Below are 72089 nucleotides of genomic sequence, written 5' to 3'. Positions count from 1 at the left end.
CTGTCGGCTGCACGGGTTAGTACTGAGGCCAGGCCAGGAACTTCGGGAACGGCGCTGCCTAAACCATCGGCACCGCATAAGAGAGCTCACTCTGAGCCAACACAGGTTTTGGCAGCACCGACTGGTTCAGCACCGGAGACACCCTCGGTGCCAACCACACCAACAGGCGGCCACAATGATCGGCCAAAGCACCATGCGAGGCTGGCACCGGCCCCGGCGCCGAAGAAGCTCCACACTGACATGCCACCACCCGGTACTTTGGCCCTCGGCACCGTCATCTCCACCATTATCGGGCCCGACCCTGGCACCGCCTACGCCACACCACACGGCACCGACCGGGAGGCGCGAACAGAACTGATCTCTGACCGGAAGCCACACGTCCTCGGCACCGCCTTCTCCGGGATCTTCCATTCATTCAGGGAGGTCTCGTCGCTCTTCAGTCATCTCAGCTATGCTAGCAGACTCTGAACTACTCGAAATTACAGGATCTGCTCCAACACCTACCAGAGCACAAGAGGCCAACCTTGCTTAACATCATGCAAGAGGGTCACAACATTGGTCATACAGCCCTACAGTCCTCCATGGACAAAGCGGACATTGCAGCTCGCATGACGGCCTCCGTGGTGGTCCTCCGCAGAGCATCCTGGCTACAGGCATCTGGCGTACCCAAGGATCTGCAGCAAAAGGTTGAGGATCTACCTTTCGATCGAGCCAACCTTTTTGTGGCAAAGATGGATTAAGTGCTCCATTCAATGAAGGACTCTCGTACGACTCTCAGGACACTGAGAATGTACACTCCCCCATTCAAGAGAACTAGATATCAGCCATACCAACGCCAGAGAGACACCTTCAGGCAGCAATCCAGAACCGACTTCTGCCCGAGACAAAGACCGCAGAGGTGTAGACCCCAACAGCAACACCAACACCTCACAACCCACCTGCCAGCAACCAAATAGCAGGTTTGAAGGTCAGGTCGAGAGCCGCATAGCCAATCCTCCATTATCGCCAACTGACACCGCTCAGTTCCACCAATCCCTCCGGGCCTTTTTCTACCAATGGTCTCTCATCACTTCAGACAAGTGGGTTTTGGAACTGATCCAGTATGGTTATTCTATCCCATTTACCTCCATCCCTCCTACCCATCCTCCTACCCTCTCCCTTTTCAGGAACCCATCTCACAAGGCAGTTCTCCAATAGGAGGTTGCACGTCTTCTTCAACTCGGCGCAGTAGAACAAGTACCTCCTCAATTCCACGGCCAGGGCTTTTATTCAACCTATTTCTTAACCCAGAAGAAGACGGGAGGATGGCGACCCATCTTAGACCTCAGGCACCTCAACAAGCACGTGGCGTACCACCGCTTCAAGATGGTTACTCTAGCAACAATCATCCCCGCTCTCAATCAAGGAGATTGGCTATTGGCTCTTGACCTCCAGGATGCCTACTTCACATTATGGTTCATCCTGCTCACAGACCTTTCTTACAGTTTACGGTGGGCAACCAACACTACCAATACCGGGTACTCCCGTTCGGCCTATCAACTGCCCCCAGAGTGTTTTCCAAGACCTTAGCAGTCATAATGGCATCACTGCGCCGACAAGAGACCATAATATTCCCGTACCTGGATGACTGCCTTATAAAAGGCGCATCTTTCCACGAAACCAAAACCATGATGGACAATACAGTAGCCCTTCTATTCAGCCTCGGTTTTCACATAAACTATGCAAAATCCACCTTACTCCCAGCTCAGAGGCTAGAATTTATAGGCGCTCTCATCGACACAACTATGGTGAGAGCTATGCTTCCCGACCACAGGTTTGCCACCATTCGCGACTTGATCTCATCGGTGCAATCAATGCCGACCGTGATGGTCAGACATTGTCTCAAGATCCTTGGGCATATGGCCTCCACGACCTACGTCGTCATCTTGACCAGGCTCCACATGAGAGCTCTTCAGTTGTGGCTCACAACGGTTTACAAACCCTCCAGAGACCAACTTTCCAAGCTCATTGCTATCCCACCATGCATCCTCAGCTCCTTGCTTTGGTGGACAATTCCACACAACATGCTGCAGGGCATTCCCTTTCAGTGTCCTCCTCCCGTACTCACAGTTGTAACAGATACCTTGTTTATGGGTTGGGGAGCCCATTTAGGAAACATCACAGGCCAAGGGAAATGGTCTTTCACGGAGCAAACCTTCCATATCAAACTCCTTGAATTACAAGCGGTCAGATATGCGTGCCAACACTTCAAACAGTACATAATGCACAAGTCCATTACCATCATGACAGACAACACTACGTGCATGTACTACATAAACCGACAAGGGGGGGCTTGATCCCCTTCCCTCTGTTCGGAAGCTGTCAAGTTTTGGAATTGGTGTCACACATACCAAGTCACTCCATTGGCCGTTTACCTCCCAGGCATCCTCAACGTCACAGCGGATGCCCTAAGCTGAACATTCCGAGATCAGCACGAGTGGGAGCTCGACAGACATGCCCTAACCCTACTATTCTTTCGGTGGGGCCAGCCAGACATAGACCTTTTCGCCACGAGGAACAACAGGAAATGTCATCAGTATTGCTCCAGAGGAGCCCTGGGAAGACATTCCCTCGGAGACACGTTTTCCATCACATGGAACGCCCCTCTCCTCTATGCGTTTCCTCCCTTCCCGCTCCTGCACAGAGTCCTCAACAAAATAAGGACATACCAAGTGGGTCATACTAGTGGCTCCCGCATAGCCCAGACAGACATGGTACCCCTACCTTATCAAGATGATGCTGACGGACCCGTATCCCTTCCCTCTCCATCACGATCTCCTGTCCCAGAATCACAGCAGAACTCTCCACTCGGACCTTCGCAAGCTTCACCTTCACGCCTGGCTCCTTCATGGCTCCAGGATGCCGAGATTACCTGCTCAAAACAGGTGAAGGATATACTGATTAACAGTGGAAGGCATTCTACCAAAAGAGCTTACTTATACAAGTGGAAGTGATTTTCCCACTGGTATAGTCGGCTACATGCAACTCCTCCACAGTCGGCCTCTGTACCTACCTTGCTGGACTATCTGTTATCCCTCAAGCAGTCAGGCCTCGCACTCAGCAGTGTCAAGGTCCACGCTGCTGCTATAGTGGCTTTTCATCATCCTATGGATGGCGCATCTTTCCCTGCTAATCCATTCACCAAACACATCTTTAAAGGCTTACAAAACACATTCCCGCCGGTCTGTCCACCGGTCCCTGTCTGGGATTTGAATCACGTTCTAAAAAGTTTGACAAAGCCACCATTCGAGCCGATGGCTACCTGTTCTTGTTCTCTCTTATCCATGAAGGTATCCTTCCTTGCAATTACCTCCAGAAGGAGGGTGAGTGAACTGGCAGCCTTGATGGCTGATCCACCATATACTGTATTTACAAAGGACAGGCTAATACTCTGACCCCAACCGAAATTTCTCCCCAAAGTACCTTCATCCTTCCATGTGAATGAACCCATACACTTACCCGCCTTCTTTCCGAAGCCTCATGCTGACCCAATCCAGGCAGCATGGCACACTTTAGATGTCTGATGTGCTCTGGCATTTTATGTTGACCACACAAAGCCGTGGCGAGCCTCACCTAGGCTTTTCATCTCCTATGCCAAAAGATCTAGGGGACAAGTGATCTCGTCTCAGAGAATCTCGAATTGATTTACTTCTTGCATTCGAACTTGTTATACCTTATACGATAAACACTTACCTGACAACATCACTGCTCACTCCACCAGAACCGTGGCTTCCACAACCGCCTTCCTTCAGAATGTTCCACTCCAAGATATTTGTAACGCCGCCACTTGGTCATCTGACCACACTTTTGCACGGCATTATGCACTCTCTTCTTCTATAGCATCATCCATGGCGGTGGGACACACAGTATTGTCCACAGTGACTACTACATGGCTCCAAACCCACCTCCGTGAGCCAACAACTGCTCTGTAGTGACCCAGAGTGGAGCACCCACGGGGGCCACTCGAAGGAGAAGAAAGAGTTACTCACCTTGGTGCAGTAATGGTGCTTCTTCGAGATGGGTCCCCGTGGGTGCTCCACTACCCTCCCTCCTTCCCCTGCTTTGGAGCCTTGTACTCTAGCGGGTAGAGAAGGAACGGAGGAGCCGCGCCGCGCAGGTGCCCAACAATTCCAACGGCACTAGAGGGCGCTATGGTGCCTGTGCGGTGCAGCAGCAACTGCTGGAAAAAGTCTCCGGTCACTGGCGCGAGGACACACCAGCACCCAGAGTGAAGCACCCATGGAGACCCATCTCGAAGAAGCACTGTTACTGCACCAAGGTGAGTAACTCTTCCCCATTGCCAGAGGAGCCCTATGCTGGTCCCAGGACTAGAGCAGCCTCAGCCCGGTCAGAAGAGAGCCTTCCCTGGCCTAATACACCCACTGCCCATTCTGATGTCTTGCAAAAAATCAGCATAATCAGCGAATGGTCATTAATTTTCACTCAACTATAGTTACACAAATACAGATATACAGTGACACAATAAGAACCTTGCTAATGTGGAAGTAAAGTATTGAATATATAGAGGAATCAGGCAGACCTGCTGACAGAGGAGGGAAGAGGGAGCAGTTGCCCATGGCCCAGCGATTCAGAGGGGCCCGGGGCTCTTTTCTGAGTACCTCTAGCTTTCAGCCTGTTTTCCACAGTGAATACATAGTTTTACAATAGGAATTAAAACAATGTTATCCCTTTAAGTCTTCTTATATGTCGGACTTTCATCTTCCTCACAAATGAGTTACACTTTACTGTTGTCTTTTTGCTGTTTTTCTAGTATTCTCTCTTATAATGTTGGATGAAATCTTCATATTTCATAACCTTCTTATGTAAAACAGTTGCACACCTCCACTGAATTTAGTTAGAATTCTCTACTAGATTTATGCTAATATGCTGGCAATGAAGATGGATTTTTTTTTGTTTTCCCAGGTGTATGCTCATTTAGTAATTTTCAAATCTGTTAGAGAGGTTGAAGGAATCAAGAAATGAACAATCAAAAGAAGTGTCCTTCTTTCATATAAAAAAATGAACGAATCATAAATTACAAGCTGATATCACTGAACTAATGATCCAGTGTTCATAAAGGAATATCTTCTTTTTAGTAAACAAAATGTTAATATATGATTAAAATGGTTGCTATCTACATGGGGCCTATAGAACTTAAGGTCATATCTACACCAGAAACTTCTGCCAGTATAAAAATTTTGGCTAGTGGTGTGATTTTTAACATTGGCAAAAGCCCGAGTGTTGATGCAGTTATACTGGCAAAAAAAAATGTTTTCATCAGTGTAGTTTATTTAACTGAGATAACTGGTATAAACCATAGGGTATGTCTAGACTGCATCCCTCTGTCAGCAGAGGGATGCAGATTAGGCAGGTCGACAGAGAGATGCAGTCTAGACATACCCATACTGACAACTATCACATTTTTTCCCCTGTAGAAGGTGCATCTATACTGGGAGGGTTTGCCAGTACACGTATAGCCACACTAGCAAACCATTTTTAATTATTAATCTTAGGTGAAGATATTAAAAATAAAAGCATCAGACAGGATTTTTGTCATAATAGCTATAATTATGTTGTTGGTGTTATAGATAATTTAGTTGGTAGTGGTCCAGTTCTTTTCCTTTGCTAATCATTTGTGTATAGAAATACCATTGTAAAACATTCACTTGTTCTAATACAGTAGTAATTCTGGCACAGCATTGCACTGATCATTTTATTTCTTTTTTAATAATAGATTAAGTGGTAACTGCATCCATGTGATGTATTGTTACCTCTCAATGTTGTGAATCATATATACACTAGGTTCAACTTACTAATATTACCTGTCCCCCCTCCCCCCACACCCTAAAGTATTTAAAAGAAAATGGTGTTCCGTTCATTCAGCCTGCCATGCCGTGGGGGAAAAATGGAAATAAAGGACCAGCTTCTCAACCCTGGAGAAACCCTTCCCTCATCCCTGTGGTGCAAATAAGAATAACACAGTTTCAAAAAGGCAGCAGAGGAGTCTCCAGGTGCAGAGTAATCCTTGGCTAGCATTAGCCACTAAGGCTACGTGAGCCTCTTTCAAAAAAGCCTCTTTCGAAAAAGAGCATTTAGACTACAACCAGTACTTTCGAAAAAGCAAGCCGCTTTTTCAAAAGAGAGCACCCAGGCAGTCTGGACGCTCTCTTTCAAAAAAGCACAGTTTGCATTACATAGAGCCTTTTTTCGAAAGAGCACTTTTGAATGAGTACTCGAAAACGATGTTTTCTGTGTTCAAAAAAACTGTGGCGTTCTTTCGATTTACTTTCGAAAGAACGCGGCAGCAGTCTAGACGCAGGGGAAGTTTTTTCAAAAAAAGGCCACTTTGTTTTTGAAAAAGCCCTGTAGTCTAGATACACACCAATCAGCCAGAGAAGCTATGTCAAGGGCAGGGAAAGAATGCACAATATTCCAGCCAATCCTTGGTTAGTAGAGTGACCCCTATGTGACTATGCCAGACAGTGTAACAAGATAACCTTTAAGCTGTTATAAATTGGTCCTCAGCAGACTCAGGATCAGGGGAATTGTAAGGTAGTTGGAGCCAGCTGCTCCCCCTCCACCGACACCAAGCATTACTCCAACAGATCTGATTCTCCACTGTTTGCACTGAGTGCAATCATACACCTATGCAAAGTGGGCGCAAAAGAATGTAAAATGCTAAGAATAACACACCCACATTCCACTTGTTTTCCGTAGAGCTAGGTAGTACTGAGTCAGGCCCAAAATGTTTTCATATTATGGTTAGCAGTGTCATAGGAAATACTCTTGTTGAAACATGACATCATGATAGTGTGGGGATCCAATATTAAAGGGCCAAATGCTATCCTCGATTGGGTAGTGATGTCATTGGGCACTGATATATTTTTCTATTTGGTTGATACAGTATATCTTGCAATCATCAGAAGCTCAGAAATCATTTCCCCTCCTTTGACAGATAAAACTGTTTCTATCAATAGTCCTAACAGAAAGAACCCTTGGAGAAATTGCTGATACTGCAGCAGAGGAAGATGAACCAAAATGGTTGATTTCAGGGATGCCCCCACCAGTATAGAAGGAAGACCCTGCTATCCCACATTTCCACCAATATTTGTTGATGACTGTTCCATACAAATTGGAAAGAGTCTGATAGCACTGAGTACTGTAAAGTTATCCAATGACTGAACATGTTTAAGGTTTCAGACTAAGTTCTCAAACTAAGGTTTCTAAAGCCACCTTTGGTATCTAAATATAACAGACCTGCTTTTCAGAGATACTGAGTATCTATCTCTGCTCCCACCTAAGACAACAGCAGCTGGAACTATTGAAAGATAGACAGCTACATGGAATGAACTAAGTCTGGATTCAGGAAACTTAAATGTAAATACCTTGATTGGAAAATATTGACCTTCTCTACTAACCACTCTTCTTCTTTTTTAGCATATGAACCTTACACTAAATCATAGGGCTAAAACTTGGTATCCTCGTTCACTCAAAACCTCCTTTCCCCTGTGGTCCACAGAATTGAATTAAAGTACTCATCACTATTGTTTACACAATAACAGAGTGCTAGTATAAATATGATCATAATGTGAATTTATAGTAGTATAATACTACTACTACTAACACCTTGCACTTTTACAATGCCTTAATTGTGTTAAACTATGATGAACTGACATCTCTTCAGTATCTGAAGTTTCATCAGAAAAGAATTAGCCTCCAAACAAGATTTCATTCAGAGCTGATAGACTCAATACATATGTTGCAAGCCTCCCTTAAATATTTTAAAGTGGTATATTGCAAATATTTGGTAACCAATGACTGTTTCAAATCAGCACTGCTAAGTATCAACTATTTTTAAAATTATGTACAGTACCTTAAAATAAATTAGTTGGTGTAACTTGCAAAAGAAATAACCCTTTATTTTATTTCAGTGTATTCTGCTATATATTTGAGAGAGATTGTATGTTTGTGTATGTGTGTCTGTCCACTCAAGAACTCCTCTTAATGGTAAGAGCGAGGACCACTAAATTTTGTATGTGGCTTCTTCTTATCATAACTTTAAGGAAGGTAAGGGTTTGCTTGTGCCAGGAAAATGGGATGTGCCTGGAATGGGATTGCTTCCCATAAAATCATACAGAAGAGAGAAAGAATCACCAAGCAGGTGAAAGGGGCTGGCTGGGGGCACATCCCCCTTCCTCTGGGACTGCCCTAGTCCCAAGCCTCCTATTTCCCCAGGCACCGTTAGGGAATATTGCTGGCTGTTCCCCTTCATCAGGGAGTTACGGAAAGTTCACAATTTGCTGCATTCCTCATTCTGACTATGGAGCACAGAGGGCAGATGAACCTGGACCTGCCCCATCTGGGAGACATGCACCCCACCCTCAGTTGTGCTCACTGGAGCAGAATGAAGTAAAACATGTATATTTTAATTTTATTTAAAAAAAAAACAAAATTAAATGAGTAAGAACCTGGCCCATCCCAGAGTCTTCCATCACTCCAGGCACCCTTTAGGGAAGGCAAATAGGGGCTGATGCTCTCCCCCACCCTGTTTCATACAGGGACATTACTGGCTTTTCTCTTTTGTCAGGGAGTGAGGGGAGATTGAACAGTTTGCTGCATTTCTCACTCTGGCTGAGGTGCACAGGAAGCAGATGAACTTGGACCTTCCCCAGCTGGGGGACATGCATCCTCCCCCGATTGTGCCCACTGCAGCTACCGCAGCCAAGAAGAGGTTCTTTCTCACCTGGCTCCAAGCTGCTGCAGTGAGTGAGGCTGGGGTAGACCTTTCTCCCTGGAGAAGGCTGCATACTGATCCCCTCATCCCCAGACCAATGATTTAAATTAAGCATGTAGATTTTAATTTTGTTTTCCAAAAAAGAAAAATTAATTGAGTTAAGGACCAAAGCAATGCTGGATAAATCTTCTGGTGTTTTATAATGTAATTTTCACCAAGCAAAATTGTGCAAATATATTTGGCATGGTTGAAAAGCAACTGAAAGCAGGGATATTTCCTGATAAAGCTTTTAATTTTTTTATTTCGTGTACGTATGCTGTAGGTTTTTAGTTGAGAAATAACTGCAAAGACACCTTGAAATGTTCTCTTTTACTGCATTATATATTTCAACAAAAAAGCATTGTTGATCATCTGTAACATAAAAATGTCTCCAAGAAAGAAGTTTCTTTCATAAATGCTCACCATTGTCTTTTATTTGTATTATTAGATAGACATTATTTGCAGGCTGTGAGTGATTTCAGTTTTGTTGGGTATTTTAAGAAGTTATAACTAGTTTTCTTTGCCAAAGGAAAAACAGTCCTTCCCTTTTGCTGGGGAGCCATATGTAATCTAGTCAACACATACAACATGATATATACTTTATTTGGTAATTTTGCATAAATAGTTTATAAAGTGTTAATAAATTATTAATAGCTGTTTTAATCATTTACAAATGCAAATATATTATGGATTATTTGTAACACTCAAGTACCCCTCATGACTAAAGGTCACTCTATGGCACTGTAAGTGGTCTCACTCAATCCTGGTCCCCTGACTGGTGCTTTGGCCTATACTTATTAGTCTGACAGCCCCTTTATGACAGTGGGGCCTGCAGATGGGACAGGGCGCAATGCCCTCACCAGCCTAAATGTCAACACAGCCCTGCCCCTGGCTCAACCAGTTTCCACAGTCAGTTTTAGCCCAGCCCAGGTTCAGGGCAGGGCAGGCAAGCAAACAGTTATTTGTCTCAAATGGAGAGGGTAAGATTGCCACCCAGTTCGTGGGCTGGCAGAGGGGACATGAGCCCTCCCTACTCCACCACATCCTGGTCCAGGGCTGTAGCAGTGACAACCTTGGCGGCCACTGGGGTCAGCAGGAAATCTGCTCCAAAACACTCTGCCACACATCAAAGGACGAACAGGTTCACCTGAAACAAAATACAGGACTATGTAGCACTTTAAAGCCTAACAAGATGGTTTATTAGGTGATGAGCTCATCGCCTAATAAACCATCTTGTTAGTCTTTAAAGTGCTACATAGTCCTGTATTTTGTTTCAGCTACACCAGACTAACACGGCTACATTTCTATCATTACTCCAGGTTCACCTGGCCATTCTTCACTTCCCCTGGGCTACTTTTGGACTCCCCCTCAGTCTGTACCTGGCTCCCAAGCAGCAGTGGGTTCACAGGGTCTGCATAGTCCATGTTTGGGGATAGGGAAAAAAAGATCTCCTCTTCAATGCCTAGGCCTGTTGGCCCAGGCCAGTCGTCGGCCTCAGCCAGAACTTCAGGGACCTTCCAGCGTGAGAGTTCAGGATAGGCCTCTGCACCCTCTGGCAGCTGATTCCTTACTGAGCTTCTGAGCTCAGCTTTTATACTTCCTACCCCACCCATAGGCCTCTGTGGACTTAAAGGGGTATGCTCCATCTCTGCCCATCTGGGCTTAGACAGGGGTTCCTCCTTAGGGTCAGTGCGCGGTCACCCTTCAGGCACCCTGATTCTGTATCCCTCCTCTTTCCCCCTTTTGGCTCTTTAAGAACTCACAACCCAGCCTTTAAGAATTCACAACCCACAAGTAATTCAAGCAATCTCCACAGTGGGTGGCATTTCCATAGTCTTTTCGAAACACACTGACCCATCAGGCCCTATCACTACTTCAGTAAACCAGTATAAGAATGGTTGTATATTTACAGTTATATAAAATTATAGTTATGGAAGTAAATTTCCCCATGTAAATTATCCCTTAGACTGTACACTCAGAGGAGTAAAAACCCTCATCCACTCGTCTATGCCCTATTTCAGGCCTGGGAAAAATACCCTTCACAGGCTGGATTCAGCCGCCAACCTTCAGATCGAGTCTGCGGACTCCCTGCATACCCCCTGCACGCTGCTGAGAAATACGGCTGTTGCGGGGCTGCTTGAACAGTTGTGAGCCCAGGGGAGGGAGGAAAAGGTGTGTGCACTGCTTGTGCCCCCAACACAATGCCATTAGTCGGTTTCTGGTCAATGGTAGCTACCTGTTGTCAACAGGCAACTTGGGAAGCATCCTCTCCTCCTCCCCTCTGGCTTATAGCTATTCAAAAACCACATGCCCCCTGCAGCCAGTGTTGGAGCAGGGCAGCAAGGAGTCTGCTTGAGAGGGCTGATGGCTGGGAGTTCAAGCAGGTAAGTCTCCCAGACAGAGTCTGCCACTGGCACCCCAACACTTTGCTGCCTACGCCACATAACCCAAACTCTTGGTTCATTTTCTCATTCTTACCATATAAGTATAAAATAAATCAACTGGAATGTAAATATTATACTTACAATATAGTATATAGAGCTGTATATACAAGTCTGTCATTGTTCGTATGAAATGCTAGTTTGTGCTGACTTTGTTAGTAGTTTTTATGTAGCCTATTGTAAATCTAGGTGAGTTGATGTACAATCTGAAGACCTCTGTCTACCCATAGGGTCTGCATATTCCTGATTGAGAACCATTGTCCTACCACACTAGCCCAGTGAGGAAGCTGCACACATATCCTGAAGTGTGATGCAACCTGTACAACAGCCCCTACTTTCTCACATACGAGTGAGCTTAAAGAGATTATGCCTCCTTAAGGCACAATCTCTCCCTGAATTCCCTAACATAAGGTTTCTTTTTATAGGTACAAGTGCACCCCTTAAATTTTAAAAAGTTATATGTAAAATGTAGTGTTTTAAACAATGTCATAAATAAAATGACAGAACTATTGAATTTTTATCATCCTATAAAAAAAGACATGATGTAATATAACATTAAGAATCTAAGCCTTGTTTTTCTAAAGAACACTGTTTTCTTCTCAGTGCTGTAGCAGTAAGAAATGTTATATTTATGTTGCTTTTTTAGGGGTCCTGATGGATGAGGTCACCTATGCCATCTGAAGTGCTCCTGAATACTTGCCTTTAAAGGCAGTGGGAGAACTCTTCAAATTGCTTCTTTGCCACTGACCCCTTAGCCAAAAAAAGTTTCACAACATGATTATAGCAGATGTTATTTGCTTCTTAAGTCCAATGGAATTTTACATACAGGATGTTTAAGAGCAAAATGGTAGAATGGATGAGATCACAGGAAAAAAATTAGTTTAACTTCAGGATCAACATGTAGGTAGCCTAACAGAAGCCTGTTATTGTCCTAATTATCACCCACAATCCTAGATTTTCCCATGAGGGAAAATGTCTAGTCCCCTACTCCAGTGCAAGGGACTGAACTAAATAATCTATCTAAGTCCCTTCCAGTCCTATATTTTTTATTTCTGTTATTACTACTATGAGATTGGGAAGAAATTTTCATTTATTATAGTAGTTTATTTTGCAGAGGCCTGTATTCGATGTTTCCCAAGTCTATCTAAGCTCATTATACTAAATTTTATAGGAGGATAAGAAAGAATTGGAGTTAGAAAGACTGGTACAAACTAAGCTTTTGGGGATAGCCGAGTTAGTCTGTTACAGAAAAAAAACAACAAATGGTCTGGTAGCACTTTATAGACTAACAAAACATGTAAATGGTATCATGAGCTTTAGTGGGCACAGCCCACTTCTTCAGATGACCGGAGTTATGAGTTTAGGATATGTACATCCAAAATAAATAGGAGAGGGGAAGGAGAAGGAAAAGGGGGAAAAAGGGAGAGGAGTGGGAAACAGAGAGCAGAGGGACTCAGTAAACATCTGAAATAGTAATAGAAATGTAGCCATGTTAGTCTGGTGTAGCTGAAGCAAAATGCAGGACTATGTAGCACTTTAAAGACTAACAAGATGGTTTATTAGATGATGAGCTTTCATGGGCCAGACCCACTTCCTCAGATCAAATAGTGGAAGAAAATAGTCACAACCATATACCAAAGGATACAATTAAAAAAAATGAACACATATGAAAAGGACAAATCACATTTCAGAACAGAAGGGGGATGCAGGGAGGGAGGAAGGTAAGTGTCTGTGAGTTAATGATATTAGAGGTGGGGAAAGGTAGATGTCTGTGAGCTAATGGTATTAGAAGTGATAATTGGGGAAGCTATCTTTGTAATGGGTAAGGTAAAGACCTCAACTACCTTACCCATTACAAAGATAGCTTCCCCAATTATCACTTCTAATACCATTAGCTCACAGACATCTACCTTTCCCCACCTCTAATATCATTAACTCACAGACACTTACCTTCCTCCCCCTCCTGCATCCCCCTTCTGTTCTGAAATGTGATTTGTCCTTTTCATATGTGTTCATTTTTTTAAATTGTATCCTTTGGTATATATGGTTGTGAGTATTTTCTTCCACTATTTGATCTGAGGAAGTGGGTCTGGCCCACGAAAGCTCATCATCTAATAAACCAGGCATGTCCAAAGTCCGGCCCGCGGGCCAAATGCGGCCCGCGGTCGGATTTAATACGGCTCCCCGCTTCTCCCGGCTCCCCGGTGCTTTTTTAACTGGCGCGCTCAGCGCGCCGCTTCGGGCCGCCGCCGCGGTCCCAAACCCTGCCCCTGCACTCCGCTTTGGGGCTGAGAGTGCAGGGACAGCCCCCGCTTCCTCCCCCTCTCCTGGCTCCCCGGAGCTCCTCTGACTGGCGCCGCTTCCGGCCGCGCCGCTGCCGTCCATGGCAGCCGCTGCGGTCCTAAAGCCCTCCATGTAGGGCACTTCCGCAGCCCCTCTCCCCCGCTTGGCTACGGGTTCGCCCTGCCCCCGGGCCGCCGTGAGGCCAGCGTGCCCTGCGCTCTCCGCCCGCCTCTGACCCTGCAAGCCCTCTACCTTGGGGCTGAGAGTGCAGGGACGGACTCCGCAGCTGCTGAGATCAGGGACGGACTCCGCAGCTGCTCAAGCTCAGTATCTGTGATTGGCCCTGCGCACTGTCAGCTTCCTGGCAGGCTCAGGCACATGGAGCTGCGAACATTAGAGACTTCGCCACAAACGGGCTCAGGCACGTGGAGCTCATCATTAGAGACTTCGCCACAAACAGCCACAAAGGCAAGAGAATTCTTGTTGGGCAGCGTATTAGTGCAGTGTATTACTTGGGCAGTGTATTAAACCTCTGGCACTGCGCTCACATGATCCCTTCCCCTTCTGGTCAATTTAAAAAAATGGCGACTGTAAATAAGAGAAGGAAAGTTGACAGTGAGGGGCCGCTGCTTCCAGGACAGGTGGAAAGTGGAATATTTCTTCACTGAAATAGAGAATCACTGTGTTTGTCTGATATGCCAAGAGACTGTGGCTGTTTATAAGGAATTTAATGTCAAGAGACACTACCAGTCGAAACATAGCACATACGACAAGCTTACAGGGCACGACCGCAGTGAAAAGTTGAAGCAACTTGAAGCTGTTTTAATGTCACAACAGAAATTTTTCATAAGAGCCCGTGAGTCAAATGAAAATGCCACAAGGGTGAGCTATGAGGTGGCAACGTTAATTGCTAAAAATTGCAAATCTTTTGCTGAGGGTGACTTTATCAAAGAATGTGTTATGAAAATGGTTGAGAATATCTGTCCCGAGAAGAAGCAAGAGTTTTCCAACATTTGCCTGGCTCGTAACACTGTAGCACGGAGAATTGAAGAGATTTCATCAGATATTAAGAGACAGTTGACATCCAAAGGAGTGGATTTTGACTTCTTTTCAATAGCCTGTGATGAAAGCACGGACCTATCTGACACAGCTCAGTTGCTGATTTTTATGAGAGGGGTGGACGATGAAATGAATGTGACTGAAGAGCTACTTGACCTCCAGAGCCTTTCAGACCAAACAAGAGGAAAAGATTTATTTGTTTCTGTTAGTTCCGCCATAGATGACATGAAACTGCCTTGGAACAAAGTTACTGGGATTATTACTGATGGGGCACCTGCCATGGTTGGTGAACGAAGTGGATTATCAACCCTAATCTGTAACAAGGTGATCGAAGAAGGAGGCAAAGCTATTAAACTCCATTGTATCATTCATCAACAAGTTCTCTGTGCTAAACATCTCAAATATGATCATGTTATGAAACCGGTGCTAAAGACTATTAATTTTATTCGCTCTAAAGCCCTGTGCCACCGCCAGTTTAAACAGTTTCTACTGGACATCCAGGCTGAATACGAAGATGTTTTATATCACAACGATGTAAGATGGCTCAGTCGGGGGTCTGCACTGCAGCGTTTCTACTCTCTCAGAAAGGAAATTGGAGAATTCTTGGAAACAAAGGGACAACCAATGCGAGAACTATCTGATCCTATTTGGCTGGCTGATTTGGGGTTTCTAGTTGACATAACAAAGCATCTGAATGTACTGAACACGAGTCTTCAGGGGAAAGATGCAGCGGTGAACCAGCTTTATTCACACCTCAAAGCCTTTGGGACAAAGCTGCAACTTTTCATAAGGCAGTTGTCACAAACACAGCCCAATACCATACATTTTTCAGCGTTGCAGGAAATAATGAACAGTTTTCCACAGGACAATATCAGTGCACAAACGAGCAGGTATGCAGCAGACATTGCATCTCTGGCTGGGGAGTTTAAACGGCGCTTTCAGGACTTTGCAGCTATTGAAAAGGAGATCAGCCTTTTCTCCTCTCCATTCTCTGTTGACCCCGAGGATGCTCCAGATCAGCTGCAGCTCGAGCTCATAGAGCTGCATTGTGACAGCGAGTTACGCAGTCGTCACCAACAGCTCTCTCTTGTGAACTTTTACCGCCAACTGGATAAGAGCCGGTTTCAAGAGATTCGAACATTGGCTAAGAAAATGCTGAGCTTGTTTGGCTCAACATATATGTGTGAGAAGACATTCTCTGCTATGAACTTTAACAAGAACCGCGTGAGGACAAGACTAAGTGACTCTCACCTGCGTGACATTTTGCGCATCAAAACCACTGCCTTTGAACCAGACCTAGCCTATGTACTGCAGTCCCGATCTCAGTTTCACCCTTCACATTAGTGTAGGCAAGTTTTTTTTTCAATTGAGATGAATACATTGTAAAATCTCAGTTAATGTCAGTTGGTCTAAATCAGTTATAAATATATTTGGACACAACATGTATAGTTGGTGTTATGTCGTTTGCCGTTTGCAATAAACTTTGCATAAAATAGTTAATTTGCATTTAATTTTAATGGTTCAAAGAATGTCAGGCAAAATGGTCGGCCCTCACGCATGTTCACTTCATCAAATCTGGCCCTCTTTGAAAAAAGTTTGGACACCCCTGTAATAAACCATCTTGTTAGTCTTTAAAGTGCTACATAGTCCTGCATTTTGCTTAAATATCTGAAGATTGGGTAGTTAGACCAAAGCAGATAAGAATCAAAGCCAATATATAGACTCCCATGTCAGGAAGGATACTACACAAAGAGCTGTTTGCACCTTTAATGGCTGTTAAATTGGTAGTGTCCCAACCAACTTTCATCACAATAGAGTCCATTAGCATGTGAATTGAATTTGAGGATGAACTCTAATTCCAATGCTTCCCTGTGGATCTGGCTTGTTGAACTGGTTTGTAACAAGACAGCTACTTGGAGACTTTTTGAAGTGTGATGTGGAAGATTGAAGTGCTCCCCAATAGGTTTCTGTATGTTTCCTTTACGTATATCTGATTTGTGTCCATTGATTCTTTCCCACAGAAACTGTTCAGTTTGTCCAATATATATAGCAGTGGGGCATTGCTGGCATTTGATGGCATAGATCAAATTACTGGATGTGCAGTCAAATGACCTTTTGATTTGGTGGCTTATGTTGTTGGCTCCAGTGATGAATTTGCCAGTATAGATATATGGGCAGAGTTGGCATCATTTTTGGTTGCAGGGCTGGGTTCCTGGAGGCTTATGATGTGGTTGTGTAGAATGGTTACCAGAAAGAATTCATTTCAGGTTAGGGGATTGTCTTTAAGCGAGAATAGGCTTTTCTCCAAAGGCCTCTGAGAGTGAGGGATCATTTTCCAAGATGGGTTGCAGATTGTGTATAATGCGTTAGAGGGGTCTGAGTTGTAGACTATAGGTAATAACAAGAGAAGTTCTGTTATTTTTTCTTTTGGGTCTGTCTAGAAGTAGTTCATGTCTGGGTACTTTTTTGGCTCTGTCAATTTTTTTTTCACTTCTCCGGGTGGGTATTTCAGTTTTAGGAATGCTCTGTAAAACTCCTGTAGGTGATTGTCTCTGTCTGTGGGTCGGACCAAATCCGGTTGTATCTTAGGGCTTGGCTGTATACAATAGACTGGGAAATGTGTCTGGGATGGAAGCTGGAGGCATGAAAGTAAGTGTAGCGGTCGGTGGGTTTCCAATATAGGGTGGTGGAAATTTGTCCATTATTTAACTGTACTGTAGTGTCCAGGAAGTGGATTTCTCATGTGGACTGGTCTAGGCTGAGGTTGATGGTGGGGTGGAAGTTGTTGAAATCAATGTGATGTAGTGCCGATATGTTGCTGATTGCTATCCTTGAGCTGTAGGCTGTGGGTGACCCATACTGACCTGTGTCTGTAAGCACTTCCCGGAGGGGGGTCGCCTGAGGAACCTCAGGTCATGTAGACAGTGACCCAACCAGTTTTTACTTGTTGAGGGAAGGGGCTGAACAAAGGAAGGGAGTGGTTTTGGAGAAGAGTCAGTTTGGCTAGGGCAAACATGGAGAAAAGAGACTAAGCGGAGTGCTGGGAGTCCAGGGGCCTAGGCACCCCTACCCCAAGGGGTCTGAGGCTGCCTGGCCCTGACTCCTGTGACCACATCACGTCTATGCTGCACTGTATCCTAGAGGAGCAATAAACCCTCTCTATTCTCCTGGCTGGTGGAGTCTCATCTTGTAGCAGTGGTGATAAGTGGTCTTTAAAGCTTCTGACAGACTCATGACAGGTTGAAATAGTCTAAAAAGTGATGAAATGTTTGTAGCTGAAACCACCAAAATGTGGTCAATTTTAATCAAATGAAGTTGCCATCCCTTCTTAGATATTGCTTATCTGCGAGTCCCCGAAAAGGAACAGTGAGGGAAGAGGGGTGGACTGGAAGGAAGGAAAGAGATTTGTCATAATGGCTGCAATTCCCCCTCACCTTCTCCCAGAAATCTCTTGGCTATAATACAACTGGGCTTTTTTTGTCCTGATTCAGTCACAGGTCCTGAGAGAAAAACGGATGATGTCACCACCTCTGCTGGCTTCAGCTAAATACTATAAAGTGCCTAGGATGTGAGTCTTTGCTTCTGACTGTCATCACCTTCCTACTTTGACATTTTCCTTCCTCTGCCCTAATTGACTTCTTTCTTATGCTTCTCATTTTGCCTTTTATCTAATAAGAATCTGGATTAGTCAGCCAAAACAACTTCATCTTTTGCAACATTGAAGACAGCCTGTACTGAAAATGTCAAGGTCAAAGCAATGCCTTAAACAGCCAAATGCTGGTAAAAAGTATGCCAGGTCTCTCTGTGGTATATATAACCCTGTGCTTTACTTTCCCAGCAGCTAGTATGCAAGTAAAAGAAAGGACCCAAGACAGAAGCTGTGTTTTCTGTATTTGTTATTCTTTTTTGTCCTATTTGGCATATGTTTTTCTTAAAGGAAACAAGATTGAATTTCAAAAATAATAATAGCTCAAGATCATCTAAGTGAATGTTGTCTCTCTTCTTCCAAAAAGAACTTTTTATACAACCCATAAAGCCATCTAAAAAGTCTGTCAAACAGAAGGTTTTTTTATGGAGAATTTGCACATCTAAAGGGAAAAAGAAAATTGTTAAAATGAAAATTTCCTTAATCCTTAGTCTTCGAATGCATCAACAATTTTGTTTATTTTTCTGTAAGTTTAATAACAGGTTAAAATACTTTAACTGTTACAACGGACATAAATCAGCAATAACATGGCATGAAACTCTGAACCATACTTAACTATTCAATGTTGCAACAGTATTTTTTAAACATCTTATTCATTGCTGGACCTGAGTCATAGGCTATTAAATAAAAAGGCTATTGATAATAATTTGCTAATTTTTTAAGAAGTTAAAGATAAAAAAGGTTAATTAAGGTTAACAATTATAGTGGTTGCAATTACTATTTTATTTTTCACCTATGACAAAAGTTTTGTCCTGCTAGAGGACGCTTGCACAATTATGGGTTTTAGTGATTTAATTTTAAGTTATGATAAAGTATGGGGTATCAGAAGTTGAGATTCAAAAAGTTAAAACTTTATAAAGATTATTAACACCAAATTATCAACATCTAATGTCAAAATATACTAAGTACGTATCTTTAAATTAAACTCGAATACATTTTCAAACATGTCTCTGACTTTGCCTATCTGTAAATGTTGATTATTGCAGATGAAAATATTTTGAACTATAGTAGTTTGAGTGTGTATAGTCAAAATGATTTTATTAACATTTAGTGATAAAAATCTAATCTTTCCAAGTCAATTTATATCAGAGGGACAGATGTAGTCCATAAAATGTATCTGCAAAAACAATGAGGAATCCTGTGGCACCTTAAAACTAAGGCTATGTCTACAAAGCAGTGTTATTTTGGAATAACCGATGTTACTCCAAAATAACATAGTGAACATCTACACTACAAGCCTTTATTTTGAAATAATGGCGTGTTGTAGGACTTCTTACTCCAACTCCTGTAACCCTCATTTTACAAGGAGCAAGGAAAGTCAAATGAAGAGTGTTCTTTCTGTTGTGTAGCCAGCATCAGAAGCCAAATTAAGCTATTTTGACATAAGCTATGAAATTGATGTAGCTGAAGTTGTGTAGCTTAATCTGAGTTTTGCCCTGTTGTGTAGACATATAACATATTTATTTGGCATAAGCTTTCATGGGCAAAATTCCAGTTCATCAGATGCATAGATCTGGAGGGTGCGTTTTGGCCTACAAAAGCTTACGCACAAATAAATCTGTTAGGGTATGTCTACACAGTGTGGCTATTTCGGGATACCAGAGGTATCCCAAAATAGCTACCCTGCATCTTAAACAAGCTGCCTGTTATTTGGAAATATTTTTTGAAATAATGGGCACGCTATTTTGGCATCCCTGTAACCCTCGTTCCACGAGGATTAAGGGATGTCTTAAAATAGTGCATTATTTCAAAATTTGGCACTGTGTAGATGTGCCAAATTTCAAAATAGAATCAAAATAAGATTCAAAATAGAATTGAAATAAGATAGGATGCCTCATTGTTTAAACCAATTTATAGTAGCTATTATCAATGTAGATCAGTTGTGAACCTAGAATTTTATTTCCAGGAAGACTTCACTGATGATGGGAGTAACTGGTGATTTGCCTTAATAGTTAGATTACAGTTTCACCTTTTCAGAGGTGTGAAAATGATTTGATAAGTTAGATTTTTATATATTGTTGTTAAATACACTCACTATGAAAGAAGTATATTTTTAATATTTTTTCTTGAGTTAACATTTGAGGCATAATTGGTTGTGTCTTGGTGGGATTTCTCCAGACACAATCTTCCTACATTATAAAGCTAATGCATTCTAGGAAATAAGTCATGCTGCTATTGTGACCAAATGTCCCAATATTATCAAGACCATCCTGATATTAAGAGCTTTGTCTTATATGGACAACTATTCTTTCCCTCCCCGCAAACAAGTCCTGGTTTTTAACATTTCCTATTGGGTTCCTGATCATCACCACTAAATCAATTTTTAGACCATGTGGTAGCAGGATAAAAAAGAAAACACTGGAACTGAGTGCATCCCTTAGGGCAGGGGTGGGCAATAACACAGCGGTGGTTTGCCAGGGTTAGCTTCTGGTGGGCTGCCACTGTTATATTTACCTGAACAGAAGCAGGTACCAGCGATTGCAGCTCCCATTGGCTGCGGATCACTGTTCCTGGGCAATGAAAGTGGCAGAGAGTGGCATGGACCCAGACAGCGCTTACCGCAGCTCCCATTGCCCACCCCATCTTAGAGGCTTAGCTTCCCCTTCACACCAGAAAAGCCTAGTTTATAGAATGCACTTTATAATCTGAAGGGCAGAGGAATAATTTTGGTATTTTCATATAATTAGTTTTTTAAAGAAGATGAAAAACCCAATGGTTTCTAAACTTCAGAAGTCCATAGACAAACTGAAAAAAGAACATCAGTATTGTTTAAAGAAACAGAATTATGCAATTTTGATACTGGCAAAGAGTGTGCTATGCATCTCTGAACAAACAGAAAGGGAAGAGGTGAAATCCTTACTCTACCGAAGGCAATATAAATCCATTAACTTCAGGGAAGCCAGGGTTTCACTCAAGGTCCTTTGAAGAATTTGCAGTCTAAGTCTCCAATGGGAAAAACATACACATGTGATTAATTTTAGTAATATAACTAGTCCAGTGGGTCTGCTCATGAGGGCAAAGTTAAGCACATGCATATGTATTTTCAGGGTTGGGATCTAATCTGAGACATGATGTTTCAAGTATGGTTAGAAACAACTGGGAAACAAAGCAGTATAAAAAGACCATAGAGTTAAAACTGTAGGATCACGTATTCAACATTTTTTATTTATATAGCAACCAACACAATCAAATGAAAACTAAATTAAATAACGTTAAGAATAATTATCCTCTATTTTAATATGAGAAAATATATTTCAGTGTAAATTAGAAATGTTAGAAATTGTCTCTTGCATTTGATTATCCTTTTAGTTTTAGATATAAATGAATAGTAAAAGGCTAAACCAAACTTGCTCTTTAAAGGAAATTTTCATGCTAAATTTGATCTGTCTTTAATAATTGAAAATGTGCTTTGTCTTTCAGCTTCTCATGTTTCAGTTAATATTAATGGAGGATGTGGAAAGGAATTTTACCATACACTGTTAATAGATTTTAGTTCTGTGGGAGATGGGATAAAAATAATAAAGTAGACTTTGATGGAAAACCTATTATAACATGTAGGGTCTCACTTCCACAAACACTTAATGCACATTCCATTTAACACGTATGAACTCATTAGAACTCCGCATGTGCATTTTCCAGATTGGGACCTAAAACAGTATAGTTGCAGACTCCATGGCTACGTCTACACTGGCATGATTTTCCGAAAATGCTTTTAAAGGAAAACTTTTCCGTTAAAAGCATTTTTGGAAAAGCGCGTCTAGATTGGCAGGATGCTTTTCCGCAAAAGCACTTTTTGCGGAAAAGCGTCCATGGCCAATCTAGACGCGCTTTTCCGCAAAAAAGCCCCGATCGCCATTTTCGCAATCGGGGCTTTTTTTACGGAAAATAGTACTATGCTGTCTACACTGGCCCTTTTGCGCAAAAGTCTTTTGGAAAAAGACTTTTGCCTGAACAGGAACAGTATAGTTTTTCCGGAAAAGCACTGACGATCTTACATGAGATCGTCAGTGCTTTTGCAGAAATTCAAGCGGCCAGTGTAGACAGCTGGCAAGTTTTTCCGCAAAAGCAGATGATTTTGCAGAAAAACTTGCCAGTCTAGACACAGCCTATGACTGCAGGTTCAGGGTGAAGGGGAGAGAGAGAGAAAGAGACAGTGCATGAATGTGTGAATGATTAAATTATACATTACAGTTAACTAAAAAAAATGCTACCTTCAATCAGAACAGACCAGTACTATGGTTAGAACGATGATACATCTACTCTTTAAGGGTCAATTCATGTTTTTCAGACATTGTTTTATGACACAAAATGTGACATTGCTGTACTGAAACTGCAGTGTTTGACTCAATGTGGGATCAGATTCAATTGGTACTGAGGTAAACGAACTTCCCTTTTGTGTTGAAAAGTTTCAGGGGGTAGCCGAGTTAGTCTGTACAGGATACACTTAAAAAACAACAAATAGTCTGATAGCACTTTAAAGACTAACAAAACATGTAGATGGTATCATGAACTTTCGTGGGCACAGCCCATTTCTTCAGATGACCTTTTGTGTGTACATCATGTTGTGTAATAGGCCTTGATGACAGTACATTCCACCTTAAACATGCCCACTTTTCCTGATAGGCAGGTTGGAGTGCATTGCAGCCCCAAGGGCCCTAAGCAAAGCACTGCTATATGCCCTTATAACTGGTTCAGAAGAGCAGAGCAAGTAGGCTACAGGTAATTCATCTAGGCCTTGGTGCTGCACAAAGTCTAGGCCTTAGTCCACAATAGGGAGTGCAGCACTGTCACTTTCCATTGTAAGTGTGGTGAATATGTGTGATTGCAAATAAGGATAAGCAATTCAGTCTCAGATGGTATGTCTGGCTTCCAAGAGCACTGTGACAGATATCTGGACATTTATCCTTAATTGACAATTCCTGACAATGGCAAATGAATGCCTGTGTGAGAATTTCTATTGAAGAAAATACTAGTGTGTCCATTTGAAAAAGACAATACAGAAACTGGCTGGGACAGACATGCAAACTAGTCTGTGGGTGTTGGTATCTAAGCTTGATTGTTCATTCAACCCTTGAAAGGTGAATATTAATATTAATTTACATGAAGGGACTTTGTATCCATAGAGATCATCTCTAGGAGAAAACAGCGGGTCCAAATCTTATTTCATGCAGATGTCACTGGAGAAAAGAGAACCGGGGACTTTCAAGAAGAGGTACTGGAGTATAAAGATATTCTAGAACCTATACCAGTCTCTCAGCCTTGGTGTACAGGCACAGAGGTATTCTCTCCTAGAGACAAGTGCTGCAAAAGGTTAGGAAGTAGTACTCAGAAAAGATTAAGGGGGAGATGATAATTGGGATTGGTGTTGGACAAAACTTAACATTTGTTGTAAGCAGGTAGACAGATTTGCAGGGTATAAAATAAGAATGTTAAAAGAATAGCACAATTTTTTTAAGCAAAGCCAGGGGGATTCTCTGTGATTATACCTTTAAAACTTAAAAAACCGTATTAACTAGTTTCAGATTTGACAGAGGTATAGAAACAATCAGAATAAAAATAAAGAGGCTTTGTAATGTAGTAGTTAGCACAAAAAATTGGGAATCACAATTTTAGCATACCACATTCCCAGCTCTGATCCTGACTTAAAAATGTGTGAATGGAGGCTAAGTTTACACTTAGACTTTTTTGTGTAAGAACTTTTTTGCGCAAGAGATGTGCTTGCGCAGGCTTTTGCGCAAGAGATGTGCTTTTGCACAAAAGAGTGTCCACACTGCCATGGACGCTGTTGCGCAAGAAAGCCCTGATAGCCATTCTGTGAATGGCCATCAGAGCACCTGTCCTTTTTCCGATAGGGGTTTCTTGCATAAGAAACCCCTGCTGTCCGTATACACATGCCTTTTTGTGCAAGAGCTCTTGAGTAAAAAGGCTTATTCTTCATAGAAAGAGGAATAACTCCTGCTCAAAAAGCCCTGTCTTCTGACAATCTACTGTACTTTTTCTTGCACAAAAATGCACTTGCAGTGTGGATGCTCCATAAGTTTTTGCGCAAAAACTCTGCAGGGTGGACGTAGCCTTAGTGTATCAGCTTCCCTGAGTGTAAAATGGGTATTGGAATAAGTAATAGTAATACCTAGAATTCAGGAAAGACTGATGAGTGACCTAGATTCTCCTATGTATGTACCCAAAGGTTTAATTAACATTTGTAAAATGTATAATTACTCTGAGATCTATACATTTAATTTTTATTTAAAATGGTAAGTAGATATTTTGGGTGAAATCTGAATAAGCACATAAAGAAAAACTTTTATCTAATGTTAAATATTATTACTGTTGAAGGAAATAATTTCTCTTTTGCTCAATGGCAAACTCTTGTTTCTGTCACTAACCAGCAATGATAAATAGATACCACTTCATTACAGTCCATTTCACTGTATGCTCTTAAACTTTAGCTCATGCTATTCAGAAAAAAGATATTTACCTGCTTATTTTTTTATCTTTAAAACATTAAATATATTAAATCTGGTATTTCCTGGATGAACAGAGAAATACCATTGAGTTGAGTGTAAGATGTCATTGTGCTCAGCTAATTAGAAACTGGAGTCTTTCCTATCTTGGAAATCTTTATGGATGGTTGAAGAACTAGGGGAATGAATGAGAGGTAACTGTGTGTATGGGGTATCGGGTGCACTTGTGCATAAGTGAGGAGGCTATTTTGTATGGACTAGAGGGTGATGTTTTTGTGGAGAGCAGTGACTGGCTGCTGATTGTGGTGGAGACTTGCACAGTTAGGAATACTGTGTGTGTGCAATGAGTGAGAGGTGATTTGTGAGAACTGGTTCTCTATGTAGGGGGGTATTGTGTATGAGTGGTAATAAGTGGGAAGTAACTGTACCGGTAATGTGACAGAGAGGGAAGTGGGAGTAGTGTGGGACTAGTGACTGTGGGGTGCTGTGCATATGTATGGAATGCTGCGGGGGATACTATATGTGAGATACTGTTTATGCATTTGTGTGTAGTAGCATACTAATATTATAATAACATGATAATACTAATCCTTCATATAGTACTTTTCATCAATAGATTTCAAAGCACTTTACAAAAGAGGCAAGGGGCACTGAGTATGTGGCATGCTATGTGTGAAGAATTGTGTGTAAGTGCTGCCTCTGTGAGTGAGGTTCTCTAAATGGGTGCCATCCTTGTGTTTGGGGGTGAGAGGTGGGGTGCTGTGTGTGAAGAGGCTATTGTGAAATATTCTGAGTGTGGAGTGCTGTGAAGTTGGGGTGTTCTATATTTGTTGTGGGACGCAATGTGAGGGCAGTGAGGGGTGCTTTCTGAGTGTGAGGGCTTTGGGTATGGTTGTCCGAAGACTGATGAGTGGAGTGCTATGAAAGGGTGAGGTGTGGGGGGGGAGTCCAGAGGTCTTGTCTGTGTGGCAAGTGATGTGTAGTTGCACTTTGTATGGGGTGCTCTCTGTGTAGGTGTGAGGGGTGCTGTGCAGCCTGCTCATTATGTTGAGTGATGTGTGTGAAGGTGCTACAAAGGGGTGGCATGCTACCTGTGGGGGTGCAGTCTGTGTGCGACATAGTGTTTGAGATGATGTGAAGAGATATGGTGCTCTCTATGCAGCTGTAAAGGGGTGAGATGCTGTCTGTACTTTCTATGTGGAGGGTGATATGAGGGTGCTGTGAAGGGGTGCCGTCTTCTCTGCAAGGGGGCTGTGTGCGTGGTCTGAGGATGCTGCACAAGGAGGTCGGTGTGGGTGCTGTGAGGGGATGGAGTGCTCTCTGTGTGGGTGCTCTGATGAGGACATGCACTCAGTGTGGGATGCTGTGAGGAGGAGGGCCGCTTTCCATGTGGGTGGTGATCTGAGGGTGTTTGCAGGAGTAAGGTGCTGTCGGGGGTGATCTGAGAGTGCTGTCTGTTTGGGGGTGCGGGCAAGGCGGGGATGCCCTGTGCGGCGCTCTCTACACCGCGCAGCGCGAAGGGTGGGCGGGGCGCTGTCGGTGTGGCTGCTGTGGGGAGGCGGACGGGCGGGCACGTAGAGGGCCGCCCCCCAGCGTAGGCCCGGTCGGAGGCCGGACGGAGCCGCGCTGGTTGCCGTGGTGACTGGAAAGCCCGTTCTCCCCCCGCCCTCTCCCGGCAGCCAGTCACAAACATGGCAGCGGCCGCTCGGCGGCTCCGGGCCGCGGCTCCGGCGGGGGAAGGTCACAGGTGAGGAGGGGACAGAGGCGGCGGTGGCCCTTCCCTCGCCGGCCCTGCTACCGCCTCCCGGGCCCGTCCGCTATCGCCCCGGCAGGGGAGCGCTTCCCAGCCGAGCTCCTCGCGGCCGCCCCGGGGGGACAGAGCGGCCGGCGGGAGGGGCCCGAGGAGACGCAGCCCCCCCTCTCCCCCCGGTGCGGAGCTGGGCACTGGTCGCGCTGGAGGGGCTGCCTGGCCTGGGGGGGGGGGGGGGGAAGCGGGAGGTGGGAGCCGAGGCTGGTTTAGGGCCGGAGGGGGAAGTTTTCTGTCACCCCCCCAGCTCCCCGCAGTGAGTGTCCCATGTCCCCGGGCGCTCGGCCGCCGAGTCACTCCCTTCCCCCGTCCCAGGGCTGAGTGAGGCGGGACCCCCGCGCCCCATCATGTGGAAACTCAGCAAGAGCAGCAAAGTTCTCCTGGATGATTCCCCCGAGGAGGAAGAGACCCGGCTCCGCGACCCGCCGCCCCCGCCAGCAGGCAGCTCCGCCGCCGCCGCGCAGGTAACCAGAGCGGGGACTGGGTTAATAATAAGGGTGTCCAGCATCTCGGCATCCTCGAGCGCTCTGTGACTTCCTCTTCCTCCAAAAAAGGTTGTGGTTTCCATCTGGGTCACTTATCTGTTCCCCTGAGGTGGTGAGGTTTGGGGTGACGACTGGATATTTATAAAAACAAGGACTCCAGTGGCATCTTAAAGACTAACCATTTTATTCTGGCATAAGCTTTCCTGAGCTGCAATTCATTTAATCGGATACATTTGCAGAATGGATATGAGTTTGCTGGGATTTTGCCTTCCCGAGCTTCTTAAAACCGTTCTCTAGAAGTGCCGGACCTGTCGCCCTTCATTCCCATGACTTTATACTACAGGATAATTTCCTTGTATTACCCCCAGCACAGGCACTGCAACTGGACTATTAAATACAATAAACAAATGATCCCGAAGGCATAATCCTCATTAAACATAGGTTATAGCTGGAGTGTTTTTATACTTAGAGGCATCTGTTACTATTATTATAGTAGACACAATGTTGTATCAAGATTTTCACTTTTAGTTTTCTCTCAGAACACAAAAGATTGCATAAATACTACCAAGGTCCATTTACAGGCTGGAGTAAAGGCTCTGCTTGGCTAAGGAGAACGTATCAGTCAACTGATAAACACAACATCTCAAAAACATTCACTGATTGCATTAGTGAGTTTAATGACTTATCACTATCAGTTTTGATACTTTTTTTTGCGAGGGCCTTTCATTTATGACATCTGATTGAAGTTTAATTTTTCTGGGTGCGATGTGCCAGCACGGAAGTATTCGGTGATGTAACTTTTGATGGCTTAGCATTGGTGTGTAGTTAGAAATGTTTTACTGAGTCTATGTTATAGATTTGTGCAGTAATTATAGAGAAGTCTGTAAATCAGAACAAGCTGTAATAGCCTGTTTGTTGAAATAAAAATGGCTTTGATAATTGTAGTAAAATGTTAAATGTAGTATAAAACATTTGTTTAGTTTATTTAAACCATTTATTATGAGAGAGAGAGAGAGAAACTGAAATGTCAGTGTATATATTAATATTTAAAAATATGGCTAAGATTATGAATGAATCTGTTTTAATTCTAATGAATTATCTGAATAGAATATCATTCAAAACAAAAATGCTGTAGTTTTACAGCTAATCCTTAAGAAGGATGCATGACATAAAATAAGGTAGTACAACCAATATTGATCAGGCCCTAAACCTATCATCTCCATGCATCATTGAGGTAAATGCGTTTTGCAACTGACTTCTCTAGGAACAGGATCAAGTATCTAATATACAGCTATATAGTTGGTTCTGCTTTTGCTATGAATTCTGCTTGGAATTCAGACCTCCTCAACCCCTGATAGTGTGTGCCTCTTCATTGCACAGCTTGGCTAATTGTTCTGTATACTGCAGGCCCCGAATAAAGAGTTAGCTCAACAAGAACTAGACTCAGGACCCCTTGAATTGTCAAGCCATGTCTAGACTGCAGAAAAGATCAGCGCTGTGGTGGTCATTCTTTTGGCATCCGATTTAGTGGGTCTAATAAAGAACCACTAAATTGAATACTAAGGGTGCCCCCATCAATATCAGACCTCTTACTCCTCATGAGGAGTAAGGGAAGTTGATGGAAGCATTTCTGATGTTGACCTCCTGCTATGGGGACACATCGAAGTTCTGGTTAAGGTACATCAACTTGAAGCTATAATTGCATACCTTATGCCAAACTTTGGCTGTAGTGTAGGCCTGGCCTCAGTCTTGTGGCCCATATGTTCAGATATTTGTTTGTGTGCTTGTAAGTAAATGAGACCCTAGTGTTACGTTTTGGTGTTGACATACTTTTCATGATAACAAAGTAGATCCCTTTGTGTGATCATTCTTTTCTTTGAATGTACATTTTCTTTTGGTAATCTTCTAGTTTCGTTTTGCTAAAAGGAAGAAATTATATTTTTAGATAGTGTTATGAGACCATATCAAGCTCACTTTGAATTTGTGAAATATTGTCTTCCCTGTGCCTTAAAATCTGATTTATATTTTTATAAATCAAGTCTAATAATATTTTCATAGACTTCTAGCATATAACTTACATAATTAGTGTTAAAACATTTGTAACTACAGTGAAAGGTTTGTTATCTGGCACCCATGGGGAATGGGGATTGCCAGTTAATTGAATTCCCCAGATAACAAAGCTTATTGCTCTGCCTCTGCCCCCTACTGGCAGATCTGGCTTTTGGCAGCTTGAGGAAGGGTGAGGAAGAAGGAGGCACCTGCTGCTGACATCAGCTTGTAGTGCTGGCTGTCAGATGTCCCACAATAGCCAGCTGGACAGACTGAAGTCAGGTACATCTGCCTGAAGTTACAATGGTATTGTGGGTGAGGGCAATGCCACTTTATAAAGTGTACTGGTTAATGGAGTGCTGGATAACAGAGCTTTCACTGTTATGGTTTCTTACATTTTAAAATACTGAGAAGTAACATCTGTATTGTTGTAGGTAGAGCTGGTTAGAACATTTTAGACAAAATGAAATTTTGTCAAAATAAGCTTTTTGTTGAAGTTTGAAACACACTTTTAAAACATGTTTATCTGTTTTGAAAAAGTAGTTTGGAGTGAGAATTCAATCTCTCGTTCTATAGTCAGGTAGTTAGACACTAGCTTGAGATAGGGAGGTTGGGTTTCAGTGTTCTTACTGTGCTTGCTTCAAAGTGATTTGAAACTACTTTGACTCATCCAAAGTTGGGACTTGAACCTTGTTTCCCACACTTCCAAATTTTGCCCTAACTGTATTACTATAGGAGGTACAATTCCCTGCTTGCTTAAACACATTCAAATTTTCTTGGCTAATCTTCTAATTATGTACCCAGGGAGTCTTGGTGCATGTACTTAGATAGCTAACTTGACTTGTCTTCTATGCTGCCCCAGCCACACTTGCAATTTTATGAGACTATCTTGAGCAGAACTAGGATATGTCTACACTGCACGCTTATTTCGAAATAAGCTATTCCTGAATAGTTGTTCTGAAGTAGATGATTTTGAAATAGCATGTCCACATTAGGGAAGCCTGCCTCAGACTAATTTTGAGGCTTCCCTGCAGTGCAGACATGCTATCTCGATTTAGAGCCCCAGGAGGCACTGGGGAGGAATAACTTAGAATAGCCCTGATGAGGGGCTATTTCAAAATAGCAGCAGTGGAGCATCTACATACGCCTTATTTTGAAATAGCTATTTCAGAATAAGTGTTATTCCTCGTAGAATGAGGTTTATAGGTTTTAGAATAAGCTGTTGAAATTATTCAAAATAACGGAATGGCTGTGAAGATGCTCGCATAGTTATCTCAAAATAACGGTGCAGTGTAGATGCACCCTTGGAGTGTGTGTTTGAATTGGGGAATCATAGCTTCTGTGTAGACATACCCTTGACAAACAGAACTTAATCCTGCCTTCCCAGTCAAAAAGCTCAGGTTTTGATCAGAAAATGGACATTGAGACACTATTTTCATGAAAATATCAAGAAGATTTTCATTCCAATCCAATTACTAGTTTCCTAAAACAGAATTGTCATTCTTAAGCCACCTGAAGTTGTAAGTGTCTGCATACCACATAGATGGTTGTTGACATTGTTTAAAAACTGTTTCCTGAGAGTGAAAAGACAGATAAACTCTGAAAGATTAGTCATGACTTCACATACCTTTTACTGGAAAATTCTTTCTTGCATCACAAAAATGCCTTTAGGTGTATAAACCCTTTTGCCTGATCATTACCATCAGGTTATAATTTCATCAGAGTCAGAGGAACAGCTTAATGTACTTTGTTGATTAAAGAAGGAATTAATGAGTGAATAGAATTTAATAAAATTAAAGAGCACACGTTTAGTAATACCTACTGTATTCTCCTTACCTTGCTCTTCTTACTGTGTTTTCAAAGAACTTTTCAACTTTGTATGACAAATATGAATTTACTTTATGATTCAAGTTGTAGTCAATTGTCTGTACTTGAAAAGATGTTTGCTTTGTATTCTTGTATGACTTACTATGTTAGCACTCATATTAAATAAGTGCTCATTGACTAAAGGTTTAATGTATGTTTAATTTTTTATAAAGTATAATATATATCAAACAGAACATTAAGATGTCAGTGATGTGGCAATATGGTATGAAACTGTAATACATGAGATGTTGATTGTTTTAGTAAGATAGCTGATTGGAGGGCTGAAAAAGGAAAATTTCATTCTTAAAATTAAAGAAAAGAAAGACAGTATAAAATACTAGAGTTCTTTTTCCATAACCTATTCTCATTTCATCTTAATTTTGATTATTCTCAGATAGAAAGAAATGCAAAGGCATGCTTCATGCTAATTACAGTTTAGATCTGTTCACCAAACATTTCAAAGCTGGGCTCTACAGAGTTTTAGTTATCTTTTTAATTAATGTGTTTAAAAGTCTTTGGTACAGTTTTGACACAAGCTTTCATGTTAAATGAATAAAATTCAGAAAGGCCCCGAAGGAGAGGATAAGAAATCAGTAAAGCTTTCAGATGTGTATTTGTGAAATAAATCAAATAAGGGCAATGACAACAGTTTTTGACATTAAGGATGAAGAAACAGTAAAGCTTCTTGAACAGTTGGCTAAATTGACTGAATTGGAGAATGAGTGCTTGGTCTTCTTGCTTCAGAAAAGAGATTCTGCTAAGATACATTCTAATTTGGACTGTAAGCCACACATTTCTACTTTAATTCATGGTTCTTCATTTTAAGCTTTGGGATACTTTATTAAATGTTAGGAATGGACTAAAGCCTCATTTCTCAAACTGTGGGTCCCGACCCCCTAGGGGGTTGCGAGCAACTTAGAGGGGGTCGTGAGCTACTTAGAGGGGGATTGCAGCAACTTAAAGGGGGATCGCGAGCAATTTAGAGGGGGGTCATGGCATCACAAAGTTTGAGAACCCCTGGACTAAAGTATTATTATTTCAATTTTGTTCATAATTAAATCAAATATTTTTGTTAAAAACCAAAAGAAGTAAATATGAATCCAACTAACTTTCCCAGTCATTTTTGAATTCCTCCGATATGTTACCTATAACATTGCCTAATTCCTGTCTTTGTAATTTCATTCTAAGTTTCCTCCATTGTAGATTTAGCTTTCTTCACTTCAGTAAAACTTCTCTTGTCAAGTTATTCTATAATCTTTTCCTGGCCAAAATCCAGGGCTTCTATTCCATCTTCAGTTGTACATATCTTCTTGAAATATTGTCTTTGCTTTCATGACTACTCTTTCATAGTTCTCCTCCTACTTTTTTGATCCCTCCTTCAGCAACTCTTGAAGTGAGTCCTACTTCTTTCTCCCACTCTCTATTAATCTTATCTATACATGTTATAATCTAATTTATATAATCTATAAATCAGTCTGAATCTGTTATGGTCATTTTCTCTCCTCATCTTACACCTTCCATATGGGTGACTGTGACGGAGTGTATCAATCCCACACTGAAGCTATGGGAATTGCTTTGGGCCAGCTGGCTACGAAGGCCTTATCCCCATGGCCCTGCTGGGCATGCTCCAACTGGAGACAGACTATAAAAACCTCTGGAGCAGCTCAGGGCTGATTGCTGAAGGGGAAGGAGATACAGAGAGAGTTCCAGAGGTAGAGGAGGAAATGCAGCCAGATCACACAGCAGCCACTGGGCCGAAAGAGGCTACCCAAGGAGCCTCAGCCCCAGAGTGAGACAACAGAGAAGACATTTGTTAAGGAGCAGTAGGAAGTAGCCCAAGGTGGGGAATTTTTCACTGGGCACTCAGCGTATTGCGGCTGGACTCCCTGTTGAGCGGGCAGTGGACCGTGCCACTGCCAACTTGGCCCTGGACCTGGGACCTGGTGGAGTGGGAGGGCCCAGGTCCTCCTACCCTCTCCATATCTACCCCAGGTGGGAAATTTTCTACTTGTGTATGGACTAGGCTGAGGGGCTGTATTATCCTAACTAGAGGAGACTTATGTGTGGGTTACGTTACCCTGAATAGAAGGAACTTGTATATGTACTCAGGCTACTGGATCATATTACCCCAAATAGGGGGAGAGGTGTATATGGATTCAGGCCACTGGGCCTCGTTACAAGTTTCTTCTATTCAGGGTGTTTTGACTCAGGCCACTGAGCCACGCTACCCTGAGTAAGAGGTTGTTGGTATAGACGGAGGCTATTGAGTCATTCTGTAAATGGTTTTGTGTGACAGTCAAGTCACTCTATTAAAGGGGTTAGACTCGAGGGGCCTCCAAGGGTAGGTCACCCCTCCACAACAGGGTGGAGAATGTGGGGATTAGCCCGATCCCTCCCTTGAGATAAGGGGATAAGTTTACAGCCAAATAGAGCACAACATAGAGAACTGAGAAAAGGGGGCTAGTGAGACTAAAGCTATGGATCAGGGAAAGCTGTTTGAGTGCCTGCTGGAGAGCCAGCAACATCAGGCAACTGAGTTACAGCAATAGCAAAACCAACTGCTGCAACAGCTAGTCACCCAGCAACAGCTGCAAGCAACTCAGCAGCAGTATTAGCAATAACAATTGCTGCAAGAACTTGCCGCCCAACAAGACCAATGACTCCAGAAACTAGCCACACTATGGAGGTCAGCACTGGCACTGATAATAATGTGGGCTAATTTAGCTATAACCACTCGAGCGAGATCTTGGAGTACTTGTAGCTAATTCTCTGAAAACATCCATTCAGTGTGCAGCACCAAACACGATGTTAGGAATCACTAAAAAAGGGATAGAGAATAAGTCAGATAATATCTTATTGCTTCTAAATAAATTCATGGTATGCTACCATTAGGGGTGTAATAATGTATCTGATTAAATGATTAACCGATAAGTGTATGCTTATTGGTTAATGCTACCGACTATATAGAATCACAGGAAACTAGAACTAGAAGGAACCTTGAGAGGTTGAGTCCAGTCCCCTGCCCTCATGGCAGGACCAAGCACTGCATAGATGGTAGGTGTCTGTCTAACCTGCTCTTAAATATCTCCAGTGATGGAAATTCCACAGGCCTCTTCCCCCCAGACAATTTATTCTGGTGTTTAATCACCCAGACAGGCAGGAATTTTTTCCTGATGTCCAACCTAAACCTCCCTTGCTGCAGCTACACTGTTACCTGATTACACACATTTTAACATCCCTAGTCCACATTTTGAATATTTCCTCTCAAAAGAGATATCTTGGCATTGGAAAAAGTTCAGAAAAGGGCTTTGGAACATCTGCCATATGAAGAGAGATGAACAAGACTAGGACGTTTTAGCTTAGAAAAGAGGAAACTAAGGGAGAAGAATATAGAAGTCTATATTATAGATTTTAAAATCATTACTGGTGTGGAGAAAGAGAATAAGGAAAAATTGTTTACTTGTCCCCCATAACACAAGAATTAGGGGTCACCAAATGAAATTAATAGGTAACAGGTTTAAAACCAACAAATCAACACACAGTCAACCAGAGCAACTCCCTGCCAGAGGATGTGGTGAAGGCTAGGACTTTAACATGATTCAAAAAAGAGCTAGATAGATTCATGGAGATTAGGTTCATCAATGGCTATTAGCCAGGATGGGCAGGAATGACATCCCTAGCCTCTGTCAGAAGTTGGGAATGGGTGACAGGGGAGGGGTCAGTTGATGCTAACCTGTTCCATTCATTCCTTCTGGGGCACCAGTCATTGGCTGCTGTTGTAGGACAGGATACTGGATTAGATGGATCTTTCTTATGGCTGTTTTTATGTAAAAAATGAAGTTAGTAATAGAGTAAAAACCTTTTGACTGTAATTGCACATTTAAGCTACAGATTCTCTTATGGAGACTAAAGAGAACTAGTGAATGAATTCTGCAGCAAATAAAATGTGTCCTGTCTTGTGGTCCTTTCTTAGGCCTTGTTTAGGTAAACCACCTCAATGAGAGGCATAGAGCTAGCTGCGCTGTGGCGTTAGTGCTGGGGTGCCAATGCAGACTCTGTGGGGAAGCATGGGTGGCAGAGGCACTGTGGGGAAATGGCATGAATGGGGATTGAAGCAGTCCTGCTTATGCTGGGTCCCAGTTGCTGTACCTTTGCCTTTGAAATGTACCAAGCTCCCTGTGGGGCTCTTGCTACATTTCAAAGATAGAAGTGCAACTGTCAGAACAGGAGTGAGCGGGGACTGTTTGACTCCCCACTTGCTCCGAGTTCCCTGCTGCTCTTCTGCCTTTTAAATGCAATAAGAGCTGTGGGCAGTTCTTACTACATTTAAAAGGCAGAGGCATAGCTGGGATAGCGAGCGCCCCACCTCCTCCTTATCGACTACTCTATTAGTTGATTAATCAAAATTTATCAATCCTAGTTCTCTGGAGACCAACCTTTACACTTTTTTGGAATTTTTATAGTCCTCTTCCAGTTTGCTTAGTAGTGCATGGAGTACTATCAGTGTATCTTTCTGTGTGACCATGTCTCCTCCATATACCAGGAGAACCCCTACTTTAAGCTATACCAAAGTGCTAGACTTCATCAACGTTTTGGAAGATGAGGCTGTCCAGTCCCAACTGCATGCCATCTATAGTAATTATTATACCTACGGACAATTATCGAGATGCATGACTGAAAGGGGCCATGACAGGGCCACATTTCAGTGCAAGATCAAAGTGAAGGATCTACAAAACACCTACCACAAGGTGCAAGAATGAAACTACTTATCGACTACTCTACTGAAGTGGAGATGAACATAGGAGATAGCCGTGTAGAGAGTCTCTGGGTTAAGCTAAAAGGAGTAAAAAACGAGGGTGATATCATGCTAGGAGTCTACTACAGGCCACCTAGCCAGGTGGAAGAGGTGGATGAGGCCTTTTTTAAACAATTAACAAAACTATCCAAAGCCCAAGGTTTGGTGGTGATGGGGGACTTCAACTATCCAAACATATGTTGGGAAACTAACACAGCGAGGCACAGGCTATCCAATAAGTTTCTGGACTGCATTGGAGACAACTTTCTGTTTCAGAAGGTTGAAAAAGCTACCAGAGGAGAAGCTGTTCTGGATTTGGTTTTAACAAATAGGGAGGAACTAGTTGAGAACTTGAAAGTGGAAGACAGTATAGGGGACAGTGATCACGAAATAATAGAGTTCATGATCTTAAGGAAAGGTAGAAGGGAGACCAGCACAATTGAGGTAATGGATTTCAGGAAGGCAGATTTTGATAAGCTCAGAGAACTTGTAGGTAAGGTCCCATGGGAAGCAAGACTGAAGGGAAAAACAACAGAGGAGAGTTGGAAGTATTTCAAAGGGACGTTGTTAAGGGCCCAAAAGCAAACAATTCCGCTGTGTAGGAAAGATAGAAAATATGGCAAAAGACCAGCTTGGCTTAACAAGGAGATCTTGCATGATCTCAAAATAAAAAAGGAGCCATATAAAAAATGGAAACTAGGACAACTAACAAAGGATGAATATAAGCAAGCAACACGGGAACGCAGGGGCAAGATTAGAAAGGCAAAGGCACAAAATGAGATCAAACTAGCTACAGGCATAAAGGGAAACAAGAAGACCTTTTATAAATACATTAAAAGCAAGAGGAAGACCAAGGACAGGGTAGGCCCACTGCTTAGTGAGGAGGGAGAAGCAGTAACAGGAAACTTGGAAATGGCGGAGATGCTCAATGACTTCTTTGTTTCGGTCTTCACCGAGAAGTCTGGAAGAGTGCCTAACGTAGTGAATACAAGCAGAGAGAGGGAAGTTTAGAAGATAGGATACACAAAGAACAAGTTAAAAATCACTTAGGAAAGTTAGATGTCAGCAAGTCACCAGGTCCTGATGAAATGCATCCCAGGATACTCAAGGAGCTGATAGAGGAGGTATCTGAGCCTTTAGCTATGATCTTTGAAAAATCATGGCAGACAGGGGAGATTCCAGAAGACTGGAAAAGGGCAAATATTGTGCCCATCTATAAAAAGGGGAATAAGAACAACCCAGGAAACTACAGACCGGTCAGTTTAACGTCTGTCCCAGGGAAGATAATGGAGCAGGTAATTAAGGAAATCATATGCAAACACTTGGAAGGTAATAAAGTGATAGGGAATAGCCAGCATGGGTTTATGAAGAACAAGTCATGCCAAACTAATCTGATAGCTTTCTTTGATAAGATAACGAGCCTTGTGGATAAGGGAGAAGCGGTGGATGTCATATACCTAGACTTTAGTGAGGCATTTGATACGGTCTCGCATGATATTCTTATTGATAAACTAGGCAAATATAACTTAGATAGGGCCACGATAAGGTGGGTGCATAATTGGCTGGATAACCGTAGTCAGAGAGTTGTTGTTAACGGTTCTAAATCCTGCTGGAAAGGGATAGCAAGTGGAGTTCCTCAAGGGTCTGTTTTGGGACCCGTACTGTTCAATATCTTCATCAATGATGTAGATATTGGGATAGAGAGTACGCTTATTAAGTTTGCAGATGATACCAAACTGGGTGGGGTTGCAACTTCTTTGGAGGATAGGGACATAATTCAAAATGACCTTAGCAAGTTAGAGAAATGGTCAGAGGTAAACAGGATGAGGTTTAATCAAGAGAAATGCAAAGTGCTCCACTTAGGAAGGAACAATCAGTTCCATACATACAAGATGGGAAGGGACTGTCTATGAAGGAGCATGGCGGAAAGGGATCTAGGGGTCATAGTGGACCACAAGTTGAATATGAGTCAACAGTGTGATGCTGTTGCAAAAAAAGCAAATATGATTTTAGGTTGTATCAACAGGTGTGTTGTAAGCAAAACTCGTGAAGTCATTCTGCCGCTCTACTCTGCACTAGTTAGGCCTCAGCTGGAGTACTGTGTCCAGTTCTGGGCGCCACATTTCAAGAAAGATGTGGAGAAATTGGAAAGGGTACAGAGAAGAGCGACAAGAATGATTAAAGGTTTAGAGAACATGACCTATGAAGCCAGGCTTCATGAACTGGGCTTGTTTAGTTTGGAAAAAAGAAGATTAAGGGGGGACATGATAGCCGTTTTCAAATATCTAAAAGGGTGTCACAAGGAGGAAGGAGAAAATTTGTTCCTCTTGGTTTCTGAGGACAGGACAAGGAGTAATGGGCTTAAAGTGCAGCAGGGGAGGTTTAGATTGGACATTAGGAAAAAATTCCTAACTGTCAGGGTGGTCAAATATTGGAATAAATTGCCAAGGGAGGTGGTGGAATCTCCCTCTCTGGAGATATTTAAGAACAGGTTAGATAGACATCTGTCAGGGATGGTGTAGACGGAGCGTGGTCCTGCCTTGAGGGCGGGGGGCTGGACTCGATGACCTCTCGAGGTCCCTTCCAGTCCTATTATTCTATGATTCTATGATTCTAAATGTATGGACATTACTAATTACAGGCCCCTTCTGCAGTTTTGGCTCTCCCCAAGACACATGTACTGAGACTACAGTAATGCTCTGCACCAATGAATTTGCCTGCCTCAAAGGTTAACTCACCATTTTGTGAGTTTCTGTCTTACGAGCGCTTGTACAGGGACAGCCAGTCAGTGATATATATGTGAACAGAATTTGTGTGTTAACTGGGTTGTGTCAGTGCTCTGTCTAGTGTTAACAATGATCCCTCTGTAAAATATTGCATTTTGGCTTCATAGTCTTAACCTTGGGAGCCCAGCCTCCATTGTTATCACCAGCTGAATGGCTGTTCAGCGCAAGGAAGTGGCCTCAGAAAAATAAAGATGACTTGATGCATGAGGTTATGCTTCAGGCTGCTGCTGAAAAGAAATGATTGGAGTGGAGGTTAATATAAGAGAAGGGAATGAAAGGAGTATGCTGAACACTTGAATGATGCCATGAAGTGGCTCTTAAACATTATGGCATGCCAAATTGACAAGCTGTAAGCACTACTAGTACGGCAGACAGAGCAACTTTGCAATTATACTGTTCTTCCTCCTATCCCCCATGGCTGGAGTCCCAAAATTGTTTTTCATGTACCCCCTGTTGCCACCAACACATTTTGGCCACCATCTTGTTCCCAGTTGGCATCTGCTGCTTTCTACATCTGCCCCTTCATCATTAAGCCCTGCAGACTCTCTCAGCTGCATTCACAACCAGTTTTGGCATTGTTAAAACTTTCACAATGACATAAAATATTAAACCTATGGAATTGGTGCCCAAATAAGAGCATTTAAGCAGATAGTTTCAGAGAATTTGAAACTTCTAGATGGTTCTGTTAAGAGTGAGCTAAAGGAACAGCAACCAAGCAGGAAAATGCAGCAGATATCCTTAAAGGAATTGTACATGTGTATGCTAATTCAGTAGTTTTCAACTTGTGGTCTGAGAGACGTTTTCTGGTCACAACATGCTGGTCATCCCTCTTGATTGCATCTGATAAACAGCTTTTGAAAATTTTGAAATACAATAAATACTTATTACTCTTACTGTTGTTACCACAGGTAAGAATATTAAATGTACACAGTTGTGAATGGGAAAGATGAAACTGTCTCTATTAAAAAGCATATGTAAATTTGTAAGTTTTTGTGCTTGATAATCTTTTCTCCTCCAAAAGCCCTGTGGTGCTTCTCCTCACAGTAAGGTCATAAAGTGATCCTTGAAGATGAAAATGTGACACTATACTTCTTATTCTTCATAGAGATATTATTATGTTTATATCCGTGATGGATTTTATACAAGATAGGTCATTAAGGTATTGAAAAGGTTATGATTACTGAATATGATTATCCTACTTGACCCATGTTTGTATCTGAAGTTAGGAATATTGACTATGAATCTCTATTACAAATGTGTTCATATCTGGGAAATGCCACTAGGCAAAAGACATCCAGTCTAGATGGAAGTGTAAAAAGCAATAAGAAAACTCCAAAAGAAATTTGAAGAACAGCTAGCCAAAACTTAAAAAATAATAGCAAAATGTTTTTAAAATTCATCAGAAGCACAAAGCTTGCTACTGTCAGTGGGGCCACTGTATGTTCGAGATGCTAAGGCAGCATTCAAAGATGATAAGGCTATTGTGGAAAAACTACATACATTCTTTGTTTCGGACTTCCTGGCTGAAGATGTTAGGGAGATTCCTAAACCTCAGTCATTCTTTTTAGGAGACAAATCTGAGGAATTATTCCCAATTGAGGTGTCATTAGAGGTGGTTTTGAGACAGATTGATAAACTAAACAGTAACAAGTCACAGAGACCAGATGTCATCCACCCAAGAATTCTAAAAGACCTCAAATATGAAATTTCAAAACTATTAATTGTGGTTTGTAACCCACCCTTTAAATCATCTTCTATACCTAATGACTGGAAGATAGCTAATGTGATACCAATATTTAAAAAGGGCTCTAGAGGTGATCCTGGCAATTACAGACCAGTAAGTCTAATATCCGCGCTGGGCAAATTAGTTGAAACTATAAAGAATAGAATTGTCAGACACTTAGATGAACGTAATTTGTTGGGGAAAAGACAACATGGTTTCTGTAAAGAGAAATCATGTCTTACTAATCTACTAGAGTTCTTTGAGGGGGTCAACAAGCATATGGACATAGGGGATCCAGTGGCTATAGTGTACTTAGATTTCCAGAATGCCTTTGACAAGGTCCCTTACAAAGTAAATTGTCATGGGATAAGAGGGAAGGTCCTGTTACGAATTGATAGCTGATTAAAAATCAGGAAACAAAGTATAGGAATTTGTTAGTAGTTTTCAGAGTGGAGAGAGGTAACTAGTGGGGTCTCCCAAAGGTCAGCCCTGTGACCAATCGTATTCAACGTATTTATAAAAGATCTGGAGGAAGAGATAAGCCACGAGGTGGCAAAATTTGCAGATGATACTAAACTCTTCAAGATAGTTAAGACCAAAGCAGACTGTAAAGAGTTTCAACAGGATCTCACAAAAGTAGATGATTGGTCAACAAAATGGCAAATTAATTTTAATGTTGATAAATGCAAAGTAATGCACATTGGAAAAAATAATCCCAACTATACATACAGAATGATGGGGACTTATTTATCTATAACCACTCAAGAAAGAGATCTTGGAGTCATTGTGGATAGTTCTTTGAAAGCATCCACTCAACGTGCAGCAGCAGTCAAAAAAGCAAACAGAATGTTAGGAATTGTTAAAAAAAGAGAGACTAAGACAGAGAATATCTTACTGCCTCTATATAAATCCGTGATATGGCCACATCTTGAATACTGCATATAGATGTGGTTGCCTCATCTCAAAAAAGATATATTGATGTTGGAAAAGTTTCAGAAAATGATTAGGGGCTTGGAATAGGTGCCATGAGAAGAGATTAAAAAGACTGGGACTTCTCAATTTAGAAAAGAGAAGATGAAGGGGGGATTTCATAGATGTCTATAAAATCATGACAGGTATGGAAGAAGTGAATGAGGAAAAGTTATTTACTTGTTCTCATAACATAAGCACTAGGGGGTCACCAAATGAAATTAATAGATAGCTGGTTTAAAAGGAAAGGAGGTTTTTCTTCACATAGCGTACAGTCAGCTTGTGGAACTCCTTACCAGAGGATGTTTTGAAGATCAGGACTTTTAGAGGGTTCAAAAAAGAACTAAATAGATTCATGGTGAATAGGTCTATCAATATGTATTAGCCAGGATGGGCAGGAATAGTGTCCCTAGCCTCTATTTGTCAGAGGCTGGGAATGGATGACAGGAGCAATGTTCCCTCTAAGTTTTTCTATCCTTGTGCAGAATAAATTTTGTGATGTGCACCAATGTCAGGTACAGATATGCACCACCAATAGAAACATGCTGCCTGCCAGCTGTGAGCACTCTGCCAATCATCTGAATCTCTCCTGGGCAGCCACCCAAGCGCTCACCTTACAGGGAATACTGGACAGGAGAGGGATCACTTGATGAATACTTGTTCTGTTCACTCCCTCTGGGACATCTGGCATTGGCCACTGTTGGAAGACAGGATACTAGGCTAGATGGACGTCTGGTCTGACCCAGTATGGCTGTTTTTCCATCTAAGGCAAAAATGATGTGAAAACACAATGTAACTACAATCTGAATCTGATCAGAAGTGGCAACAAACTACTGTAATATGGGGGTAGTTCTTCTTGAGTTTCATCTGCACCAAAGTATTTCTGCACAAATTGCCCATCAGTGCTAATGTAGACTTTTCTGTAAAAATTCCTTATAAGTAGACAAGTTTCATAAGAAGAGCAAACTTAGACTTTGATTACTGCTTTTCGGGCTGGTAGAGATCTAACTGTGATGGCAGTCCATAGACCAGACTTCTGTACATAAATAATCTCTCTCTATAAAAAAATTTTTCCTGCCTCATGACAGAATTAAGTCATTGGTTTCTCTGGCCGGGAAAGCAACCAGAGAGAGGGGAGCAGCCTCCTTAGTTGCATTTAAATATGATTTTAAAATATGCTTACGATTCAGTTTCTTTTATGCTCTGTATGAACAAAGCAGAAGCTGTCTTAATCTAGATATTTACTCAGGAAAAATCCTTTTTTTTTTTACAACATTTCTGATGTATTTTTCTTTCTTTTGTGGACATAATAAAGCATATTACAAAATGTTCTATTCACAATCACATTAACGATGGTTCATTGTGGTTATGTATATTCTTTTTAGGTTAGATGATGGTTACCTTTGGGAGTGGAAAAGATTTGTTTTTTAGTATAAAAAGAACAGTGGTTGGCCCCTAATGTGTATCATGAATCTGCTCTTTCTCTGAAATAATCTAGTTAGTATTTTTCACTTGTGATTGTCATAGGTATGTCTAAAGTTACATAATCTGTCCAAATGGATTTTATATACTTTGCTCTGAAAATAGCCAAATCAGTCTCTCAAAATGAATCATGAAATCCCAGCGAGAACCAAGTGTCTGGTTTAAGTAATCTTATAATTAGCTCACCTGTTCTAATTCCCATCCACTGGATACTACCAGAAGGGTCTTTGATGTATGACTTTTCCAAAAGCAAGCGCCTTACAATTTAGCATTCTTATTAGTGAACATTGGAAATACATTCCAATCATTGCATGGCCCATGAACATATAGAGGTAAAAGAATTATGTCTGTGTAATATTGATACACAGAGTCCTTAATTTCTTCTGAAATATGCAAATTTTGTTTGTCTAACATCTTCATGCTTAGCCATGTACAGGCAGTCCCCGGGTTACGTACGAGATAGGGACTGTAGGTTTGTTCTTAAGTTGAATTTGTATGTAAGTCGGAACTGGTACATATTGTAGGGGAAACTCTAGCCAAACATTTCTCCAGAGCTCAGTTTTATTCTCCCACACCTCACTTCCCTCAGTCCTTTATTCTCAAGCTGAGGTGTCTGCTGAGAAAAGCCACTCCGCGTCTCCCTGGTCTGCTGGGGGGAGAGGGGCGCTAGCTTCGCGTCTCCCTGGTCTGCTGGGGGGAAGCAGCTAGTGCTGGGTTGCCTCACCCTGTTTGTAAGTAGGGATCCGATGTAAGTCAGATCCATGTAACCCGGGGACTGCCTGTAGCTATACTCACCTCCAACCCAAGTTTATTTTTATTTCAGGTTGTTGTCATAATATTACATTAAATATTTTTGTGTTCATTTAAGCACGATCACTCATCTTCTAATACTGACTTGACTTCTTAGTTTAATGACTGTAAATATGCATACATTCCTTCATATTCACTTTCTGATGTATTCATTCAAAACAAACAAAATGAGGCACAATCCTACATCTTTTTTATTCCTTTGTACCTGAATCTCGACACATTTACCACTGTCTTTTGTCCTTGATTCCAGTTCTTAATCTAGACAAGAAGAAATTTTGCCTTAATAATATACTTAGCCGTGCATATCTTGTTTGATACCGTACCACAGCCATGAACTCCAGGAAACTATCTACTGCAGTGGTTCCCAAAATTTTCGGCATCACAACCCCTTTTTGATTTTTGAAAAACCCTCATGCCCCCCCCCCCCCCCATAACAGCAAAACTTGTTAAACCCCTGCCCCCAAAAAATAACTGACCGGGGCCGAAAAACAAAAATAGCAAAACTTAGGGGGGATGGAGGGGCAGGCTGGGTCACCTTGTACCCCCCCCTTCCCGGAATTTCTTCACACGCCCCAGTTTGGGAACCCATGATTTACTGCTTTGCAACTGTCAGCTCTCATTGTCTCTTACTTGAAGTTAATCAAATGGCATAATCACCTCTTCTAAATCTGTACTGTCTCTGATCATCTTCTATAGTTCTATTGTTTGATCTGTAATCTGTGACTCGGGAATCTTTCCAACTGCGGAGGCTAATTTCCAGGCATGTAGTTTCCTAAGTGATTTTTCAGATCCCTTTTGCAAAAGCATATTTTCAGGCATGGAGGGAGGCTGGGAATATCCTTTGCTATTTTCCTTGAGAAACGAAATATCTCAAGTTCTTAACTTAGCCTGCACTTGTAATCACCATTGTCTAGACATTTAAAAATTACAGTACCTAAATCCTGGATCAATTGAGAGAGAGGTAGATAAGAAAGGTAAGCTGAAATGTAAATCTTTTTACATTTAAAAGATTTACAGTAAAAATGTTCATTGTCCAAAGCTGCCTTACAGATGATTTATTTTTGCTATAAATTGTTTACTTTTGCATGTGTTTGTTTGATTGACATCCAAACTGCATTTAGTATGAGGCAGATGTATTGATTGGAAATCATTAATAATTTGACATTTATGCAGTAGGTCAGCTTTTGTCCAGTATACCCAGTTTTGACACACATTTTGTGTTTAACCTTGTTTCTCTGCTTAGACTGTATTATTAAAGTGAGTGATCAAAAGAGACTAATTTATCAACCACAAGAAAAACTGAGGAAAAGTAGATCAACAGTATAATCTTTTTGTACAAAAAGATTTTTGCTTCTTGAATTAATCCCTTGAGTACTTTATGGTTTGCAGTATGTCCAACAGAAGGATACTTGTATTTCCTTGTGGAAAATGTGTGTACTAACATACTATTTCCAAAACTGGAAAGTCATTTGCAAGTTGTTGATTGGTATTTCACAAATGCATGAAATTTTAACAAACATTTAGTTACTTGTTCTGCAGCATAAGACTCCAGCTTTAAGAGTACAAGAAGGAAGCCAAAAGAAAAAAAATAAAATATTGTACATTATTCAAACTAATATTACAGTGAATAATTCTGAAATAATCAGAACATCAAAAATTATAATATAGGGGAAATTGGCATGATAAAGGAAACTGAGCAAGAAATATGTAGGTAAAGAAAAAATAACATCTAATCCCTTCCCTCTAATTATAATAGGATAAATGTGTTGTTTATCAGTCACAGAAGCATTCGGTGTAATGTGTGGGGCTAAAAGAAAACAATAGGGAATGTAGTTCATTAGTAGTAATAATTGTTACCTTGAAATACTGTGTTCATAATTTATATTTATAAAGGTGTATGCGTGGAAGGAGATATTTAACTGGCTTTTTCTCATATCTCTTTGTATGTGTGCATACATATAAAAAATCCTACTTATCAAATTACTGGAAAAGATGATAGAGTTTTAAACTAATGTTGGTATTAATTGTGTGCTAAATCCCTAGTTAAAATACGAGTGGGCCACACTTTTGCTTCTGTAGGCAAACTCATTGCAAAGAGCAAGGGTTCCTTGTATTCGTCCACTCTCCTGTGTCAATCTCCTTTGCTGCTTTATTCTTGCCTTCCCCTCTTCCTAATCTTTTTCTGTTTAAATTGTAGTGGTAAGATGGACTGAGCTGAAATGAGGAATATTGTTATGGGGGACTGTTTACTGGTTCTTTGATCTATAGACAGTGAAAGAGATGGTTGAAACCAGTAGCTCTACTAACCAGATGCTCTGTGTATTTCCCATTTCCTTCTTTTATTTTTTCCACTTTTCACCAAAATCACTAGGATTCTCTCCATTGACACACAGAATATTTCCAGAAACTTTGAATTGATTGGATGCAGCATTCAGTAATGATCAAATTACATCTAAATGTCAGAGCAGAGAAGTACCAACAAGTAGAGTACAAGGCCTTCTAAACTAGGGAAGTAATAGTGTAACCATTTAAATGCTTATAGATTACCGTAATGGTTACATGCTGGTTCCCAGTCCAGTCATGGGAAGACAGCTGCCACCCCACACTGCCGGCTGTATGTCAGAGCCCGCATGGCAGCAGCCAGTTCCATGGGAGTGGGGCTGAGAGCAGGGCCAGGAGCCGGCTGCTGCCCCACACAGCTGCCTTTGTATTGGGTGCAGCAGCACGGGGCGACTGGCGGGCACCGGCTGCTGCTGTGCACTGCTGCCTCTGTATCAGAGGCAGTAGTATGGGGTATTAGCTGGCTCTTCAGGAGCAGGGTGGCAGGCAGGAGGCAGTGAATACAAGCAGCCAGCAGAAGTTGCTGCACAGAGCAGCAGCTGGCTCATTGAGAGCGGGGCGGCAGGCAGGAGCTGGTGTGTGCCCAAAGCCCGCTTAAAAGCCTGGTTCTGATATGCACCAGGTCCTGAGGAGATGACTGCTGCCACACACTGCAAGGTTCTGCAGTATAAACTTCTAGTGCAGAGCCCAGAGTGAAGCCGGCTTCCTGAGTATGGTGCTGGCAGCCGGCTGCACTGCAGTCTCTGCGTATAAGCTTTATATGGTAGAGTCTGCAGCATTTTTAATGGTTACCTAATTAACTGTTTTTTGACATCCCTATTTTAAATTGGGCCAATTGTTTTAGAGCTGACAAAGGAGTGAGGTGTAAATGGAAGGATTCTATTTTAATATACTTTCTTTTTAAAACCTCAGCATTTAAAAAAATATTAACCATTTAATAATACTCAGAATTTTAAAGATAGCTAACCAAAATACAGAGATTAACTGATTTGTCAAAAGCCACAGGAAATAATTTTCTACAGGCTGAACCTCCAAAATCCGGAACTGTCTGGTCCAGCAACATCCATGAGCCTGCAGGGTCATGGATGTTGCTGGACCATAGAGCCCTGTCTGCAGAGAGTGGGAGCCAGTCAGAAGAATGTAAGGCTAGGGAGATCTGGCTGGACCAGCAGTGGCTGGGCCAGGTGGCTGCTGGGGAACCCCCAGCATCAGCGGGGCCAGGTGGGGGTGAAGAGCCCTGCCCTGGATAGAGAACCCCAGGCATCAGTAGGACCAGGTGGTGAATGGGGAGCCCGCACCCTGACCAAAGAATTCCTGGTGTCAGCCAGGTGGCAAACAGGGAGTATCTGTCCTGGCTGGAGAACCCCCTGCAGCAGCGGGGCCAAGCAGCAGTCAGGTAGCCCCAGATGGGCAACCCTGGGAAACCCCTGGCGGCAGCAGGCTGGGTGGCCGGGCGACCCTAGATGATGGGGTGACCCTAGCTCTCCAGCATTATTGGGGACAAAAGAGGCCAAGGAATCCCTAGCATCAATGGGGCCAGGCGCCAGTGGAGCCCTAGCCAAGGAACCCAGGGATTCCCCAGTGGCAGGGGGGCTGGGCAATCCCAGCCAGAGAACTCCCAGCAGCAGTGGAGACAGGTGGCAACAGGGGAGCCTTAGCTGGGGAGCTCTGGGGAATCCCCAGTGGCAGTGGGACTGGTGGTGTCCTAGCAGAGCTGGCAGCGGCTGGCTGGCCCTTGCAGGGGAACCTGGGGAACCCCCAGTGGCAGTGGGCTGGCAGCAGTCAGGCAGACCTGGCTGGAAACCCAGGGAACTATGGAGACAGCAAGTGGGAGCCCCATACGTGGAGACCAGGAGTGGGGAAGCCAGCAGGGAAGCATTGACTTTCCCTGGTCCAACAAATTCCCTGGTTCGGGACTGCTCAGGTAGTTTTTTCGGGACTTTGGATATGAACTCTAACAACTCAGCTTGCTAATGCAGAGATCACTATACTTATCTCTAAAATACAGCTTTTTCTGGGATATAAAGCCAATGTAATAACAATTAGGAGTCCTGTGGCAAATGTATTTGTGCAAAAGTTTTCATGGGCAATACATTTTTTAGTCTTTTAAGTGTCACAAGATGCCTTGTTTTTACTGAAACACTAACATGGCTACCCTTCCAAAACTTGTCAGCCAGTGTAATGGTTCCAGAGACACTACACCCCATTTTGGACAGGAACTGAAGTAGAAGATTGTAGCTTATAGTGGGGAATTTGTGTAAGCAGAAAATAATTTGTGCAGGATATTAAGGAAAACATGCATAAGGTCTAATTACCACAGGTGATTAGGATCTTTGTCTCATTTTGACGAGCCCCTGTGTTTCCTGGTAGGATAATAATTTTAGCTCCTTGCTGGATAGAAATATACTACTTGTTGTATCAGTGCTTCCACTTACTGCAGTCCTTTGCTTCTCCTTGGAAGTCTCCAGTCCACATAATGAGCAGGCTTGACTTGTTGAGCAGGCTTGGTATCTTGCTTAACTTGTGAGAACTAGTAAGATTACATCCAAGGGAAAAATAGCTCTATACATGAGATTATAGTTATGGTAGTATGTAAAACAGTGTCATTAGAAATGAAATGTCAATTATAGATCAAAACAACATTGATAGAATATTAAAGTAAAGAGAATCCTAGTTGAACTTTATTTCTTTACTTTTATAAATTGCAGCGGTTTGACTATTTATAACTTTTCATACAAAACTTGACATTGATCTGAAATGAGGTTTTTGTTTACATCTTTCATTTTTCTTTGGGTTTTTAGTTTTTATAAACATTCTATTTGGATATCATAATTTATCATTGAGGTGAGCTGAGTAAAATAAAGGCATCATGAATAGTGTGAAATAAGTATTACTTAGTGTTCAACTATAATTAACTGAAGTATTTACTTTTTTTTTTTTTTTTTTTTTTTTTTTTTAAGAATAAGGACCAGTTTCTTCATGATGAAGTTACATCTTCTGTGTCACAACTTGCAACAAAGGTAAATATTTGTTCTTTTGGTAATGAAGGTTGTTTCATGTTATGCATTTTCTGCTAATGCATGCTAGGAAAAATCCATATTTCTTTTCTGCTCCTCCCCTCAACTAACTATGCTTTGTACTGATTCTTTCTTAAAAAGAGGGGAAAAAAAGAAAAATATATTTAACATCAGTTCAGGTCTTTAATTATTTTTCTCCGAAGTTGGAGATCTATTAAATAAAAACAAGGCACTGTGGGAATAACTAAAAGTAGAGGTCAAAGAAAATTTTCAAACAGTATGTATAACAAACTATAAAAGATAAGAAGTAAAATGACTGTATCTTATCTATATAGGCACAGTTTTCCAAATTTGACTGACCCTCTCACCACAAGTAGTTAGAGATTCTATTTAACATCTCATACAGAAGCAAATTAAAACACTTTCTGCAGCCAGTAAAATTTTTGTCTTAAAAAAACTGACAATCCAGAACACACATGCTTAAAAATACTGGAAATAAAAGTTAAAAGATCAAAAGCTGAGTTTAATTATTTAAAGTAGGAACTTGTTTTGAAATTTCAAATGAATTGAGCAAAGTGATTTCATGATAGTTGGAAAGTTTCCTTTTACACTAATTTAATTAATTAATACTGTGTTAAAATTACTTCTTTGCCTCATCTTTGTTTTATGATGGTTTTTACTGAAATTGTAAGTTCAAAGTATATTATAATGTTCCTGTTTTTTGTTTTGCTTCATGTAAAATACAGTACGAGAAAAAAAATTGATTCCTTGTTTCAACGGATAAGTTGTAATGGATTTCAGGCCTGATGTAGGACATTCAAAACAATGAAAAATAATTATTTAAAAATTGTTTCTATTTTGAGACTTTTTAGAGACTGTTTCTTAAAGGTTGCAAGCTTTTATAAATGATTATTTTGGTTTCAAGGAAATATTTCACCAGCTAAATCAGTCAGCTGCCATTATAGTATGTAAATTAAGTTGTCATGGGATAAGAGGGAAGATCCTTTCATGGACTGAGAACTGGTTAAAAGACAGAAAACAAAGGGTAGGAAAAAATGGTACAGAATGGAAAGAGATAACTACTAGTGTTTCCCCAAGGGTCAGTCCTAGGACCAATCCTATTCAATTTATTCATAAATGATCTGGAGAAAGAGGTAAACAGTGAGATCGCAAAGTTTGCAGATGATACTAAACTGTTCAAAATAGTTAAGACCAAAGCAGACTGTGAATAACTTCTAAAAGATGTCATGAAACTAAATGATTTGGCAACAAAATGGCAAATGAAATTTAATGTGGATAAATTTAAAGTAATGCACATTGGAAAAAATAACCCCAACTATACATACACATACAATATGATGGGGGCTAACTTAGCTACAACTAATCAGGAAAGAGATCTTTGAGTCATCGTGGATAGTTCTCTGAAGACATCCACGCAGTGTGCAGCAGCAGTCAAAAAAGCGAACTGGATGTTAGGAATCATTAAAAAAAGGATAGAGAATAAGACAGAGAATAGCTTATTGCCTTTATATAAATCCATAGTACAGGCAGTCCCCGAGTTACGTGGATCCGACTTATGTTGGATCCGCAGTTACGAACGGGGTTTTTCTCACCCCGGAGGACGAGAGTGGTGGGATGCCCAGATGCGCCACGGTCCCGCCGCCCGCGTCCTCCGGGGCGAGAAAAGCTGCTCCACGTCTCCCTGGTTTGCTGGGGGAGGAGCCCCCCCCAGCAGACTAGGGAGACGCTGAGCAAAGCCGCGGAGCACGCGGGCAGCAAAACAGCCCAGACGCGCCGCGGCTGTCCCGCTGCACGTGTGCTCCGCGGCTTTGCTCCCTGTCTCCCTGGTCTGCTGGCTTTTCTCCAGACGCCTGTGGTAGAGCAGCTGGGGTATTGCCGGTTGGTCCCGTAGCGCCGCTCTGGGCGCTACTGGACCAACCCGGCAGCACCCCAGCTGCTCTGCCCCAGGCGTCCTGATTCAGCCGCTGCTGAAACTGACCAGCGCTGACTACAGGAAGCCCGAGGCAGAGTTGCTCTGCCCCGGGCTTCCTGGAATCAGCCGCTGATCAGTTTCAGCAGCAGCTGACTTGGGGACACCTGAGGTTCTTAAGTTGAATATGTATGTAAGAACTGGCATCCAGATTCAGCCTGTTAAAACTGATCAGCGGCTGATTCCAGGAAGCCCGGGGCAGAGCAACTCTGCCTCGGGCTTCCTGTAGTCAGCTGCTGGTCAGTTTCGGCAGCGGCTGAATCTGGATGCCAGTTCCGATTTACATACAGATTCAACTTAAGAACAAACCTACAGTCCCTATCTTGTACGTAACCCGGGGACTGCCTGTATGCCCACATCTTGAATACTGTGTACAGATGTGGTTTCCTTCTCTCCAAAAAGATATATTGGCATTAGAAAAGGTTCAGAGAAGGGCACCTAAAATGATTAGGGGTTTGGAACGGGTCCCCAATGAGGAGAGATTAAAGAGACTAGGACTTTTCAGCTTGGGCAAGAGGAGACTAACGGGGGATATGATAGAGGTATATAAAATCATGTGTGGTGTGGAGAAAGTGAATAAGTAAGAGTTATTTACTTGTTCCCATAGTATAAGAACTAGCGGCCACCAAATGAAATTAATGGGCAGCAGGTTTAAAACAAATAAAAGGAAGTTCTTCACACAGTGCATAGTCAACCTGTGGAACTCCTTGCCTGAGGAGGTTGTGAAGGCTAGGACTATAACAGGGTTTAAAAGAGAACTAGATATATTCATGGAGGTTAAGTCCATTAATTAAGTCTATTAGTCAGTATGGTAAGGAATGGTGTCCCTAGACTCTGTGGCTACGTCTATACTACAGGCTTTTTGCACAAGAACAGCTGTTCTTGCACAAAAACTTGCTGGCTGTCTACACTTGCACGCGCGTTCTTGCGCAAGTCAATTTATAGTACAGCGTCGGAAGAGTTATTCCTCTCCCCACGAGGAATAAGCCCTTTTGTGCAAGAGCTCTTCCACAAGAAAGCAGTGTAGACAGGAAACATTAATTTCTTGCGCAAGAAACCCCTATGGCTAAAATGGCCATCAGAGCTTGTGCAAAACAGTTCTTGTCAAGAAGTCTGCAATGTAGGCGTAGCCTGTTTGTCAGAGGGTGGAGATAGATGGCAGGAGAGAGATCACTTGATCATTACCTGTTCAGTTCACTCTCTCTGGGGCACCTGGCATTGGCCACTGTCGGTACACAGGATAACGAGCTGGATGGACCTTTGGTCTGACCCAGTATGGCCATTCTTATGTTCTTAATTTGTTAAACAGATACATTAAGGAAATATTTTCCCCTGCCTTTTCTCTTTACTGCCTTTTTCTCCAACTTTTAGTATCTGTAGAATCATTTCAGTTCTTTATTATTTATTTTAAAAACTATGATGCAGTGAGTTTCTTTTAAATATTAAATCTTTGCTAAAGAGTTAAAAAATACACCTGTTGGGAGGCTGCTCATGTACTTCATGACTACGACAGTCCCTGGATTGAATCAATACAGCACTGCTAGAAGTTTTGTATGGTTGAAAAGAGAATTTGGTGGTTCTCTCCCAATGACTTAACAGGCCAGTTTTGGAAAAGATAGAATCGAGCTGTCTTGTGAGGAAATAAGTAAGTCACCTTGTATCATGTGTATTGGAAATGGAAGCACAGAGCATCCTTTTTGTTAGCAACTTAGAAACATTTTTTCTTGTCTTTTGGTATTTGGGGGCAAGTTCCTGATTAGATAAAAGATTTTTTTATTTGGTACTCTATTTAAACTCATACATGCAATAAAGCTTAATGTATTAATTACAGATGGTGAAGTTGGCAACTCTTTTAGTTAAGGTTGCCTGACACATTCCATTAAAAGACCCAGTTTTCAGTTACTTATAACTTTACCAAACTTCAACCATTTGGGGTGAATTTTTCTGTCAGGTAGCCAGCTATATCAGGCTGACTTTTTTTGGAATTGTTTCCGTACAAACAGTTCACTCGTTTCTGTGATCAGATTTAATAGAAAGTACATTATTTTGCCCATTTGAAAAAAAAAAGTTACAACTTTTTGCTGAAAAGCCTGACTGCAGTTGTGGGTCAGAAAGGGGAAGAGTGTTTGTGTCCTGCTAAGGTTGGCTTTTCTCTAAAGGGAACGCTCCTGGCTTTGGTCAGTTCAGCCAACACATGTCAGACTTTCACATACCTCTGTTTGCATTCATGCAGTGTTTGACTGTGGAGGGATATCCTTCATTTGTTTCTGCTTAATGTCTCAGAGATTAGTTAGTGAACAGTTGTTTGTGATCTGGTAGACTGATACCGGCCCCTCATGGGTCCACTTCAAAGTTAACTTTCTAAAAGGCTAATATTATAGGCAAATATAGTCTTAGTTAATAGAATTCTGTTTTTTGTCAGACGAGATTTTAGTTGAATTATAGCTTTGTTAAATTATATCTTGTTTAATTTTAAAGGTCAGTGTTTGAATATATAACTGAGTTTGGGCTAATGAGACCAATAGACCTTGGAAATTATATTGTTTCCTGTTCATCATTAATGTGAAACAATACTCTGAGGTTGAGAAGCTACAAGTCATCCAATTATCCTTACACTGGATTCGCCCCCCCCCCCCCCAATACTTTATGGAAAAGCGACTTGTAAAGATGGGAGTACCTATTCCTGACCTTTACATTGACAGTGGAGACTTGCAAACTAACTATGCAATCACTGGTCATGACTTCATAGGTAAGGCTGAGTGAGAATTTTTCAGTTTAACTAGAACTTCAAAACATTTATTTTATAAAAATGTCATTACAATGACAAAAATAACAGAGCAAATGTTGACTACTATGGCTTTTTTATAGTTGTTTGAAAATTGGATTTCTGTAGACAGAATTATGAGGTTTGCAAAATGACCTTTCAAAATGTTTCACTGAGTGCCTTACTACTCTTCAGATATCCTTTAGAAATATAAATATTTTTGGATTTGTGCTTTTCTCCATTTACTGCTCATTATGTTCTTATAAATACAATATCAGTTATATATAGGTAGCCTGGGTCATGATTTTTTGCTCTTTCTCCATAACTGAAAAGAAAAACACCACATCACACCTACTGGATTTCTCAGTAGGCTTGGAAGGACTGGTTTTTTATTGGCAAATGTGAGTAAATGTCAATTTCGTAATATACACACAAACCTATTAAAATATTTCCAGCAATGATCATTGAAATTTACAGATAGGCAAAGTAAGAAAAATGCTGCTTTTAGAGTCTATTGGAGTTTGGTTTAGGGGTATTTAATTTGCATTTTTGTCATGTGATATTGATTGTTTGTTTTAATGCTGTATAAAATTTATTTACTTTTTGAATCCTGTAATCAGTACATCATTATTGTCTGATCACTCCACTGTGAAAATTTAAATTGGTAGAAATAGAAAAAAAGCTTAAAACACACATACGCATCAAAATTAGTTTAAAAAAATCAAATTCTGCAAAGCTTTTATCGGTAACAATATATGACTTGCCAAGGGAGGTGGGGGAGTCTGCTACTAAATACCGTGGTAATTTAGGAGAAAGTTTTCTGGTCCATGAAAAGGAGTTCATGAGTTTAAATCTCAGGTGTACTACTGGGAGTTTTATTAGGATTTACTGGAAAACATTTTTGTTTCACAGAAAATGTTGATATTTTGAATTTTGTTTTCTTTCATTGTTGTAGGAATGAAACCTTTGGAGGGTGTGTGTGTGTGTGTGTGTGTGTGTGTGTGTGTGTGTGTGTGTGTTTGAAAACTCAATGAAAGCAACCCTCTGCCAGAATAGCCAATAGCCCAATATTTAGGGCACTAACCTAGAAAGTGGGCAATACAGATTCAAGTCTTTGCTCTGAATTAGCCAGGTGAGATGAATTCTTGGCTGTTCTGGAGAGATCTCTTTATCTCAGACCAGACATTCCAGTTTGGACGCAAGAAACCTTTCCAACAAAATTTTGTGCAAAACCAATAAGTTTCCTCAAAATATTTCTGTTTTGATTGGCAAAATGTTTAATCAATTTTTGACCAATTCTAGCTTTTATTCCCATACACTTAACCACTCAAGAAAACAGTCATATATGAGCTGCCTGTATATTTTACAAATAAATCATAGTTGTCACACCAGATTACTACAGGTAAAGAACCCAGGACTTTAATGTGATAGACTTAGATCCTAGTTATCCTGCAGTTGAACACATTTAATTGTTCTAACATTAATTGCTAAACCATTTTTCTTGTACGGAACCAACATTTTCTGATCTTCAGTATATTACTGTTGTCAAGAAAATAGATGCACACATTGGGAAAGTGTGTGTAACATCATGAGCCAGTGACTGAACTAAGTAGAGACTAACAATTACTCTTGTAGATCAAATGGTCAATTCCTGATCTGAAGTTTCAACTCTTGCTCTTAATCTGTGTTATAGATGTATATAACAAATGTTGTTTGTATCATTTTCTGTTTAGAAACAACTGTTTAATTCATGCAATGAGAAAACACCATGTAACATATATTTGTAGTTTTAAGACCTATTATGTGTAGCTTGTGGTAGGATACATTAAAATGCATGTGCTTTCACATTTCAATCATTTGTCATCTTTTACCCTCCTGGCCTTTGGTTGAGTGTATTGCGATAAATCAACCCTGTGCACTTGAATGTATGAGTGTGTGTCTTTTGTATAAATCACCATCTTCGTTTAGTGACTCTGTTGGGACACAATCCAGGAACATGAAATCTAAAAGAAACCTGGAAGCAAGTTGAGAGGCAAAAAGCCTTGTTGATTTCTTGTATTTCTACTTCCAAAAGACATGAAAAACTATATGTGGTCCAACTTAGTCATACTTTTATAGTACTGTACACTCTAATGATGATCTCAGCAAAGTTAAGGTAGAATAACTTCCCATGTGAATGGAATATTTGATAGTTAATGTGTTGATACAATTATGAATCATATTTATTACAATAATGTCTGTGGTGCAATTAATAACAGGGTCCCATAGTAATAGGCAGGGTACTGACAAAACGAAACACAGTCCTGCCCTACTACACTTATATCTCAGAGACCAAAGAAGTGCTCTGATAGCTGTCAAATCTCAGTTGGTCACTACTAAATCTCAGTTGGCTTTCACGTGCAAAGTACCCTTTAATGGACCAGTGAATCTGTCCCGAGATGTGTCTTTAAGCAGTATCTTTCTCTGAGAAGGCTGATTGAGAGATGGGGGACGGAGGTGAAAGATTCTGTATAAGATGATGGAAAATGTTTATTTATACTTGCAATTGGGGAGTTGGCTTTTAAAGACCTGAACATAAGTTTATAATGTATTTTCATTTGTATTTTTACTTCCTTGTGTAGGTTCAGAGTGCAGGTTTTCGTGGATGGAAAGAAGTGACCTCTATGTTCAATAAAGATGATGAACAACAATTGCTAGCAGGGTGCAAGCCTCCAAAATCAAAAGGGTAAGGAAAACTTAGCAATGGCAAGTGAGTTAGAAAATCAGAAAACTAAAGATAATGTCTGAAGGATCACTGGAGTTAGTAAAGGTAGGACCAAAAGAACCAAGTTAGAAAAAATATTAATCTATTGAAAATTTCAGCAAGCTAAATGGTTTATATTTTTTTTAAACTGTTAATTTGCATTCTTCAAATTTGATCTCTTATTTAAGCTTTGAACTTAAACATATAGGCCTGCTCTAATAGGCTTGGTGATCAATATGTGCTGGGAGACATTGATGATAAATGTAGTTGGAGTAACAGCCTTTTTCTGCAGAATGAAGCCTCTGAAGGATGTGTATGTGAAATATCTGTTGCACTGTTTTTCCTCCTTTGAGTCAAACAAATTCTATTTTGTAGTGAAAAAATCAGTCCAAAGCCACTTTTAATGCTTTTGTCTGATTTTTCTGTATAGATCAAAATGAAATAACTGATTGGAGTGCCAGTGAAGTGCTGGATAACCAATAGCAGCACTCTGAAACTAAGCCAATATTACTTTCTCTTAAAAAGCAAAAACAAAACCTCCCAAGTCACTTAAAATGTGATTACATGCTGAAAAGCAACTATGTAAAGTGATACTTTCTAATCTAGCAATCTGTTCCTTGCATGTATGATTCAGTTTAACAATAAAAAGGTTTTGACTATATTCTTTAATAGTACTACAACACAAGTACAGCTTAGAGAGAATCCAACTTTTTCACTCTTGTGCTTCATTTAGTATAGTTGTTTACTAAGATCCAGTTACAGGGTCAGTCAAGTTGCACTTGAAGACAATAGTTACACAGTCACTGTGAGCCCAGTTTGCTTATAGAATGGTCATGTGAGAATGCTCACGTAAACAACCCAGATTAATCCAAATTCTCAGGCTGAATTTGTTGACTTGCCAGTTGCATAATATCTTCTGATTGTAAAGCGAGCGCACATGATATGGAAACTGAGATTCTGTAAAAATAGCAAAACATTGTCATTTTTAATTAGATTTCAGAGTAAAACTACACTTTTAAGGTTTCTTTTTCTGTAAAGAGCTCTTGATTTTATTTTTTATAAAATATAAAACTATGTGATCTAGCCATGAAAAATAAGAACATCATTGGGAAATCTAAGGCAGCGTCTAATTAGATTTGGGGTTAGGAAGGATTGTTCAGATTAGGTTGGCAGAGACCCGGAGTGGGGGTGTTTCATCTTTCTCTGCAACATGGGACATGTATCATTTGGAGGTTTAAACTAATGTAAATACTGGATTGTCCGTAACTTGAAATCCTTTAAATAATGATTTGAGGACTAAAATAACTCAGAGAGAACTTTAGAAACAACAAATAGTCCTGTGGCACCTTAGAGACTAACAAAAATGTAGATGCTATCATGAGCTTTCACGGGTACAACCCTCTTCTTCAGATGAATAGAAGTTAAGGGGTCTAGGTTCTATAAAAATAGTAGAGAAAGAGAGGGGATGAGGAGCGAAAGGAGAAGAGAAAAAACGGGAAAAGAATAGTCAGTTAGCGTGTCCATGCTAAATTAATCTGGTAGAGTGGGCTCTAAGTACTCTTAAGTACCTGGTGTTTGGCTTTTTATGTCATTAGGACGTGGAATGTAACAGGTTAAGATGTTTGTTTAAACCTCAATTGTAGGTATCAAGCTTGTACATGAAATTAAGTTCCGTAAGATTCCCTTTCAAGCTGATTTTTTAAATCCACTTGTAATAATATGGACATTTTGAGATCCTTTAATGAGTGCCCAGACAAGTTAAAATGTCCCCCAACAGATTTCTCTGTGTGTTACCTTTTGAATATCTGATTTGAGTCCATTAATCCTTCATCGTAGAGACCGTCCAGTTTGGCCAATATAAATGGCAGAGGGGCATTGCTGGCACTTGATGGCATAGATCACATTAGTGGAGTTATATGAGCCTCTGATGTAGTGGTTTATGTGATTAGGTCCTGTGATAATGTCACTTGTATTGATGTGTGGACAGAGTTGGCACCAGAGTTGATTGCATGGGTGGGTTCCTGGATGAGTATGATTTAGGTATAATGCATGGTTGCTGGAAAAAAATTGTTTGAAGCTAGGGATTTGTCTATAGGCGAGGATTGGCCTGCCCCTCAAGGCATGTGAGAGTGAGGGGTCATTTTCCAAGATTGGTTGTAGATGCTTGATAATGTGCTGGATAGGTTAAGTTGAGGACTAGGGGTGGCCAACCTAAACATGAAAAGGAGCCAGAATTTACCAATGCACATTGCTAAAGATCCACCAGCCAATCTCAGCACATCCTGCCCACTGGCAGTGCCTTCTCCTCCTTTCTCTCCTGACCACTGTGATCAGCTCTTTCTCAGTGGGAGACACTGGAGGGGGGAAGAATGGGTATGACTGGCTCAGTGGAGAGGGTAAGAAGTGGCAGGATCCTAGGGGGAAAGGTTGGAGGGGGACAGCACCTAGGGTAGAGCTAGGGGTTGAACAATGAGCACCCTCTGGCCCAGTGGTAAGCTGGTACCTGTAGCTCCAGCCCTGGATTTGGTACCTATATAAGGAGCCTCATATTAACTTCCGAAGAGCCACATGTGGCTCTGGAGCCACAGGTTGGCTACCCCTGCTGTAGGTGATGACAAGAGGAGTTCTCAGTCAGAGAGATTTGAGATCTGTTACAGGAGTGGATTGGGGAGGTTCTGTAGTCAGACTAGATGATCTCGATAGTCCCTTATGACCTTAAAAATCTGAGTCTATGAGATTAAAATAGCCGCAACAGATTTTTTTATTTTAACAACTGAGTAAAGATTACTTAAGGTATTGATATTCAGTCCCTTCTATGTAATTGGGGATATTAATAATTTCCCTATTTCATAGGTTGTGCGCTGAAATTAAAGCAATTTTCATCTGTAATCTCCTCCTCCCATCTAGTTTAATGATTCAGTTATTCAATTCAATGATTACTTTGGATGCAAGAAGGACAGTTGACTGTGCATTATTAGTGGATAATACTTTGAATCTGCTTCACTTCATAATTCACGGACTATCCAAGGTTATGTATGCATCAGCATTAGTACCCGATCTTTGTGTCTTACTATTTAATTATATAAACTTTCTTGTATAAACATATGACATTTTGCATTTTTAAATGTTATACACCACACATATTACATTTATTAACCTATAAACAGCTAAAAGACTAAATTATTTATTTCAAGTACACTATAAAAAATCTCTCTTTCTTTTGATAATGTACAGTACTTAGCAGCAATTTCATAAAGTGGTTTTTATGGCAATGCATTGCTGCCAAAATATAATATAAATATTTCCAGGAACGCTAGTAACTAAAAACATTGCAATGCATATTAAATATTTTTAGACATAATCTTGTAGAGTTAAAGTTCATGTATGAAACTTAGTATTACAGTGCCTGAATATTAAAGCTTGTTGCCAATTGACAGCCATTTGTATAATGTATTTCCTTTTACCTCTGTGATTTAATGTTTGTTGAATTTGCCTAATTGTTTTGTCTGCTATAATGTTAAGTTTAGACAAAAAATAATGTAATAAAAATACAAATAATATTCAGTTGAATTATAACACCTGGTTGGGACCAGTAGTCTGGTGAGCAGCTCTTTCTGAAGCTGACAATAATGAAGCCTAGATATATTGGCATAGTATAGTCACCATCATGGGCTGATACTTTAACCTTAGTAAATGTGTCTGCATGCTCAGCTTTGGGTAAAGAGCACACATAATTTTAACATATAAAATTTACTGCACAACCTTATTTCTATTTCTGTATAGAAAGACATTTGCAACACAATAGATTGAAAATGTATCAGTTATATTAATATTATGAATGAACATTGTACACTTTGCTTAATTAGAAAAAATGAAATTTAACAACTTCCTATGCATGTGTTAAGTCAAAATAATTTAGATTAGTTAATGTTTCTCTATGAGCTGCTCAAAGGAAACTGGAATAAATTAATTTTAGGATGCAGTATGTTCCTTAAACATTAATGGCTATAAACACACTTTAAAAAGTCAAAATTTAACTTCTCAAAACTTGGCTTTGTTAAAAAAAATGATGCAAACTTTGGTTTAATGTAAGGATAACTTATGGTAGACATTAACTCCAAAGGCATGTGGCACAAAATATTTCAAATTGCTCATATTTCTCATATTGATGGCTTTGGTTTTATTGCTTTGTTCAGGGTATTTCTTGGAAATTAGTGGAAAAAAATCTCTTGTCTCTCCTGCCTCCTTTTCTAGTTCTGATTTATTGTATTCCGCAGTCAACCTGAAAAGCTTTTGTGGTATTTGTGTCCTTTTTATTTTTCAAATTTTGTTCATGATCTTTTAGGGCATAGATCCTGCAAGTTGTTAGTACTGGGTGGGACTCCTACACATTGAGTGCTCCCGTTGACTTCTTGGAAGCTCAGCAAAAGCAGAGAAGTCAACTCATGCAGAACAACTTGCAGGAACATCTTGTAGGCCTTAGTGTCTTCTTCAGTGCATAAAAATGATCCCCAGATTTCTTTATACTGAAAAAAATGTAGACATTTGATTTGTTTGTGTTGATAAAAATATTCTCTTGTTGAAAAGAAAAAAAATTGCAAAGATATCTTTGAATTTTCCACACTCTCAATCAAAGTTGTTGCAAACTTATCCTTTCTGGTATCTGGAGATGTGAAAATATAGTATAAGAACGAAGTTCCATATAACAGTAATAAATAATTTAATGATACACTTGAGCATTTGTTACATATGTAGATATTTATTGTGTAGTAGTTTTGAATGAAACAAAGGATTTTTTAAAAAAAGTCATTCAGCTTAAAAACATAATCCTACACTTATGTTTGGTCTATACTAGGAGTTTAGATCAAATTTAGCTCCATAAGGTCAATTTTCTAAACGATGCATCCTCACTACCAAGCCTGTCGTATCAATCTTAAGAGTCGCTGAAGTCGATGTTGGTTATTCCTGATTTTACAAGGAGTAATGCTGTTCCCAATCTTTCACGGTTGAGTTCATGATAACGTAGATGCAGCGTTGGCGAAAGTTGAGGCTATTGGCTTCCAGGAGGAGCCCCACGGTTTCCCCCTCTGGCCAGAACCTGCACCTCTGCTGCTTTCCAGGTGAACAAAAGAAAACACTGGGAAAGTTTGAATTTCATTTCCCATGTAGCCAGCATTTCAAGCGCATCTCTGAGCAAGCAGCATACTGTGGCACACACAGACATGACTCTGACCAATTCAGATACAGCAAACACTTTGACTATTTCTCCGCTGGGCTCCAGTTCCCAAGGGGGCAGAAGAGTGCCAGTGTGGAGTGTCCAGGAGATTGTGGACCTTATTGAGGTGTTGGGAGATGAATCCATTCTCTCCAAGTTCCAAACCAGCAAAAGGAATGCTGATATTTATGGCAAGATCGTGAGCTGCCTGGTGGAGAAAAGCCATTCCAGAGATGCTCAGCAGTGCCGAGTCAAGTCCTGTTACAAGGCAAAGGAGGCTAGTGGACAATCTGGTTCAGCACCTCAGAGATTCTACTTCCAAGAGCAGCTGGATGCCATTCTGGAATGGGAGAGGCCCGACCAGCTTCCCAAGCCTAACTGTAGAGTCTGGCCAAGACAGTCCTAGCATCAGCATAGAGGACAGCATGGTGAGGAACAGGAGGAGACTGGCCAGCTGGTGATTGACAAGAGCCAAGATGTGACACTGTAGTCAGTCTCCTCCTCCCAGGATGCTCTGCCAGTCGTGCACTGGCCACAGGGAGGGCACTTTTGGTTTCACTATTTTCTCTTACAAACAGCCTTAGCCCACTTGTAGTGTGATGTGTGATATGCACTATGCCTATTCAGCACAGGGGGGCTGAAATAGCTTGTTAATGTATCTGGAGATGGAGCCGGAGTCTTACGTGCACAGCTCCATGAAGCTCTCAGCTAGGAACTCTTTGATCCTTCTCATAAGGCTTTTAGGGAGGCTTGCTTTATTTCATCCTCCACGGTAGGACACCTTCCCGCACCTAGCACCAGTAAGTGGTCTGGAGTCACTGAATCACAGAAGAATTGCAGCATAAGGCCCAGATTTCTGGCCACATTCAGTCAGCATCCACTCCAGATCACTCTGTGTGATTTGGAGAAAACTGATATCTCTCATGGCAACCTGGATAAAGGAGGAGGGGAAGTTATTTGCACTTTCCCTGGGAGGCCATTGTTACCAATATGCACCCCCGGAGCGTTCAAGAAGTACCACTTCTCTGGGACGCTGTGTGTGCTGGACCTAGTGTGTGCTGGACACAGAGGGAAGCTACCTTTATCCCTCCCCTTTCCCGGCTCCTGCCCTAGCTAGGAAAGTAGCACTTTCCTGTGAAGCCATTCTCTCCTGCAGGTGTGAGGTCGGGAATTAAAGGCGCAAACAGGGAATGCAGGGATAGCTTGTTGAGAGCATAATGGAAGACTCTCAGAACTGGCCATTTGTAAAACTGTTCTTCAAGGCCTCTCTGATTTGCGCTGCCTCATTCTGTGCTCTCCTTATTACCCTGGTGTCGAGCTGGAATGTCTTAGCACCCCACCCTGACAGATAATCTTTGTGAGATCAAGGGGAAAACTTATGTAGTACACAATAACCTGCCATAACAAAGGGAAGGTTGCATTCACTGAGGTCCAACTGAGTCACGAGACTCCTAAATCTACCCTTTAAACATCCACAAGCACATTCAACCACCATTCTGCACTTGCTTAGCCTATAATTGAATTTCTTGCTGTGGTTTAGGCTGCCCATGTACAAGAGCTATGGACAAGGGGTAGGTTGGGTCACCAGAAATCGCAATAGGGATTTCCACCTCTCCAATTCTGATTTTTCTGTATGTGAAAAAAGTTCCACTATGCATCTTTTGGAAGAGGCAGGAGTCCCTAAAGATGAGCACATCATGTACCTTTCCCGACCATCCCACGTTGATGACAGTGAAATGGCCCTTCTGATCTACCAGCACCTGCAGCACCATAGAGAATTACCCCTTGCAGTTTATGTACTCCTTGGCAAGGTGGTTGGGGGCCAAGATGTGGATGTGGGTTCCGTCTAGCACTCCACTGCAGTCGGGGAACCGCATTGTGATAAAGCCAATCACTGTGGTATCCATGTTTCCTAGAATCATAACCCCTCCATAGCAGAATGATATTGATCGTCTTGGCTACTTGTATGACAACTCTCACCATAGATTCCTCCGCTCTGAACTGATTCCCCACTGACTCACATTGCAAGTTTTCATAGGGCAATTGCCACTTGATTCTCCACAGTCAGAGCAGGTCTTATTTGTGTATTCTGGCTCCTCAGGGCAGGGGAAAGCCATTTGCAAAGATACAAGAAAGTGGCTTTGCCCATTAAGAAGTTTTGTAGCCACTGTTGATCATCTGATCTCTGCATCACAATGTGGCCCCACCAATCTGTGCTTCTCACAGCGCCAGAAGTGGCATACCACTCTATCCACAGGATTGACTGATGGCTGCACTTGCATCAGTGCCAGGGCTTGCACGAGCAGTGACTCCATGCCAAGTGGAGATTCCTCCTCCTCCTTTTTCTGGCAAAGCTCTCAAAGTGCACCATGACTCACATCAACATCAGTATGATTTACTGCAAACTGGGATCCATGCGTGCTGCTATTGCATCTGTGTGGGAAACCAGGGCACAGAAAGGCGCAAGCGCACTACTTCCTGTTGATCTCATGCAAGGAGGGACGGACTAGTCAAGTGCATTATGGGACAGTGATGACATGGGCCCATAACCACCTGCTGCAGAGTTTTGGTCCCAGCAGACACTGGGAACACAGCCTATAAAGGTGCATCACTCTCTGAGATGATGATAGGCTCCCTAATGGGGATGTGCTACTATGGACTAGATTCAATTCAGGGCTGACTTATCCAGTAGGCACAGTCCCTAGGGCCCACAACACTTTTAGGGGCCCACGAAAATGTTTTAATTTCTTTTAAAATCAGAAGGAAAAAAATGAAACTTTTAGGGTCCACGAAAATCTATTAAATTTTGCCTAAAACAGGGAAAAAAAAAATGTTGAAGTATTTAAAGTTATATCAAAAATAATTTTTAATATTTTTTTATGGAGGAAGGGGGCCACGAAGGCAAAAGTGCCTAGGGCCCACAAAAGTCATAATGCGGCCCTGATTTGATTCTTTCCTTCCGTGAGGATACAGACCTTCGACTTTGCAAAATCAGGTGCTCAGAAATCAATCATATTAAATTCGAGCTTACCTCATAGTGTAGACATGGCATTAGGAAAATCTTCTGTTTTTGTGAATTGCTTTGGCAGAGCCAATTTAGGAAAGTTTATCTTTTGCTATGTTGAATAAGTATGTCCTCTAAAGAGAATTTGCTGTTTTAAATGGGGAGAAACATCAATTTTTAAATAACACATTTTTGTTATTCTCTAGAACTAACCTAAAATCAAAAGAAGATGTGAAGTCAGAGAAGAAATCTGGATTTTGGGACAGTTTGGCAATAAAGCAGAACATCCAAAGCAGGAAACCAGATCAGATTGAAGGGTGGGAACCACCACAGATTACTGCTGGGGACCCCATCAGTGATGCAGGAAATACGTTAAGTGACTATTCATCCTGGTCAGGCTGGGAAGATGAGACCAAAGGCTCCACAAAATACACAAACCTGGCTAGCTCAGGAAATAGTTCCAGGTGGAGTATCAAATCAGCGGGAAAGCTGGTTAGTATTAGAAGACAGAGCAAAGGTAACCTTACTGATAACTGGGAAGAACTAGAATGATATTGATAATGTGAAATACTTTACAAATAAGAATAGAAAAGGTTCATGATTTACATGTGTATTTAAACCAAAATTAAATCTGCTCAGTATTGCACCTTTATACAGTACTTTGTTTTATTCAGCTTGTTAGAGATTTTTGCTCACAATACAGTAAACTTTCTTACTACATTGTTAGATAGTTAGGTTTTCCAGACTGAAAAGTTGGAGAACCTATTTTGTGCCTATATTTCATATTCAGATTCTGCAGTATGGGTTGGGTGGGTTGTTGGTTTTACCAAAAAGAAAAAAAGTAATTCTTTAGTAAATGTAACATACAGGTTATAAATTTTGACTGCCTTATGTAGTAACTTCCACAAGCCTGGGTCCTGGGTTTTCTGATTTTTGAGGATCACTCAAGGTTTTATTTTGTTGCTATCTCCTTAAGTAACGGTATCGATTTGTAGCTTGCCTCAAAAATGCTTCCATTTGATACACTATTTCTAGATCTTCAGTGTGATGAGCACATGCTTCTCTGGTTTGTCCATACAAGATGCTAAATGTTCACAGTGTGCTGTATATATAGTACATGATATGTGAAAACACAAAATGAGTCTTCCAAAGTTTATACTGAATGGTCTTTGTCATTATGAAAAGTTGGCAATTTTTTAAAACAACAAATTTGTCAAGCTAAAAATAAAATGTAAATAATTATTAAACACCAGAAAAGTGGACATTACAGTTGGATGTAAGGAGAGTTCAATATTTTAAACACTTACCATTCAATCTAGGGATATATTGTTTTTCATAGAAGTGGTGAATGGTTTTGTTTTACAAAAGCTGGTTCTTGTTCTCCTTCAAATTGTTTAAGGAGAACAGTGCCCTTTGGCATTTTCAGTGTAGCTGAGCAATTGCAAGTACACGCACACACACTCAAGCTTTTTTATTTTTATTTTTGTTTAATTATTTTTTTGTTATAAGGCTCCAGTTTACTAGCTTACTGGTTCTTTTATTTTTAGTGAAAAGGGGCATAGCCTGAAACTTTACACTAGAGTTATGAGATGTAAATAAAACACTAAAAGTGCCTCTTTATAACATGCCTTTATTTTTAACGATGTAATTAGCAGTATGTCCAACATCAGATCTAAGACCAGTTTCCATTTTGTTATATGTATATATTGTATAAATACTACTATAACTCTAAAAAAAACCAAAACTGTTTCATCAAAATACAGATGTTAAGATTTTTCTCTCCTGAATGTTAAACTGTTTCAAAGTTACAAATTAGATACAAATGACATAGGTAGTATGCTAACTTTTTCTATATTATATATTCTACAGCAATATGACCACCATGAGTAGGAAGCTCAAATGTCCTTTTCAGACATAATCAAAACCCCTTAAACAGTATGTTTTAATTTATTATATATGCAAAGCATGTCTTGTTGTATAAACATTTTTCAAAAGAAGCCTCCTTTCAAAAAAAAAACTTCTGATGTTTCCCCTCTTTCCACTGCAACATTCCCCTTCCCAATACACATAACTATGTTATGTCCTTCTGGTTTGCAGTATCCAAATAGATATTCATCTGATGTCAGTGAAATCTCTGCTATATAGATCTGCCGTTTGAGGAAAAACAGTACGTCAAAGCATTTCTTTTCAAAAGTAGAATTGGTTTAAAATTCTATAAACGAATATCAGTGTTTGGCTGCTGCAAAACTGAGACCCTTGATTTGTAAATGTATAAATACAAAAATTATTAATATGGGAGAAAGGGCTGGAGTTATGTTATGCTGTATATAAGTTATATATTATTATTATTTGGCCCGATTAGCAAAAATAAAAATTCACCTTAGGCAAGAAACAGGTTTATACAAACTTCAGTCCAGGGCATGAGAATAGAAGATCCTTGCTATTTTTTTTGAAGTGTGCGCTCTGATCCACGATTAATGGAAAGCACGTATAGAGTAGGAACAAAAAGTGTGGCATGTTGATAGCGCTAACATAAAGGGATTGAAGCAAATCTGTTAGTAAGCCTCAATATTTTACTGGGGAAGAAGGGTCAAGGATGCCATTTCTTCCTCCTGTGGAAGCTCCATTTATACTGTTAACCAGTAAAAGTTATGCCTTGCACATTATACTGTTAAGTGCCTGTATTTCACCTTGATGATGTATTTGTGATGCACAGCTTAACTGAGAAGTAATTTTCATTTTTTGTTCTTAAATTTCCAGTAAAGGATAGTGTCACAAAGCTGAAACTTATTATAAAAGGAAGTTATATCTAAATGAGATATGTAAATGTAAGGTCTGACTTTCTTAGCGATAAAAATGTTTTTAAAAAAATGGTTTCCTCAGACAATTCTTTATAAAGACAGATATTAAATTTAATATTATTTATTCTTATGCTTTAGTAGCATTTCTGTTTTGAGAACATAGTGATGTGACATTTTCTTTTGTAATATTCATAGACTTTTTGTTAAATATCTACCTAAAGATTATAATTTTTTTCCTTTAAAATGTTTAACTACACTATACATTTATGAACTTATGCTATACATAACTCCATGTCTGAAACAGGAGTAGAATATGCCCCTTAAAGTTTGTTTTTGAAATTGTATTTCAGTCTTGAAGAACTGGTTTTGAAGAAGATGTCAATGAAATTATAAATTAAGATTGCACAAAATTAATAAAATATTGTTTATATTTTTCATTGCCAATCTGCATGATTGTTATCTTGAACTTAATGGAAGTAAAATACTCCATAGTTGTAACTAGTCATTTAACATTAAATAAAAGTTGTTTTCTGGGTATTTTTATTTATTAGCCTCACTTGCAAAAATATAGTATTTTCACATCTTAATAAAGAATCAGTTTGAACTGAAATGCCTCATTCCATCATTTTTGTTCCATATTTATGCCTGTTTAACTGATCTTATTTGCCATAATGCTATGTGATTAGTTAGTTTGGAATTCTTGCGTTCTTGAGTCATCGTAGAATTTATCCAAGGAAATATTAGATATGTCTAAACAAATGCATGTATTGAATGATGAATTTTTTAATTCTAGAAGTAGTAAATATTGTTGCTTTGAAGCATTTGCCCATTATTCTTGTAGTGAGAGAACTTGATTATCTTGATAGATAAGAAATGCTCTCTTTACTGATATTCACTTTTTTATTATTAAATCCGTAAATGTTGTGAAAGCAAGAACAGAATGGTACATTGTTGAATGGTAAAGATTTCAAAGTTAGTAATATGCTATCTTTATGTAGGAAAAACATCTCAAGATGCTGATTCCCTCTTGCTTGTTTACTAATTTTGTCAGGATTGTGATATATAGCAAAGGTCTGAGAGAGGCTTATTAGGGTTTATTGTATGTTTTGTTTGTGTTGGGTGAAAAATCTGACAAAAGGGATTAAAATTCTTGTATGCTTTTTAATCTCATGTAAACTCTGACCTAGTTGCACAAGAAAGGAGAACTGCTTCAAAAGTAAATTGCAAAGTCTTGTCTATGACAAATGGAAGAGACTGTTAACTTTACAATATGGGAAGTCAGTGTCATCAATTTTTGTGTTTACTGAAAGATGCAAGAAAACAATTATATTGTCTTCCCTTTAATAGTTTATTAAAGGATTCAATAACTTTGTCTGTTTCAACTTTTGTACTGCTGAGAGCAGGGTGGATAAAAATTGATTTATTAAAATCATTTTTTAAATTCAAATGTAGCTTTCTTTAAAAAAAAAAAAATACAAAACCTGTTTAGTACAGGTTGAACCTCTCTAGTCTAGCACTCTCTGCTCCTGCAACTTTTGTGATCTGTCATCATTTTAGTTAGTTGTCTGCTTATCAAGGCTGTGGCTAAGTTTCCCATGGTCTTGTAATGTTTGTTTACAGCCATCAGTCTTGGTTCTCAGTGTTCTGTGCTCTTATTTAGCTATAAATTACCCCTAAATATTTTGTAACAGATCAACAAGCTGTGGAAGTGCTGGTAATTCTGCAAAGCATAAGCATGTTTTTATGCTTTACCTACTTATTTCTTTGTGCCAACACAATGAAATTGTCTAACAACACTATCACTTTATTTTCAAAAGAGCTGATAAGCCTTGGTTAGGTGTAGGCTTATTAGGGTATAATCAGGACAGTCATACATTATTAAGTAGCATTGCAAGCATCTCCATGTATTCATTTTATCCATTTGTTTGCCATGGTGGAAAAAAAAAAAAAGAGACCCACTCGCTAATATCTTGACCTCCCATGGTTTGGCAAATTCTCTGGTTCAGCACCAGTTAGGTCCTGAGAGTGCGGGACTAGCGAGATTCAAACTGTAGTAAATTTGAAATAAGTAACTTGTGTTACAGCCTAAATCTAATCTATTAAATTAGTTTAAATAATACACATGTATTGCTTAATTTTTGTAACCCTTTTGCCGGGTGGGGCCAGCAGCAACTAGCACCAGGTTCAGTTTTTAGGGGTTCAATTATAAACAATACAATGCAGAACTCAAGACTCCACCCAATAACCTGGGAAAATTGGACATCGCTACTGGGTGCCTCTGAGAGGCAATACTTCTCCACTTGTAAGCAAAGAGTCTGACTGTAGAAAAGAAACTTATAATGAAAGGAGGAAGTCCCATGGCATCAGTTAGGGTGCGTCTACACAGCAGGGATAAAGTCAAATTAAGATGTATGCAACTTCAGTACGTCAATTGCGTAGCTTAATTCAGCTTTTGGTGCTGCCTACACAGCAGGAAGTCGAAGGAAGAACACTTTTCCTTCTATGTCCTTTACTCCTTGTAAAATGAGGGTTATAGGAGTCAGAGTAAAAAGCCCTCGAGCTCAACATTATTTCAAAATAATGGCTTGTAGTGTAGATGCACTTTGTTATTTCGGAAAGGTAGGTGTACCCTTAGGGAAAACGCCACTAGGGATGTTTAGCACGTAGTCATTTACATGAATAACCAATAAACCTGGTCTTAATGGTTAATCCTAATGACTACATGCTCTCCTTTGCTGCCTCTGTATCCGCTCCCCCAGCAGCAAAGGCAGCAAGGGGGAGGGAAGCAGGAGCTTTTAAGTATGTGACCCACAGGCTGTGTATTGAGTGACCCTGATCTTGCCCATAGTGATTGTCAGCTGGAGGGGCACAGAGAGGGGAGGGATGATACTGAGAGTGGCTACTGAGGGTAACTGCAGCACCAAGACAGTGGCCAGAAGAGCTGGGGCTCTGCCATCTTGCCTGCCAGCACATCATTAAGGAGCACCCCTACCCCAAATCTGGAGCTTGTCCCCTCCATGGAGAGCCTGCAGGCTGTGAGGGTGGGGGTGCTGGAAGCAGGGACAGCCCCAGAGCCTGGTAATGCCCCAGATGGGGGAAGCCTCCAGAGCCTTGCCTCCCCCCACACAGCCTGCCAGTTGTGGGAGGGAGGGGCAGATGCAGGGAAGAACAGCCCCAGAGCTCAGCCCCTCCCCAAACAGCCTGCAGGCCTCCAGCTCCCAAGGAGGAGTTGTCACCAGCATTACACCACCTTTGTAATCGGGGCGGCCCCAGTACCCCCTTCCAACACACCTTCCCTCTGCCCTGAGTGCTGCACCTCTCACCTGCCTTGACCTCAGCACCCTCCCGCTTCCTCCCCCCACATTCCAACCTCTGCCTTAAGCCACTGACTGCTGCACCTTCTCACCCCCTAAACTCGCTCTCCAGCCTTCATGTTAAAGAAAATCATTAAAATAAAGGATGTGTATTTTTCATTTATCCTCCCTCCCTCTTCTCCCCCCCCCCCCCCCCAAAAAAAAAATTATCTCCAGTAGCAGGCCTGAGCAATGCCGGATACATAAAGTACCAATTGTAGTGTAAAGTCTCAGTTTAGTTGCAGCTCAGCACATTTTATTGGTTATCAACCAACAATCAACATTTCTTTAGGAAAATAATTTAAAAACACACACAAAATAAAATTACATAAGAACATAAAGTGGGCCATACTGGTTCAGACCAATAATCTATCTAGCCCAGTATCCTGTCTTCTGCCAGAGGCCAATGCCAAGTACTTCAGAGGGAATGAATAGAACAGGTAATATCAAGTGATCCATCCCATGTTTCCCATTCTCAGCTTCTAGGAAACAGAGGCAAGGGATACTTCAGCACAGGGGTTTCTGTATTCCTGCCCATCCTGGCTAGTAGTCACTGATGGATCTATCCTCCATGAACTTATTTAGTTCTTTTTTTAATCCTTTTTTAGTCTTGCCCTTCATAGCATCCTCTGTCAAAAGAGCTCCACAAGTTGAATTTGCACTGCATGAAGAAATACTTCCTTTTGTTTTAAACCTGCTGCCTATTTCATTTGGTGACCTCTAGTTCTTGGTGTTATGAAAAGTAAACAATAGTTCTTCATTTACTTTCTCCTCACCAGTCATAATTTTATAGACCTCTATCATATCTCCCTCCCCCCTTACTCATCTCTTTTCCAAATTTAAGAGTCCGGGTTTTATTAATCTTCCCTTATCAATCCATTCTGGCTGTGAGGAAATTACACAGATTAAAATTAACCACTGTAATTTAAATATGGTTCTATTTGTTAGGAGGGGAAAATAAGCAATTACATAATTTGTAGACAAAAATCAAATTAATGTTGTGGGAACAGTTTCCTGGTGCTGACCAAAATTGTCTTGTCATATTTCATTTCTCTAGTCTGAACTGTTGAATTAGTAACTTATGTTGAGGAGACTGCTTCATACTACCTACTCTCTGAAGGCCAATTAATATGAGAAGTCATTTAATAAACTTCTTAAACCTGAAATGGAATGACCCCCATGACTTAGTAACGTCACTCTTTCACCACTGCACCCCTGAAAATGCCATATGCCACTATTAAAACTTCTTATTTCTTTGCTGGCATTTTCTAGATGATGTCTCTTCAAGTAATCTTGATGAGTAGAAACTACCCAGCTAAATGAGT

At 40.9% G+C, this 72089-nt stretch overlaps 1 protein-coding gene across 2 annotated transcripts; it reads left to right on the top strand.

The window, feature by feature from the left end:
• Nucleotides 1-26308: 26308 nt before the first annotated feature.
• Nucleotides 26309-67948, top strand: TDRP (testis development related protein). 2 transcript variants are annotated; one of them, XM_075923573.1, is made up of 5 exons: nucleotides 26309-26512; nucleotides 26888-27036; nucleotides 48838-48897; nucleotides 56270-56373; nucleotides 64817-67948. In XM_075923573.1, the coding sequence occupies exons 2-5, from the start codon at nucleotides 26920-26922 to the stop codon at nucleotides 65160-65162; spliced, it is 627 nt and encodes a 208-aa protein (XP_075779688.1). In that variant the 5' UTR covers nucleotides 26309-26512; nucleotides 26888-26919; the 3' UTR covers nucleotides 65163-67948. The 2 variants fall into 2 exon arrangements, with proteins under 2 accessions (XP_075779688.1, XP_075779689.1); XM_075923574.1 differs by lacking the exon at nucleotides 26309-26512 and having other exon boundaries at nucleotides 26519-27036.
• The last annotated feature ends 4141 nt before the right edge of the window (nucleotides 67949-72089 follow it).

Source organism: Pelodiscus sinensis, chromosome 3 (assembly GCF_049634645.1).
Source record: "Pelodiscus sinensis isolate JC-2024 chromosome 3, ASM4963464v1, whole genome shotgun sequence".
Classification (NCBI taxonomy): Eukaryota; Metazoa; Chordata; order Testudines; family Trionychidae; genus Pelodiscus; species Pelodiscus sinensis.
Note: the sequence above shows the minus strand (reverse complement) of the source record. Positions and strands in the feature narration are given on the sequence as shown.

Bases quoted from the DNA above. Each gene is read 5' to 3' on its own strand.
- TDRP (XM_075923573.1), top strand. From the start codon at position 26,920: ATGTGGAAACTCAGCAAGAGCAGCAAAGTTCTCCTGGATGATTCCCCC. The intron at 48,898-56,269 runs GTAAATATTTGT...TTCCTTGTGTAG, and splicing joins TGTCACAACTTGCAACAAAG to GTTCAGAGTGCAGGTTTTCG. The intron at 56,374-64,816 runs GTAAGGAAAACT...GTTATTCTCTAG, and splicing joins AAGCCTCCAAAATCAAAAGG to AACTAACCTAAAATCAAAAG.